Genomic DNA, 72,089 nt, shown 5'->3' with positions numbered 1-72,089 from the left:
CATGCTGTCATTTATGGTCAAGAGGAATATACACCCACAGAGGTAACTAATTTTAGCAAGCTGGCAGCTGTAAACAAGTTATTTTCCAGACGGGAGTGACCAGAATACAGAGAACTGTCATAATTTGAGCCAAATGAATGTAGATGGGTCAATGCCCACGTATTTGTGACAAAAGAACGCATGTCAAAAGCAATACGGGCAGTTTAACAAGGTTAGGCCCAGTACTGAGTAAGAATTTAATCACCAAAGCTTTCTTCCTTCCAGCCTTTGGCCATTTCAGGGTCCAAATAAAGCGTGTTATTTTTATGCTCTCGTGTAAACACAGCGAGAGAAATACAAGAGAGGAGATGAGTAGCTCTCAGGACAGCAGAGAGATGAATGCCTTTAACTAGACAGTCCCGGGCCAAAGCCGGTACGCGTACCACGCCATGTCTTCGCAAACGGATCTGCAGTGTAAAAAACAAGAGACGGGGAGAAGGAATGTATATTTTCTAGTGAATTCAATGGAGATGAGAGAAGTGTTCATCTGAGTCACACTGCTTTGACAAAATCCCCTCTCCACAGCGATAGACTCTGCTTTTTTTCTTTACCCACCCACTCCAAAAAATAAAATAAAATAAAAAAACTGGCGTAGTAATCCTAACAGTGTCCCCAAATTAGATCAAACTGCGGGGGAGGAAAGTGATGGATAAATAGATGGGGACAGAAGACAGGCCAAGGGAAAAACAAACAAACCCAGTATTGTTTTGAATACTGACAGAAAGCTATTGTGAGCGTTGTGGGCGAATGTTGTATAATACTCATAATTTCAACTGAGACAAACATTCCAGTCATTGCACAGTTTTGCTTGGTAATCCCTGCCAGTGATATACATGTGTTGTACATGTTTTGTGCTACTGTAGACCAGTGGATATGTTTTGCGTTACTATTTACAATTCTTGACACTCCCAACCAGCTCACGAGAAAAGCCCTCGGCTGATCTACATAAGTTCAAGTTTGTACCCTGTTAGTACAACTGGAGTAAAAGGGATCTAGTGACTAATAGGCTGAGGACAACTCTTGTGTTTGGAGATAGAAATCTGTGCCGACACTGTATCAATTGAATACACAACTGGAAAGCATTTACTAAGGTATTTACTTCATATGTTGCTGCTGACAACGCACTGGGTAGCTTAACTTGTGTGACAGTTTATTTGTGCCAGCATCACACTGCTTTTGTTGGCTTGTCCGTTTCGTTTGTTTTTGTGTAAAGGATCTCTTCACAGTTTAGCCACTTCAATCATGCGACTGTCAAGCTGTGAAGATGTGTAGAACAACTCCAAAGTATACAACACACAAAATATGTGAAAACACTCTAGACTAATATCCCTGACAATTCACGAGTCACTGGAACAAATTGGACAACAGAGACAACAATAGCTGTGTAGCAGCAGCTATTAAAACATATTCTTAATGATGCTATTGTGCTCAGGGACTTAAATATACCACAGATAACGCAGTGTTTCAACTGCCCTCTTACTCATTTGAGTATCAGTCCTCTTTCTCTCGATCTGTTACTTAGTTACTTTGTTGCTTAAAATTCTCAAATGGTATTTTAACAATATAGATCTTAAGGGCCCTCTCAGTTTTACTTTTATGTATCTGACGTTGAGCTGCACACCTTCAGCATCGCTTGGGCGACACCAGCCATCCACAGGGGCAGAAATAACAAAGCATTCAGTAACGGCGCCTCTGCATTAATAAGCCAGGCTGCCTCGTGTAACACCCTGATCAACTGGACACATCCATCAACCTTAATACTATTTAAGTGCAGCATATATCTATCTGGGGTCTTTGTGAAGGAAAGGCGGAGATGGATTCACATCTGTGCTGACGACGGTTTTTTTTAACGTACCAATAGCCACTATTGCAGGTGCCTGATGTTGCATAAGATCCAGCACTGAGCTACACAATAAGTCAACATACAGTAAGTAATTGAGCAGCATAAAGGAAAGGTGTTCTACACAGCTGCAGTTCTGACCGAGAGGTTTTTATTCCAAGACTGTTGAGCTGTGCAATGTAGATATTTAAATACACTTGTTCTTCTAGCAGTCTTAGAACCAAAATACAACCGAGGAGAGTTAGAGTAAGAATCGTTTGTTCAAAGGTTCCCTCTGTGTGTTTATTGCTACAGTCTGACAAGTACAGTGTAGTGCCTTCACCAGGGACGAGCGAATGTATGTGGTCAGTGCTTTTCCACTGTCAAGTCATTAACTCGCCTTCCACCTATCCTCCCGAACTGACCCACAGGTGTGCTCACAAAATCTCATTCCTCATCGCAGACAAATACATAAGAACATAAGAACATAAGACAGTGTCCAGTCAAGAGGAGCCCATTCGCCCCATCGTGCTCGTTTGGTGTCCATTAATAACTAAGTGATCAAGGATCCTATCCAGTCTGTTTTTGAATGTTCCCAAATTGTCTCTTCAGCCACATCGCTGGGGAGTTTGTTCAGATTGTGACGCCTCTCTGTGTGAAGAAGTGTCTCCTGTTTTCTGTCTTGAATGCCTTGAAGCCCAATTTCCATTTGTGTCCCCGGGTGCGTGTGTCCCTGCTGATCTGGAAAAGCTCCTCTGGTTTGATGTGGTCGATGCCTTTCGTGATTTTGAAGACTTGGATCAAGTCCTCACGTAGTCTCCTCTGTTCCAGGGTGAAAAGGTTCAGTTCCTCAGTCTCTCAGTAGGACATTCCCTTCAGACCTGGAATAAGTCTGGTTGCTCTCCTCTGAACTGCCTCTAGAGCAGCGATATCTTTCTTGAAGTGTGGAGCCCAGAACTGTCCACAGTATCCAGATGAGCTCTAACTAGTGCATTGTACAGTCTGAGCATCACTGCCCTTGTTCTCAATTCTACACTTTTGACAATATACCCTAGCATCCTGTTTGCCTTTTTTATTGCTTCCCCACATTGTTTGGATGGAGAAAGTGATGAGTCCACATAGACTCCTAGGTCTTTCTCATGCGTTACTTCATCTAGTTCTATTCCTCCCACAGTGTAATTATAGTGGACATTTTTGTTACCTGCATGTAATACCTTGCACTTGTCCTCATTGAATTTCATCTGCCAGGTGTCGCCCACAACTGAATATTATCTAAGTCCCTCTGAATAGCCTGTGCTGCCGAGATTGTATCTGCTGAGTCGCCTATTTTAGTATCATCTGCAAATTTGACAAGTTTGCTAACAATCCCAGAGTCCAGATCATTAATATAGATTAGAAACAGCACAGGCCCTAGTACTGATCCCTGTGGAACTCCACTAACAACCTCACTCCAGTCAGAAGCAACTCCTCTAATCGACACTCTCTGTTTCCTAGACATCAACCAGTTCATAATCCATCTACTTACATTACCCTGAACGCCTACAGCTTCCAATTTAAGGATCAGTCTTTGGTGTGGAACCTTATCAAAGGCTTTTTGGAAATTTATGTAATATCATATCATATGCTTTCACGTGATCTACAGCTGCAGTTGCATGTTTAAAAAATTCTAATAGATCAGTAAGATATGATTTGCCTCGTCTAAACCCATGTTGACTATCTCCAAGAATATGGTTTTCATTGAGTACAATACCCACTCTACCCAGCAGCACATTTTGATATTAATAATTATTATTATAATAATATAATTCAATGTATTTAGTTTTTTGTGAACATTATTTCTTTAGACTGCAGTTTTATCAATTTAATTTTACAGTGTTTTTTATGTTGTGACAACATGCCCTGGAGTTGACAGTTTTGCGCTGCTAGGATACTTTCTTTCCCTTTGTTATTTTGTTGGCTGCATTCTAAGTGCCAGGCAGTGACAGTAATATAGAAACTGACCAACTACACAGCACACAGGATCCTGTTTATTGATATTATTAGTTTGGTCTCCTGTTGACTGTAGGAGGTGGCCGAGTTGCCAAGTGTAATCTCAACGGACTGCGTAAAATCAACTGTGCGAAGTACAAGGACTGCAATCACTGTCATGTAGTTGCATTGGAAAACAGAAAACATTTAATAATGCAATAATGTTATTTGTTATTTGTTTGATACTGCGAAAAAACAAAGTAAAAATCTCTTTTCATTGATGTTGTATGATGGAGTATATGTAAATGACTCCCTACTGTTATAGATCACAGCCATTTGTTGTGTATTAGGGCTGGAGGTCGTTTGAGGTTCGAAATTGAACTATCAAAACAAATATAAATGCACAGCTGACGGCGGACTGAAAGAGCTGACTGTAGTTCGAAAGCCGGCCGCCTGGCAGCAATGACAGATTGGTCTTTCCTGCCACTTCCCTCCCGAGACTCTCTCCTGCCCGCTTTGATTGATCGAGTGCTTCTGCCCTTCCATTGTTTGCCCCTCGCTTATATTATGCAAATGCCGAGGTACTATTTCTGCCATGTGCACTTGAACAGAGACAAGCAAGGGTAACTTTATACACTTATATAAACCTGCCGCAGAAGTCTTGTTTGATTAACGTTTCTGTTTCCAAATGTTATTTTGTAACTTCGCCTTTATCATCATCATCATCATCATCGGTGTTAGTTCTGCACTGAGTTAATGGATGTTAAATATATTCAGAGGTAATCTCTTTTTCGTTTACTGTTTTAATCTGCCAGCAAAAGAGATTAAAGCGATAAACACCTATATGCACGCATGCCGTTACGTTCACTGGAAGTCATGTGATCATAATCGGGGTAATGTGCTGCACAGATGTCCTGAACATGAGCGCTAGTCGAAATCACATAATTTATACCTCAGAGCGAGAACTGTTTACCAGTGGGTCATGAAAAAAACATATAGAAATATGTCAAAAGAATAACATTTTAAAAAGCGTTTATCCTCTTAGATTTCTTCTTGTATACTGTATAGATATTCTTGATGCCTTGCTCTGACGACTCATGATGGTTAACAATACAAATGTACGGGGAATATGAACAAAAATCCCAATCTCCTCTTGTTTTGCAGGAGCCAGGCCGAAGCTGAGCAAGAGGAACAGCATGGACAGCTTGGACCTGTGGAAATATCCCTCAGAAAAGGTAGCATCTGTTTTATATGATGAATATATTTTGATCCTGTGTTTGTCGTGGTTGTTTGTCCTCAATGTCCATAACATTTAATATAGGGACCCATCAAATAAAGACATCTATATTACAATAACGATACTACTGTCTGTGTTGCCAGGAACAAAACGGCGACAGCCATCACTTGGACTCGGACCTGTCGAGACGGACTCAGAACCACCTGTCTGGGCCGATCAGAAGGAAGGGTTGTGCTGATGGGCAATCGCTGGACGAGAGACAGTGGCTGGACTGCCGGGCCTCACCAGTCGACACCGATGACATCAGACTACAAGTGGCACCACCTGTGAGTCTCAGTCCGCCGGTCGAAGTCAATGACATGAATTGTGGCAACAGTGTAGCTGTGCCCATCACCAGCAACACGTGGGGTCCAGATCTGAGTTCTGACGAGTGGCGTTGGCATTGCATAAGAACATAAGACAGTGTCCAATCAAGAGGAGCCCATTCGCCCCACCATGCTCGTTTGGTGTCCATTAATAACTAAGTGATCAAGGATCCTATCCAGTCTGTTTTTTAATGTTCCCAAATTGTCTCTTCAGCCACATCGCTGGGGAGTTTGTTCAGATTGTGACGCCTCTCTGTGTGAAGAAGTGTCTCCTGTTTTCTGTCTTGAATGCCTTGAAGCCCAATTTCCATTTGTGTCCCCGGGTGCGTGTGTCCCTGCTGATCTGGAAAAGCTCCTCTGGTTTGATGTGGTCGATGCCTTTCATGATTTTGGAGACTTGAATCAAGTCCCCACGTAGTCTCCTCTGTTTCAGGGTGAAAAGGTTCAGTTCCCTCGGTCTCTCCGAGTAGGATATTCCCTAAAGTCTGAGGGGTATATTTTGTGCTTAAGGAGCAAAAGAGGTTTGTTTTCTGTGGGAAGAAATTAGCTGATCTCCAAAGCAGAGTTAATTAGGCCTCAAGATGCATCAACAGCATTAGAACATTATTCCTCATCTGGAGCCTTTTTAGCTGAATTACTGATGAACATATAACCAAAAAAGCAATTGGAAGAAAGGACTAACACAAATCCCTTATCAAAGAAGAAAGGACTAGAGCCATAACTTAAAACAGTTAGAAAGTCTTCAACAAAGATCTTGAGTCAACACTTTTAATACAGGACAAAGACCCACTCCAGTTACTTGGCAGACCGTCCGCTGCTCCTCAAAGAATTAATCAACAGCAAGACTTTTATTAACCAGTGGAAAGCCTCTTAAAAAGTTTCCGACAATTGTATTGGAGCTAATGGAAAAATCATACAGACGATTTTGTCTGTACTGTACAAAAACGGTGAATGCAGTCTGTTCTTATTTCAGGGCCATTTCAGTCAATTCATTTAATGTTCAGATGGATGATATTTTCATCGCTTTTGCAATTTCCTTTCCGTTTTAGTTTCGCTTAGAGAATTTAACTCGAAAGACAATAATTAATTATGATGTACACCAGAACAGCCGTGCTCAATGATCCTGGCTGAAACCCCCGTGTTAGTTTAAATGCCTGCAATGTTTATAAATAAGGGCTGTCGGAAGCAAAACACTCCCACGAGGTTCTGATCCCCTACTGAGTTTCTGTAAATAACAATTAAGCTATGTATGAAGTCATAATGTTGATGGATGTGTGATTGTTCTGTGTTTAAAACCTTCAGTAACAGATGTTGTGTTCTTAAGGTGCCCAGCAATGGGCTTAACTTGCTTCTGATGAGCGGGAAGTACAGTACAATTTGCCCTCAGTGGACTAATATTGATATAAGATGTCCATGATTGGTTTCAATGGAGTGGCTGGACTGACATTTTGAAGTTTTTTGAAGAACTGTGTTGCCTGATGTTGCTGGTTTAAAGTTGTTTGCAGTACAGAAGTAGCTCTCTGGTCTTACTTTTATCATTCCAATGGGAATCCTCCGATGTGTAAACCAGCTAGCTGCAGTGCCTCTGACATCGATGTAGAAAATGCTTCTCTGCTGTGACACTGTTGACAACCACTCTACAGTCGACATGGCGATCCATCCGGGGTCGTGATGCTTAAACAGAAGGACAGGGCTTCTGCCATTACTGAAGTCAGCAAGTTTCCCAGTACTGGGGAGACTAAGTGAGTGTAGGATGGTTATCAGCTGCGATCGGGCTTTCATGTGAGACGTCCACACAGTGGAGATGAATTCTTGTGGTTGCTTTTCCATTAGCTTCTGCCTCATGCTTGTTCAGTTGCCAGAAGCATGTATTGATTTCCTTTAAGATACAACTGCTCTACTTTTGCCTTTGATCTGCCACTGTGCTTTCTGCATGTTCCAGCTTTTGATCTGGCTAAGAGCCCCAGGACTATACAAGGCTTCTTTCAGCTCAGAGACGCAGCTCGCAAACTATGCAGGAACAGTGATGCCGAAGGCCACGTGATTGGTCTTAACATAGTAAACCAATGCCAGGGCACAAGGCGCAGAATGAAGCTCAATAAAGATGCCATCTGGCTGTGGGTCATGAGTCCTGCTCCATCAGTGGAAAAACTAGTCTAGTAGCCAGAAATCTGCTGCTCTTTACATACGGAGAGATGTGATATCCTTGTTGTAACTCATCTCTGTCAACAGAGGGAGATGTATTCCCCAAACTGTCATTGCCCTCCTCAGCTCTTTGAAAGTGACATTTCCACCCCTGATGTATTAGAAGGTTGGAGAACTCCCCCCGGATACCCCCCAGTGAGGGCGTCTTGCCCTTTTAAGAGGCAGATTTGTATATGACTCCAGAGCTGCCCTCTTTACGGACAAATATATTTCTGCATATTTGTTTAAAAGCAAAACTTTAATATAGTATAATCTCCAAATGGGAGAAATCAGAAACACAAAAGCTCACAGCAAGCGGAAGGGGGCTGAGGGATTTATTTTAGTAATTTGCCTCAAATTAGATCTGTATTTAAGTCAGCATTGCTTCTACTCCATGGCGGGTTGTTTATACTCAAGGACGAAGCAAACATGAAGCAAACATGGTCCCAGTAGGGTTGATTACTTCTGGGGTGGATTTGTATTTGGGAACGGGAAGCCCTTAGGAAGTATCAGGCACATTGTAAACTCTCCCGAGGGTGAAGTCGGAGGATATTTCCGCCAGTTTGGAAGTGTGTCAAAGGCAAATATGCCTCAGAATCAGATCTACAGAGGACCAAATTGATTTAAAAAACCTCCATGTGCCATTCAGTTAATCCACTGTGAGAAGTCTGTTCAGATGCGATGATTTCTTTAACAGTCGCCACAGAAAGAAAGCAAAAACAACACCTTGCTGAGTTGTTGAACTAACAAGATGAACAAGAGGACAAACGGATCATATAAAGTCAGGTGTTGCCTTAAAACCAGATTTGTTTTGATCGCAGGCTGTGTCTGTACAATGTCAGCAGATGGAAAACGGCTTATTGCGCCACACAACAGCAATGTGTGAGCGGCTGCCATATACACAAGACAATTCGTGCATCAGGCTTACATCGGCATTGTTGTCCAAACTATTTGGAGGTATTCTGTAAAGACACACATATTGTATATAATGCCACATTTTGTGTAAAGAATGGTTGTACATTAAATGATTGATCCCTGTTTCTGAAAATAACAGAATAATCAAACATACCATTTCAGATCAGGTTTAATTTAACTTTTTCTTTATAATATACCACAGATGCCTAGTTAATGGTACTAAAAGGAGTTTACTTGAATCTGTTGAAAGGCATACGTCAAAAACTAATGCCTTCTTTACATCGGTCACAGTATGTTTTCTAGCAGCTCCACCTGCTGGTCACAACAGTCAGGCCTGACCATCTCTAAAAAAAGGAACAACAAAATAACTGTATGCAAAGCAGTCACCAGCAATACAATATGATACAAGTTTATTGGTTGTTGGAATTGTACATACCTATAATACTCAAACCATGCTTATGATAGTGTTTGCAGATGAAAAATACAATATTCAATAAGTAGAAAACCTAATCGGTGATAACGCACTTACTGTGTTTCTAAAACCAGATTCATCTCCCCCAATTGTTTTTATTAAACTAACCCGAATTAGGTTTTAGCCATTATTGTGCCGCAACCTGCTTTTCAAAACCAAGCTGCGAGAGTTTGTGCTGCAGCGAAAAGTGCTTTAAAATCTCACAACGGGTTTGCTGATAGTGAGAATTGTAATTTCAATGCCAGAAGAATGTTTCCCAGCATGCTTTACTAACAGGGGGTCTGCACCTGCAATATGACTTTCCAATCATTAACTCTGACTGCATAATAGAGCGCTGCGGTTTGAAAATTTCAGCTGTATGGGCAGAATATGATACAAAAGAAACTGTAACTTTGGAGGCTGACCAGGAGGATGGGATGCATCTGCTGACCGTGTGATTCGAACAGCAAGGTGCTTTTAAGAATTCATTAGGCTCTATGGTTTATTTAAAAGCAGGGGAGTTGATCTCAATTCACTGAGGGCCTTATGGGTTGTGTTCTACCTTCTTATTTAATGGGCAAAAATATCATGTTGTCGTCCAGGTCGAAATAAACAAAAATAAGCGTTATACGCAGTGTCCCTGGACTGGTGTCTGTGCTGCATCATCGGCTACTTACAACCTTCAACTGGAAATCAATCTGATAATATTCAATGACAGCGAACCTGAAGAATGTGCGTCTGTCAAGGACTGGGGATTTTTATAGGAAGTAAAGGCTATTTTGATTGTCAGTTTGTGCTTGTTTGGCAAAATCCGTTTCTTCACCACTGCGGTTTATTTGGCGGTTGAACAAGTGTTGTTGGCTATTTATTCGCTGGCGTTCTTCCTGGAGCTGCGTGAGGGACGAGGATTTTCCTCATCTTCCCCCTGTGTGGGTGCTTTCATAAAGAAGGTGTACTGGTGTCTGAATTCGCTCTCTTTGAAAACGTGGCGAAAACACGAATATGAACGTGGCGATTGGTCACGTTCGGGCCTTTGCTTTCTGTTGTTCAGCTATTTTGGGGAAGTCTGGCATTTCTCAGAGGTATATAATAATGAGAAAAAGGGTGATGAGAAAACAAACATACAAACAAATCCCAAATCAAGCATCCATCTATCTGCAGCCTGAGCTGGGGAAGGAGCCGGGGGTGAGAGAATCGTCTGTTGATTTTCGGGACTCCAGAGCAAGGGCTCATGCTTTATTCATGACCCTCCTCCGAAAGGGACTGGCGTATGGCTAACAGAGAGCACAGTCCCAGCCCCCCACCCCCCTCCCCGTGCCAGCAGAGGATTAAAAGCACGCTAGGAGCTGGGACCCCGGCCACAGTGCTGGGAATACATCGAGCTCCAATTATCCTGAGAAAAGAAAAAGAGAGAGAGAGGAGAGGGAGGCGAGTTTCCCCTGGGGAACACAGGACAGGGAGGAGGAGTGCGGAGGAATGCCTCTCGCTCTGTGCCGGAGCTGCCCTCGCTCGGACGACAGGCAGCGGAGCGGCGACACAGTCTGCTCGTGGCGTTTGGTTTCTATAGCTACTGTGATGTAAGCGGTGGGGAGCAACTTTGCCCCCGTTCTCCCCTCGAATGGAACAATAAGGGCCGTGTTCGGATCCAGAGCCTGGATGGCAAGACCCCCGCGCAGCTGCTGTGCCAGAGAGCGGGAGACGCAGTGACAGAGAGAGAGAGAGAGGAGGAGAGAGCACGGGAGCCAGGCAGGGTCTTCCCAGGGAAAGGTGAGCATGCATTTGATTTACAGGCTGCACCCCCACCCACACACCCACCTTAGAGACAACTCTCTCTCTCGGTCTCTCTTAGTGCTGTCTGTCTGCATGCCTCTTCCCAGCGTCATGCCTCTCTTGCGGTTCTCCTTTTCCTAATCTCCTCCACCTCCCCGAGTCTGGTTCGGTGTTTCGCCCCCTCTGTGGACAGCGAGCCTCTCTCCCACCGGGGGGGCGCAGTCCTTGGACAAAGGCATCCTGCGGGGGGATGAGATGCTCAGGGAGGTGATGTGTAAAACCCATCTGTTTGTGGACTTGCGTCTCGGCTCATTGCAGCTCTCTTTTCATTCAGATTTGGAGAGGCTCCCCTTGTGTTTCACTTCTGAAATGAGAGCAACTTTATCATGAAGTTTATTTTTACATTTTTCTAAAGTACTTCTCTTTGTCGTGTGGGAGAGTCACAGGCTCTTAACTCACACAGCTCCGGGACGGCAGGATTCACACAGGCATTGCGTTTGATTGTGTGTGTGTGTGTGTGTGTGTGTGTGTATGTGTGTGTGGTTAGAAGCTACACTTTTGTTTGTGTTTGTGCTAACCTAATTATCTAGTGTGACCTACTTTCTTTTCATTTTCTTTCTTCTTCTCCAAACTTCAGATGTTTACAGACAGTTTTGTGATCAGAATTTGTAGGGTGTCAGTTTGTTTTTAAGTGACAACTATCCAAACAAGAACTGAATGCAATTTCAGCTCTGAGCAGCACCGTCAGACACTGTATGAGCAATGATGTCACACATATATATAAACAGATTGCTACTTGTGTTTTATAGATTTGATGCAAAGTTTTTTTATCTCTACTGTGCTACTCCAATTCCCATGATTTAGACAAAGCAGCAACTACAGAACAGAAACACCCCTCGCCCATTCATCCCTTTAAGCCCTCGATGACACACGAGCATGGCTGACAATGAAGCTTGACTATTTGGACAAAGATTGCATAGTTTTGCATATTAATGATGGCTGTGTCCGGTCACGGTGTGATTTGGATTCGATGTATAAACGTGACAAGCTTGCAAACCCCCAATTAAAGATAATAATTCCAGACAAATAATTCAGCTGAAAAAAACAGATAAAAGAGTGAAGAAAAATATGACACTTGACTTCTTCTTCGTTATTTTTTATAGATGCGTTTCGGAAGCTTAAATGCTGCTTTTCGTAATATTTATCATCTTCTCAATCAATACATGCGGAAATATACACACTTGTGACACAAATTTGAAGTGATTTATGGAACTGCATTTATTTCTCATTGTTAATATAAATCTCTGTCATATCTTGGGAAATGACTTGTCCTACCAGCTCACTTCATTGGAGATGGTGGAGAGCTGTGCTATACTTGACTAGTCTTTACTTTTTTGCTGGGTAGATGAGCGGCTGAATTCATCACATTATTATTTTGATCCAGAAATGTTTGACAATCAACTTCCGTGTTTAAAAACCTGGGGCATAACTTTAGATCAATGTACAACAATTGTGATTACAATTACAATGGTTTGAATATTCTCAAACATAAACGGCTTTTACAATTTGACAATTTGCTTTATTTTTAATTTTGTTTGGCGTATGCCAGAATCTAGACAACTGCAGCAGTGCTGAGGAAACAGCAAAATGTAGTTTACTACACTCAATACATGTAGCTATTGAAGCAAAGGCAAATATGAAACATTCTGAGTAAATTGAGAAGTTTAAAAAAAAAAAAGTTAATACTGACTGACAGTGCGCAATGCTGTAGATAAAAACCACAATCACACTGTTCAGCATAATCGGTTGTTCAGAATAATTGGTTTTTCTATTAATAAAACCTTCTATTTGAGACTACAAGGCTGCTATTTTGTAACAATTATTCTGCCAAGAAAGAGATATCAGATTGATAACCCCGCAGCTATGAAGTCCTCTCAGCCTCGTATTAATGACAATGAGGTCAAACACGGGTCGTAATTAAAGTCACTGCCTCGATCTGCCCGTCATCTGTGAGGAGAATGTCATCGTGGGGCCGTGTGTCAAATTGCATGCTGGGAGTCATCTGTCACACACTGATTCATCCCCAGTCCTGCCACTTCCCATCTTTCCGGCTGTCTTTCAGCTGATGGGGCTTTTGTTGTGAAGCCCCTTGAAGGCGATTATATTTAGCTAATTTTCGGGCTCGGTTCACGATGGGATTTGCAAATGACCGCATCCACTTCGGTCCATTTTCAGCGACACTTACATTTGGATTTGCTTCAGACTGGACACACTGATGCAATAAATGTCACAGTTTTAATGTTACCAGGGTGTCTTGCTGAATTACAACTAAAACATGTTATTGATTTGGAAGAGTAGTAATAACTATATCAAGACAGGACAGGAATTATGTTGCCAACTCATTCTCTGATTAAATAAAAGCCCTCCTTGTGGCAAAGACTGTTACGTGTCGAAAATATATTTCATGAGGCTGAAATTAGCTCATTAAGGATCAACCTTGGGTAGCTGAACAATTAGTCTGTCTTTGAGTGATTTAGTCCACTGTGGAAGCTGAACTCCACTGAGGAAAACATTCATATTCCTGTCACTTTCAATTACCAGATACCACTCCTTCAGTCACTGTATTTGATCTCCCTCCTCTGAGCCACACAGTCGCAGTTCAGGTGTGAAAGGGCTTGTTTCTGGGGTCAAATGCCAATAGAACATTGCCCTGGTTTTGTATTTTTCTAAAAAGCAATGTGAAGTCTTGTGAAAGGCCCTTCACTTTGGTTTCCTTCCTCTGTACGAGTTCAGGGACATTTCCAGTGAAGCCAATGATGGGCACTGTGAACGACTCTAGGAAGGCTTTGAGAATTACAGTACCTTCATAGCTGACAAGAACATGTTGTTTTCATGTTGGCGACAGTTATATTGCCCTGACTGATTGGTCTTGACAGTGTAGGCCTTTAGCTCCACTGCTTTCCAGTGAACTCTGTGTGCTCTCGTGGCTCATATCCTGTGAATGATCTCTGTTGTCAGTCCCTATGCCTCATATTGATGAAGTTATCAACAGATTTCAGGCTGAACTATATCGGCAAGGTCCTTTCCAGTTGGGCTTGGATCAGAGATGATCAATTTTAACAAGGATCAGATTTATATCAGAGAAACCCCTCCTGTCCTTGAGGACATCACTTCAGGATGTTTTATAGGCCTGAGTTCAACCTCTGCATAAGCTCTAGTGCTCAGTCCCCTTCAGTTCAAATAAATAATGATCGCCCAATGTGGAATGAAAAACAGCCACAACTGAAGGGTTATAACCACCTCTCGTCTGAGTCTTTAACATCCTGAATGTGGAGCACTCGGGGGATTATAATCCCCTCTTGCTTTCGGACAATGTGCGAGTCCTGTGTATGTCATATGTAAGTGTTTCTTACCATTTAGTGTGTATACCATTTATATATCGATATGCAACATTCATAATCACACTCTACAGATTATGTGAGCGGGGATAGCATATTCCAGACCTTCAGTTTTCTGCCTTTGAATATTGCACAGAGTGTAAACATTCATAGTTTCAGCTGGATCTTGGGCTGAATCAACTTCAAGCTGTTAGAAAACAACCAGGACTCGACTGACGGGATGGAAATTAATCTCAACAGCTTGCTCTTTCCTAGACCCAGCTTTCCTGTGAGGTCAATAAGTGCTGTAAATCAAGCAGAATTGTTTTAATTTGCTATTGATCGTCCGCTGATCTGCACGTGGGCCGCTGTATGTGGGTCGTGGTTTTATGTGGCCCGATTATTACTCTTTGAAGTTATGCTGCTGAAAACGATGGGCACAGCTGTCTGTAGGAGCACAGTGTCCCTAAAAATACCGCTGGCTCCTAATGTGATGAAGCTGCAGGAATAGCAGTGATCTGCAATCAAACCACGTCTGAAATGAACAAATCATCTTTATTCTCATCAGTCACTGCGAGTCATGCCTTAATCGCGTCACACACACAATCAAGCTGCTGGCAATAATGACTAAAAATAAAACTGATTTGCTATTTTCCCTTCGGTTTGTTGTTCGGATTCCTTGTTGACTTTCAATGACTTTGAGCGAAGCCCCGAACAAAGCAGAGTTTGGGAGATCAGGTCCACATCGGTGTTGCCCTCTCATCTCTGACGGTTATAGCAAATGTAATTCCTTTCCCTGACTTGTATTTAATTTTAGAAATAATCAGAAAACTCCACAGTGCATTCATTTCAGTTTTGTTTTTTCAAGAAACCATTTGGGACGGACCTCCTAAAACGGGACTGTTTGTTTTTATTAAGGGTTTAGTTGATGCGTTCAGCTGGTAAGATGCCACATGTCTTTCAGCAAAATATGAAAACAAAGCCCCCTTTTCTCACGGTATATTCTGGTTTATGCAATCGTTGATGAAGGGGATGTTGTATTAAATTAATGAAGCTTTATCGTTGCTGCCAAAGGGACAAATGTAAACATCTTCATCATTTATAAGAGATGGACAGCAGATCCCAGGTACTTCTGTCAGACCTCTGTGAAGAAACTCAGAGAGGGATGAGCCTCTTGCCACGAGCTGCTCTGATGAAGCAGTGAATTATATTTGCCATCACAAGATTACAACAGGAGCCTTCGACAGCTGAAATGAAACTCGGCCATAGTTTGGATGGCGAGAGGTGGCCGCTTAATCAACGTGAAACGAACCACAATTCTGCGCTACTCTAGATTTACACAAGTCGATCGGTACATTATAATGCCAATAGAGCTAAAGCGGCGACCAATTTCAATGTTCAATTAAACGTACACGGATGTGTTTTCATTGCTGATGCACAAGGGCAAAGTGTATCGTGCTGCTGCCTCCAGGCTTTTCCTATTGAATCCTGTTTTAATTCCAGCTGTGTTGTTACTATTTGATTTTAATTCCACTAGGAGTTGCAAACTGAATTTCGGGAGACTGGTTGGACCCTGATCGCTCCCACAGCACGTACAAATGCAGGGCTCAAACACTGCCCCCCCACACCATTGTTTCTCCATCCTCCCCAAACACAGCCTTTGCAACAAACTCCCGGGCTCTTCCACACTGTGTCGACGGAAGAGGTGGATAGTTTCCGATGCCTTGTCCACATGACCAGGTCACCATTCCCTCGGCCAAGCCAAAAATAAACACATTATTGCACTCCATCTATCGCAGTCTTATAGGGTCCGGCCACAGCTCCAGAAGACCCTCCAATGCTGAGCTCCTCGAATGAGATTTAGAGATACTTGCGGTCAGGCCAGCACTGCACTTTTTGATACTAATGTCCTGGCAGGTCTGAGCGTGTTATTTTATTCCTTCATTACATTCGTCTCTTACAAAACATGCTCTCTTCACATCAAGTGTTTCCTGTTCGGAAAGTCAGAAGGTTCAAATTAGGATGAATCCGGGGGTGGGGTGGGTGCCACCTATGTTTCCTGTTTTGTTCCCAGAGCTGTGCCTCGCTGTGCCCTCTAATTAGGAATGAGGTCAAGCGGTCCGCGGTTCCTCATCGTTTCCAGGAGTCAGAAGAAACTCTCATTTTGTGAAAATGAAGACTTTCATTCAGATCTTCGTTTCTTCATGTTCATATCTTCCCTTGCTAAACAGAAGTAGTTTTACACCACCTGCACAAGTCACATGGTCATTGTCCAGACTCTCTTCAACAGTGAGTGCACTTTCCTTTCCTTGCTCCACTGGGCAAAACATGTCTTCCATTTATTGTTTTACTACCATGTTATCATTATTATTATTATTATTATTATTATTTCTTAGCAGACACACTCATCCAGCCTTGTGGACATCAGGAACATGCCCAGAGATTTTCTAGCACGTGATTGATCAATATGCGCCTGGGAAGGGTCAGTGCCCGATTCATATTCATAAAGCACATGTAGAAATAGCTGAGGCAAGCAGTCTCTCTCCGCAGCAGAACAGATTGCCAGGCCAGGGCCCATCTGTGAAATGTAAAATAAATCAATAGTGAAATTGGCTGGTTTGGGTGCGAAGCCTGCGTCTCTCTCGGGAAAGCGCGGAGAGGGAGGCAATTAACGGCCGGGCTCTCCGGCAAAACATTTGTATCTCCGGCAAAAAAAGTGTATTTATTTATTTTGGCTGAAATGATTTGCAGACTCAGCGCGAAGTTTATTCCTTGTCATCGTTGTTTTCTCTCCGTACAGAGCACTCCGCAAATTATCGAGGGTAACACTTTAATTAGCAGCTATAAAATGTGATTGATATGCCGTGCCATACTGTAGGCACCGGCCTGTGCCAAAGGAGTTTCCGTCTCCTGTTGCCAGGTGTCCAAGACTTGCCTCCCATATATTACAGTGATGGGGCTCATAAAAGCGAGGCTCTCTGTGTGCAAGTGGCCTCTGCTGCTGACCTCTACTCTACCTCTATAGGTCTGGTGTCCGAGAGAGAGAGAGAGAGAGAGAGAGAGAGAAAGCCCTGAAAACCCAAGAGCTCAGCCCAGAGAAGAGTCCCATCAGGTGGCCCTGAAGCTCACAGCACTGACCCCCAGAGACCTAACCAGCTTCAGAGCAGCACTGCTGAACAGCCAATCAGAGTACAACAAATTACAGAACAAACCAAAACCTCTGATCTGGATCATTGGGAGAATTAAACCAAATCCCAAAGTAAACTGGGTTGCTATCGAGCCCAAAACAGAGAATACACCCTGGCAGAGTATCTCTTCAGTGTCAGGGAGGGGGTGGGGTAGCATTATATGTCAGAAATGACATTGAGGCAGAAGAACTCAAATTAGATCCCAGTAACGAAACAGAATCTCTGCGGTTTAAACTTTTGAATAAAAGATCCGGAGGATTAGTGGTAGGAGTGTGTTACAGACCACCAAACTCAGATATTCAGAAAGATGCTGCATTGTACAGTGTAATCAGGACTGCATGTAGCAAGGATGTGGCTGTTATAATGGGGGATTTCAATTTCCCAAACTTAGACTGGGAAAGCCCAGCTGGGACTACAGAAGCAGAAATAGAAATGGTTGAGATGGTAAATGACTGCTTTCTAACTCAATTTGTCAGGGAACCAACCAGGGAGAGTGCATGTGTTGACTTGATCTTTTCAAATGACCAAGATAGAGTCAGAGGGACACTAGTTAGAGAACCAATGACAAACTGTGATCACAATATGGTTAGCTTTGAGGCATTCTACAATTTCAGAAAAGCAAACCTTGAAGGTACGAGGCGGCACTTAGAGTTAGACTGGAGCTCACTGGATACAGATTCAGTTGAAAATGGATGGTTATATTTTAAGAATATACTACTTGAGGCTCAGGAGAAATGTGTACCAAAACTTATCAAGAGAAAATGTTGTATTGCGCATACAAAAGGGATGGAGATGAAACAAAATACAAAGAATATGTTGAGCTGCAAAGAGACCTTAAGAAAGGGATCAGGAAAACAAAGAGGGAAATAGAAAGAAACATAGCTCTTGGAACTAAAACTAATGCAAAGAGCTTTTCTCAATACTACAACAGCAAGAGGTCAATAAGTCGATGCACTTCCTCCTACACTGCAGTAAATATGCCCAGAAAAGGGACACCTTCTTTAATAAAATAATAAATACCCACCCAATATTTGATGAAATGGATAAGGAAGAAAAGCTGTCAGTCCACACAGCCCCCCTGGCTGCCCAATACTTCACCGCTGCCACAGCCTGAGGGGCACAGTGAAAAATTTAAAAATTGAGAGAGAGAGAGAGAGAGAGAGAGGGTCTCAGGCACGGTTACGATCGAGGCAGTCCGGCTGCAGGGAGTCTGATTAATTACTTCACTCAGTAAGAGCGGTGTAAATCAATAGGGGGAAGGCGGTGCCAAAGCTAGTGATTTATACCACAGATATGAAAACAAGGCCATTTTTGTTTTTCTAATCTGAGAGCACTTGTACGGGTTGACCCTGTAGCAGAGAGCAAACCAGAGCAGCGGGGCCGGTGAGATCGCCTACCACAGTCCTCCTGGCTACGTCAAAACCAACACTTTCCTTAAATGTCATGCGTTACACAGCTTCTCAGATCACTCGTGAGCCGCCAGCGAGGCTCAGCAGAGCTCGAATGAATTGTACAGCAGTGTTTTAAAGGTTACAGTACTCATTTTGAATCAGATACAAAAAGTATCTGCAATATATTTAAAAAAAGACATGAAATGAAATGGTTGAATTGTTTTTTTCAGTGTTCCAGGATGATAAAACGTCAATAAAATCTGGCGTGTCTACATTGTGATCAGTCGGATAAAGCCTGAGTCCCCCTGAGTTGGACCAACATTTCTTAATTGGTGCTTTTTAATTATCGTCAGCAGTCAGACAGCTGCAATCTGTCACCTAACTAAGCGAGAGCTCGGCATGACCACAAACAAGACGACTCAAGGGCATTGCGGTGCCAGGGCTGAAGACGGTTCAGTTAAAGGAAATGACTTCCTGCCACGTCTTTGTCTTAATTACAGCACTAGTTGAAGACTTTTTAAAGCCCAAGAAAGACTTCCAGTTAATTTGGTAGTACACCACTTAGGAAATGTGCATGGCCTGTAGTACGTCCACAGAAAACCCTGTGAATTGAATTTGTCTGGAGGCAGCAGCTAGATTAAAGATGCTCTATTAGGAACTGTGCAACCTCTTTAGTGCTGCAGGGTCAAACTGTAATATAGTGCAGGATTTCTAAACCTCCCTGTTGTCTGTGTTTCAGAAGATAGGCCGTGACCCCTCCGATGAAGACTGCTTTTTTGACCTCCTCAGCAAGTTCCAAAGCAGCCGAATGGATGACCAGCGCTGCCATTTAGACGACCAACAGAACGGGGTGGAAGGGGCCACTTCTGCCCCCGTGTCCCCACTGGATGACAGGATGGGTCAGTAGCCTCTCACTGTGTCAGCCCTTGTGAATCCTGTGTTGTGTTTCCCCTCTCCTTTAAGAAGGTGATATCCTGATGAATAAAACGTTTTCCCCCTGCCTCCCTGTCTGCAGACCCATCCTCGCTCATGACCTCTCCGCAGACGGAGGAGTTCTTCGACTTGATCGCCAGCTCCCAGAGCCGCCGGCTGGATGACCAGCGCGCCAGTGTCAGCAACCTGCCTGGCCTGAGGATCACCCAGAACAACCTGGGGCACCTCTGTGGGGACCCCGACCCCCAGGAGCCGAGCGATGACTTCTTCAACATGCTGATGAAGTGCCAGGTACAGACCCAAAATCACCCACTTCTATTTCCGACTTTGACATCGCCTGTCTTTTCTTTTCTCTGGCTCTCTTTCTCTCTCACTTAATCTCATCTGAATCTTTTAACCCATATTCCACGTCTGTCCAATGATTGTCCGAAGGCTTGGGCGTGAATTCAGTCAAATGAAAACATGTGCATTGGGCATATCGTTACATGAACCTATAGGACTCTGGAACGTGTGCTCTTTCCTCACACCTCTCTGTCTCCAAAACTGTCAAATCAAACCATTTTTCTGTGGACAAAGTCTGGACCGTTTGTTGCTGAATTCTCCTCTTTACTAATGCCTCTTCTTATTACCCCTCATATAGTGCCTCTCTCTGGCCCTCTGGCTCCTGCCTGTATTCCCAGCATCCCCCACAATGTCTCTGTCTCTCTCCAGTCTTCTAGGATCGACGACCAGAGGTGCTCGCCTCCAGATCCCGGACCTCGGGCCCCCACAGTGCCGGACGAGGACTTTTTCAGCCTGATTCAGAGGGTCCAGGCCAAGCGCATGGATGAGCAGCGCGTCCACCTCCCCTCGGACGACCAGGACGAGTCCGACACAGAGCCGGGCCCCGAGGACTCCAGCTAGAGCAGCCGAAGCAGGGCGTCCCGCAGGGCTGTGGATGGTGACCGACTGACACACCCTTTCATTTTGTAATTGTTTTCTTGGGTGGTGTTGTCTTTCTTATACAGGGTGGGAAATAATTGAACAGTCCAATAAAGGAAGTTCACAGAGCAGACCTGCTTTTGGGAAAAGAAGACTCTGCGCCCGGGTTAAAACATGTGGATCCGTGTCAGACCGAGATGGATGCGGACGCTCATGTCAGTGGGACTTGAATCGCCCAGCTCTCTTGGTACCTCTGCTTGTGATGGGAGCCAACTGACAAAAATACAAATAAAAAGCTGTCAACATAAGAGTCTGACAAACTGAACTATGAGTGTAAATGAAGGAAGGACAGATGACCTGGCTAGTTGAAGACAGGAAGTGGAAACGGGTCATTGTCCTCCCACTTTGTGTGACCCAAACCCACCTGTGTCTTTTATGGGGTTGTGTTTTTGTTTAGTAACAAAACCAGTTTTTTAATCTTCTCCAGAGCGTTGCTTTCTGGACCACAGAAAGGTGTTTGTTAGCCTATTTTAATTTCAGTATTCCTCAAGGCATTGGTGAGCACTGAAGTGGAGGAAAGGCAATGTTGTTAAACGGGATAATTGTTCTGTGGTTGTTTGTCCTTCTCCAGTGTTGTTAAGGAAAGGGTTTCTTTCCTGTTTGGCCAGCAGGGCGATGTTGTGTGTGGAGAGTCAGTGAAAACGTTATAAACAGAAGACGTTGTGCTACTGAGACCAGCCTGGAACTTCTGCCTAGCCAAATCACAACATAGTTTTGCCATTTTATAACCACATGCCCTTAGACACCGATGACTCCAGTTTCCACTCCTATGACCCAAAGAATGGTTTCGGCTTCAGATACAGTGGATTCTCTTTGGGGTTTTACTTTGGTGGGCGAAGCAGGTGATTTGTGGAAGAAAGCAACAATTATGGAAAAATGTGGTCCAATGTGTGGAGCGAGAAATGAAGGGTTATGGGAAGAAAGAAAGCAAAACATCCAACAACAACAATTGCTCATCGGTAAATGAACAGCAGGGGCATATAGTGTCAAAATGTATTAAACTCCAGACAGAAGTCAACTTATAAATAGAAAGTAAATTACTGTGAACAATATTTTAACATTTTACATTTTTTATACTTAACCCGGAGTTCCACCTCCTACGTGTAGGAATGCTTGGGCAGCCTGTGTCAAAAGCTGTCAGCTGTTTAATACCAGTATTGGGTCTTCAGATTATTATTATTTTATACCATAGTCGTACATTAAGATATTTAACTCATCTGCCAAATTAAATCAGGCTTCATGGCACTGGAAGTGAAGAGCCGAGATCCTGCCTTCAGATTTGGCGATCAAGTGGCTTGCAGTGAAACAGGATTATTTTTACAGTGCAGATTTATGTCTGGGCATCGATGAAGTGGCTAACGAAGCCCAAACAACGTGGATTTGGATCGGGGTTTGGGACTCGAGAGGAGAAGGGACAGTAATGTTATATCTAAACAGAAAACAAACAAACAAACTAACACACAAAAATACTTCAGTCTTGAGGAACAGATATATAGTGTGAAACAACCAGGATGAATATATTACCATATTATGTGCCATTTCAGAAGATTCGACAGCACCCAGTAACTGAATGCCATGTGGGGGTTTATTGGAAGGTTTACAAAGTTAATTGTGGGGAGTCTTTGGGTCAAATCCAATCGTCTAATGCATGACAGCCAAGCCATGAAGCCCCCTGCCCAAAGAAGACAGCCAAGGGTGGTGCTGGGAGAAGCAGGGAATGCGGGGAAGGACATCCTTGGCACTATCTACTAGTGGTTCTACTTTCATACACTCAGGAAGTTTGGTCCACAGCACAAGTTGGGTTTGTGTCCAAAACTTGAAACTCTGAACTCCACGTTTAACATACAGTACGCAGATCACTGTACATACATAACCGAGTAACGACCCACGACTCCTGTGTGACACGGGGATCTCATCGAGACGAAAGCGTGTTGTTTCACACGGGGTCAACGTCTTACTCCAAAGGGCTCTTTCTTGCTATAGTTACGGTGTCATTTTAGCAGCTCAAACCAGACCTCCATGGATGCCAATGCCTCTTTCATATCACTGTACTAAATATGATTGTTTTGTTTCTTGACGTGTTAACAAGTGTGAGGCGTTCATCAAGGTGCTGAGCTCCCCTCAGACCAGACCAATGTGGTTGTGCGTTCAGGTTCTCCTGAATGGACCGCTGGGATGTGAACCAGTGTTTTAGAAACAACATCAGTGATTATTGATTCATTCAATTACTGATATAGCTTTAGCTTAAAGTCGTAGGGTTTAACTAAACTCCTTCAGGACCTCTAATGAAGTCAGACTGTGAAATCTGACTCCAGAGACTGAAGAGGAGACCGCTGGAGGACTTGGCAAGAGATGACCAACGTATTGGATCGGCGGCCTCTCCACGGCACGCGGAGCTGGAAAGTGTTAACTGAGGAGCATTTCAACAGCTTCTCTCTTCAAATGCCCCAGGCGCTCATGTGAAAACCAATATAGAGACCATAGCGCACTTTTTTCAGAGAAATGTCTTAATCTATGCTAATCAATATTTCATAGACCTTAAAGTGAGTCCTAGACAGCCCTGGCAGGCCGTGCTTCATCAGGGCGACTCTCTCTCGCTCCTGGCCGCCACCCCGACGGAAAGTGCTTTACTCAGTCCTGCCTCTCGTGGACGGATGAGGGCTGGGCGAGAAAAGAAACGGTACGCCTTTAACTGTAACTGCCATATGTATATAATGCTTTGTATTTATGTTCAGTTAGTGGAAGAGGAGCTGTCCTCTGTGTTACTGCAGGGACCCCTCTTTGGCTTTTAATAAAACATCAGCTCCGTGCTACTCTAAACACGCGTGGTTCTTTGACTGCATGTGAAGTAATAGTCCAGTACACTGTCTGTACCCCACAGACCCTGAGGTGCAAAAGACCCACCGCCTCTTCTTTGTGTTCCTCCGATTAATTACATAATTATTGTATTTATTCTAATTCTACACCAAGACTCAACCTGTTGCACTTTCAAGGAGACCTAAAAAAAGAGTTGTGCACCACTAAACATGAGCAAAAGTGCTTGTTAGTGTTTGTAAAGTCATGTAAGTCACCTGGAATAAAGCAATCTTCTAAACAACTTTATATTAATGATAATAATAATGTCCCAAACTCTCTTGGTAATGTGGTTTTCAAGTGCTCCCAGTCCCGCCATGTCCAATTCTGGTCCTTTATGGTTCAGGTATAAATAGCCGAGTCCACTCATGCAATCGGTGACTGAGAGTCAGCTGAACTGCCTCAGGTAAGCAGGTCTGACTTTGCCAAAATCACAATACAGTAATAATACACTATCACAGGTTAAAATTAGACCGCATACTTTAGGAGTTTCAAACTTATTTATTTTTATATTCTCAGCTTAAAAGGTTTTCTCACACTTGTCTCATAAACCACCCATATTATAGTATATACACTAACCAGTGTAGACAAGATTTCCATCCATCTATTACATATCAAAACATTTTTTTCAAGTATCTTTTGATCAGTTTGCCCAGGCACAGACGAAGCTCGTATTCTCTACATCTTTCTAATACTTCCCTGCTAGCTAAAAACAGACATTGTGTCTTATCCTCTTCTGAACCCTGCTTGATCGGGCAACGCTACGAAGGCGATGTCTTTAAAATGCTTCTATATTCTTTGTATACAATGGGAAGTAGACTAACAGGCCTGTAGTTATTTTTTGGTACCCTTTCTCGAGTTGATCTATTTATCGTATCTTAATTCTGAGACACAAACACATATATACTGTATTATCTCGACTGCCTTTAAATGCAGTAGACATACACTCACCTAAAGGATTATTAGGAACACCATACTAATACTGTGTTTGACCCCCTTTCGCCTTCAGAACTGCCTTAATTCTACGTGGCATTGATTCAACAAGGTGCTGAAAGCATTCTTTAGAAATGTTGGCCCATATTGATAGGATAGCATCTTGCAGTTGATGGAGATTTGTGGGATGCACATCCAGGGCACGAAGCTCCCGTTCCACCACATCCCAAAGATGCTCTATTGGGTTGAGATCTGGTGACTGTGGGGGCCAGTTTAGTACAGTGAACTCATTGTCATGTTCAAGAAACCAATTCTAAATGATTCGACCTTTGTGACATGGTGCATTATCCTGCTGGAAGTAGCCATCAGAGGATGGGTACATGGTGGTCATAAAGCGATGGACATGGTCAGAAACAATGCTCAGGTAGGCCGTGGCATTTAAACGATGCCCAATTGGCACTAAGGGGCCTAAAGTGTGCCAAGAAAACATCCCCCACACCATTACACCACCACCAGCAGCCTGCACAGTGGTAACAAGGCATGATGGATCCATGTTCTCATTCTGTTTACGCCAAATTCTGACTCTACCATCTGAATGTCTCAACAGAAATCGAGACTCATCAGACCAGGCAACATTTTTCCAGTCTTCAACTGTCCAATTTTGGTGAGCTTATGCAAATTGTAGCCTCTTTTTCCTATTTGTAGTGGAGATGAGTGGTACCCGGTGGGGTCTTCTGCTGTTGTAGCCCATCCGCCTCAAGGTTGTACATGTTGTGGCTTCACAAATGCTTTGCTGCATACCTCGGTTGTAACGAGTGGTTATTTCAGTCAAAGTTGCTCTTCTATCAGCTTGAATCAGTTGGCCCATTCTCCTCTGAGCTCTAGCATCAACAAGGCATTTTCACCCACAGGACTGCCGCATACTGGATGTTTTTCCCTTTTCACACCATTCTTTGTAAACCCTAGAAATGGTTGTGCGTGAAAATCCCAGTAACTGAGCAGATTGTGAAATACTCAGACCGGCCCGTCTGGCACCAACAACCATGCCATGCTCAAAATTGCTTAAATCACCTTTCTTTCCCATTCAGACATTCAGTTTGGAGTTCAGGAGATTGTCTTGACCAGGACCACACCCCTAAATGCATTGAAGCAACTGCCATGTGATTGGTTGGTTAGATAATTGCATTAATGAGAAATTGAACAGGTTCCTAATAATCCTTTAGGTGAGTGTATTTCTGTTCATCTGAATGGACTTTTAAAGGGGACTTCAGTGCAAACTGCTAAAACAGGCAGAGGAGAAGGTCACAGTGCTGCACAAAAGGAAAAAATAGCAGATTACCCACCGGACTGCGAGAAAACACGGATACTGAATAATATCCACGTCGAGGCAAGCAGACAGCACTTATCGGCTTCTTCCTCACTTCAGAGGATTGTCCTGTAGATGGCACTGCAGCCCCCTTACTCAATTCGTGAAAACCTCTGCAATTATCAGTGTGCGCTTTATCATCTTCATACAACGACCAGATCTGAGCTCACATCATGGGACACAGCATTCATAATGGACACAGACTATCAGACATTCATGTTAGACACTTGCATTTGGGATGGCCTGGATTATGGTTACTATTTGGCCGAGGGTGGTTATGTGGTTTAACACAGGCGTAATTTACAGGGGGAACGGGGGGCTATTTGTTCCCCCTTCTTTATGAAACGAAAGCTCAGCCCCTGGGTTGTCAAGAACTGAATTCTGTTCTGCAAGGAGAAAGACAACCTCACTTCTCTTCAGACATAAGAAAGACCACCTGATGAAAACTGAATTTAATGACAAGAGACATCCATGAAAAACAGAAACTAACTAATGTATTGTGTTCCCTATTCAGTGTATCTCCAGCGTCAGTTGATGATATTGTCCACGTCCATCGACACATACAAGTATGAATACAGAACATCAGATTCACTCTTTACAAAGCGTTCAAATTGAATAATCTGGCTTGCCTTGGAATAAAGTATACTTATCATACGTGGGTTTCCTCCCACATCCCAAAGACATGCTCAGAAACCATCAGTTTCAAATATGCTCAGACGTATAAAGTAAAATATCTAATTTGTTTATTTATGAAGAAACTGATGTGAGACAGGAAGCACCGACACTCACAGCAGCCAGTTATGGACACAATTTGGTTACACAATTTGCTGACGCACATTTTCTATGTGGCAATAATCCTAGTGTGAATTAAAATAGGATGCACTGAAAAGGTTGGATTGCTGGCAAAGTCTTTTGTGTTTTAATCTATAAGACCTGGGCTTCCCACAGCACTATAAACACTAATGCATAGATTATCATACACAGACACGGGGTAATGTTTCTGGGAAGTGTACATTAGAAAGTCAGACGTTAAAGATATCATCTTCAAAAGTAAAAGGAACTGATCATATTTTCACATTAGCGTGAGAGCAAATCAATAATGAAAGAGCACACTGTGTTTTAATATGCAATCAAGTATATAAGATGGTTAAATTGTACACTGGAAGAATTCCATTATATATATGCTTATTGTGTAAACTGTACGTCTGCCAAGAAATTAATTATAAATAACATGATAAAATGAAGCACCTTTAATTTACCAAATAGCCACATACACATCTTAAGGCCGAGGGCATTTTTTCCAACGGCTGTAGATATTTGCAGTTCAGGAAATTGCAAACACTCAAATAAAATAAGTTTCTAAAGTCTAAATTGATCATAATGTGCTAATATTACATTCAAGCAAAATCAACTTACAGGAAAGAAAGAAACCATATGTTTTGGGGGACACATGCCGTGACAATACTCCCAGTACTTTGATGAAAAATGACAATGAAATAGTCTCACCTTACTGTCTCGTCTGTTCTGTCTTGTCTGTATTGCGCCGTGACACTTCCCCATCTAATTTCAGCTCCTGGCTTTCTCTGCGTCTGTTCCTTCATTGCTGTATTCATAACTGTCTCCTTTAGACGAGAAGAGTACTTTTAGTAATTACCATCATAAACGCATGGAACCGATGTATTCAATCTAAAGGAAAGATTTCGTCAAATTATCGACAGCAGGTGCTAATGATCAAATTATATTCAGTTCATTTTAGAGCTTCTGTGTTTTGTGAGAGAAAGGCACATTGTGTGTATTCGGACAAGCATTATCTAATCATGGCAATCATTAAAGCCCATATTTCAGAGATACCTGAATTAACGTTGTGCATAGCTTTAGACACAGCAGTTAGGCCCATTTAAACGATTCTTTAAACCCACTTGAGAAACAAACACAGCAACATTTCGGTTCATGGGTGAAAATGCATTTTGTAGAATTTGAAACCCAAAATAGTCTCTCCCTAAAAGTACAATGAATAGCTCTGTGCAGCGCAAACACAATGTGCTGCGCCACCTCGGCCTCACAACATCCTTTAACCTCGACCTCTGCTTTCTGCGTAATCTCTTAAGTGCAAACAGACCTACAATTACTGGCAGACACGATGCATGTTGTTATATATAAGTCAAGAGATACTGGAAACATACAGGCAAATCTATATCTGTTTGCTTATTAGACCAAACATCTGTGCGGCATGAAATAAATAATCCTCTGAAGAAAAACATGTTCATAATATGTCTAATAATAATAACAATAGGTTGCACCCTGAGTGGAAGTGGTAATAAAATGAGCCATGAATTACTGATGCGGACCATTATCAGACATTAAGGGTTTTGTAACCTTTGGCATCTCACCGCTGCACGTCGACCTTTTTTAAAATCTCACTCTTTATGATCTTTTGGAAATCTCACCGAGCACGACGACACAGTTCAATTGAAGGTTCAAGTAAGTAGTAAGAGCAGCGGGGGCTCCAGGGCCGGATTGACAACTATTGACCCAAAACACATGACAGACGGGTCTCCTCACAGCCCGACATGGGTCTCCACACAGATGGGTCTCCACACAGACAGGTCTCCACACACACACGGGTCTCCACACACACACGGGTCTCCACACACACGGGTCTCCACACACACACGGGTCTCCACACACACACGGGTCTCCACACAGACGGGTCTCCACACACACACGGGTCTCCACACACACACGGGTCTCCACACAGACGGGTCTCCACACACACACGGGTCTCCACACACACGGGTCTCCACACACACACGGGTCTCCACAGACACGGGTCTCCACACAGACGGGTCTCCACACACACACGGGTCTCCTCACAGCAATGCGCTCCCACAGCTCAGCCGCATGGCCAGACACAGAGCTACAGCTGCAGTTTCACACTCGGCAACGCCAGTCGGGCTTGGTTTCAGGTTATACTGAGCATTGATTCATCCTCCTGAAAAGTCAGGTATGGGTCGCCTTGCAAAGCTGTAAATGCCAGGTTACAGAAATCAGTGGAGGTGCACAATTCACAGCGCCGTGTCAAAGTCAGGGCTCGACCAACTGAGAAATACGCCTGTATCAAACTAAATGAATCACAAGAACATTGTTTCAGATGAAGGGTATGGATAGGAGGTAAATCATGAAAAAGAAAAGTCTTTCAGGGGATGTCTGGAGAAGCACACAGGTTTTAGGACCATGTTGTGCCTCTGCACCGTATTCTCTCTTTACACATTTCTGGAAAGTAACAATACAGACGGCTTGGGGGCGTATTTATTTGAAACAGTAACCTCGGATTTCCTGCCTCATACAACCCAAACAAGAGAGGATATGGGAATCGGACTGGAGTCGCTGGGAATGGACACTGAGCGCAGAGACAGAGGTGCAGTGATTGCTTTACACATCCCAGAGCAGTGAATATGCTTTGTGTGCCTCGCCTGCTATCTCCCGAGGAGCCGGCACCGTGAAGACACCGCAGACAGCGCAGACAGCGCAAACACACGCACACACACGCATACCGCAAGAGAGAGGCTGCGGGGCCGATGCCAAAGTAAGGGGAGGTGAGTCACAGCTGTGCATCTTGGCTACCAGCTCGGATTGCCCGCAGGATGTGCGCTTGACAAGTGAGCACACATTTGACTTCTCTTTCCACTGTTTTTTTTTTTCAAGTGGGGATTTGTCCGTCTCTTCTCTTATCCACCGCGGAGGTCAGCCGGAGTAGTTAGACAATGAACACCAACGATGCCAAAGATTACCTCTCCAGAAGAGAGATCCCGCAGCTGTTTGAGGTAAGACGCGTTGAGTCGAGGTGTTCCCTCCGTGCGTGTCACTGTCCTGCAGACTCACGTTAAAGGACGGCGCATCATTTCTGCTGTTGTCCTTGGCAACCCTTCCAGATCTATTGTTATAACAGTATTATCTGGGAAAATGTACATAATTTGTTACTGAAAGGAAAACGGTAGCATGCTGATGTCGGCACTTAAATAAAATGAAGTCACTGGATTAAACAAAACACGACTTAACGCAACTTTTTTCATCCACCACAATGCACCGGGAATGCTTTCTCTGTACAGTCTGACAACAAAATATGATGATAGATTGGTTTTGGTTTTATTATGTAACAGCAGTTGCACACTGGTAAACACAACGAGGAAACCCCGACAGTATTAATGCAGCCGTGTATTGTACCTCCTGTGACATCCAGTCACCTGTTGGCGCTGTACGAGGGCAGAGAAGGGGCTGCAGTGACCGGACTGTCCCAGAGCACAGCGTGAGAAACCATTACCCCTGCTCATGCCACAGACTCACTTTGATTTCTGAAAGCACACTGTAATTCTCTCGAAACCCCCCAGTATAACAATACTTTAATCCTGACCACAAAATTACATTTAAAACATACTTTCCCGAAATAAAATACAACTGTTTTTTTATGTCGAATTCTCCCTCAATTGACAAACCATCCGATTTCTAATGCAACATTCATTATTTATTTATTACATGTATTTAATTTGGTTGAAAATGTTCAAAAATGTTCAAGAATGCATTAGAATTGCCACATCTCTAGACACAATCCTGAACAAGACAGCAGCTCACACCCGGGATCAGCACTGAGAGGTTGTCTTAGACACTTTAGTTTCCGTTCTGCCGGTGCATTTCAAGGGTTGCAGCTCTGTAGCTGAGAGTTTTATAGTTATTCTGAACAACAGGGTCTTTCTGGACCCACAGAAAGTGCGGAAAACAGTGGCAGGGAAGGGTGGATGAGTTTGGGGGTTTAACAGTTGTAACAGTTCAGCCCAGGCAGGAAACACCCTGGGGACATGCTAAGACTTGATGTTTATCTGTGGAATGGAAGAAGATCCAGTACAAAATAACATGGAAACGCAAATTTGCATAAAAAATACGCTGTGTGTTTTATGCAAATACAAATGTTGGTTTATTGTACATCTGAAGTGCATTGCTGGGTCTGCCCTGTCGTGTGATTTCTTACAGTTGTTACATATTCCTTGGCATGTGCATTGTGTCATTGCCATGTGTCAGCTGTTTACAGTCAGAGGATTATAAGGCAAGACCTCAAATAATTCACACATGAAAAGTGTCTGAAAACTAGATGAAAGGAAATGATGCAGATAAATATATGCAGTCTAGGACTAGGGAAGTATTACTTAGACTTTGTAACGCTGTAGTCAGAGCCCACTGAGAATATTGCCCCCCGTTCTGGTCACCTCAATAGACAGACCACATTATCGCATCTGAGAAGGGTTGAGGGATAACTAGGTGAAGGATGAGAGGCAGCACAGTGCAGTAGTGAGCACTAGACTCATGACTGGAAGGTTGTGGGTTTGAATCCTGGGTGGTGCAGTGCTGTTGTAGGTTCTTCACTTAGATTGCTCTAGTATAATGCCCAGCTGTATAAATAGGTACAAATGTGAGTTGCCCTGTCAGCTAAATGACAAAAATAATAATGAGGATAAAAACAGGGTGAAAAGAAAGACAACATCACTCTACAGAGACTGGAAAGGAGTCATTTTGTAGTGTTGTATACAATCTTAACTAACAAAGATGGCACACGCCTTGTGTATCATTGAAATAATATAGCAAAGAGGTTTGTGCGTGTGGAATTGCTGTACCATAGATGTTTTGTGATACCTTTAAGGTATACTGGGCAAGGTGTTAAAAAAGTCACTATGCACAATACTACTTGATGTTCTTCCTAAGATTAAGCCAATTTAATTGCATTCTGGAGCCGTAACTCAGCAGACACTTGTCCGCATTGTAACCCTGACTCCACGGCGCAGACAGCCAGAGAGTTGTTTCCGAGGGAAGGGTTGTCACACAGAGAGTGACATCACACTGACTGCTCGGGTCAGCTGAATAAGGACATTTCAGGCATCAGACAATTTATTGAGCTCCAGAATGTGGTCAAGCAAACAACTGACACACAATCGTAACATTATTAAAGAATGATTAGATGTAGTACTAATATTATATGTGTTTTTATATGAAATGCAGCTTTGTAGACATTTAATATGTTGAGGCTACGCACACATTCCGAAATACACGTTCTGCTTGTCAAATTGAGCTTCAGTGAATTGCTCAACCCGAATGCAGGAGACGTATCTTTTCTTTTAATGTATGCGGTGTGGTCTTTATTTTCTGATTAAAAAAGCATCAAGCCCTGGGTTTGAGAGCTGAGGAGAATTGACCTTAACCTTCACAGTAAGAATTGAGGGACATTGAAACTTGGTGCTTCATCTGTAAAATAAAAATAAATAAACAAATCCATCGAACAGCTGATGAGAGCAGAAGAGATTCAAAGTCTGTTGATTCATTTTCTTTTTCTTCAGAGACACACTATTCTACACCTCAAACCTCTGCTCTTTCTGAGCCAGAAGTATTCATTTTCATGGGCTGTGTACATTCAAGCACCATGGGTTTGCTACGATACAGTGGACACTCATAGCCTTAATAGATTGACAGTCTTCATATGGCCGTGGTCACACAAACCACAAATCCCCCAAACTTTATGGCAGCTGATATTATATATATGCATGTGTGTGTATTCAAAATACAGTGAAACTGGAGCAATTATAATGTCTGAAGACTTATGATGAATTCCTTTAAAAAAACGGGGGGTGGAGGCCACACAACCAGAGTTCCTCGTGAGTAGGAGTTTGTGGTCACTTAACTTCAGCTTTGAGGAGAATCCAAGGAAAAGCACATTTCAGTGGCGCCGTGCTTCACAGACACTCTTGCGCTTTTCCACTGAAGCCAAGTGTACAAGATGTCTGGGACGAAGGTGGCCTCTATCTACTCACATCTCATCCGTCCGCAGTGCCTCCCTACTTCCACAAGACCTTGCGGAAACGTGCCCCCCACCTTATTCAGCAAGAGTTTCTCTTCATTATTATAAATAAATAATAGCAGTCCCTCTTTATACCTCCGTCCTTGCATTCTGACCGTTTTCTCTCTTGAACAGTTTGCACAGGAATATAATTGCCTCTCTGTATACAGTGTCAGCCTCTATATGATGCCAACAGTGATGAGTGCCAGCTTTAGAGGGCATGTCCCAGACTTGTCAGCATAATAATAATGACAATAATGTCCCAACCTCTCTTGGCAATGCGGTTTTCAAGTGCTCCGGGCCGCACCACGTCCAATTTTGGTTTAATAGTGCTCTTCTCTAGCTCAGCTGTAAGCGATCCACATCTGCACATGCAATCCCTGAGTCAGACGATCGAACTACTGCAGGTAGGAACTCTGAGCTGCCAAAAGCAGGATGTAGGTCTCAGTTCACAAAGCAGAGATGGATTGAGTTACACATCACTGTAGCTGGAGGTACGAGGCTGGGTATTCATTAGGATTTCAAGGAGTGCTGCGGGGATCTTGGACTTAAGAGCCTGGAGAAAAAATACACACCGTAATATAGTACAGATGGTATTTTAAAAGCTCTTTAACCGGTAATGGGTGAGTTGCTTCGAGCTCATTCTGAAATACATTGACCAACATAAACAGCATAGCTTTGAGCAGACAGACTAAAGTGTGAGATTAAATCAGGCCACAAAGTTATGCAGAGATTTTTTTTTACTTTTACAATTGCAAAGGAGAGGAATTTTACTTTAGCTTCACTGGCTAAGCTTGCAAAGTGAGGCGCAGGTTAAAACTGTTTAAATACTTCAAATGGGTAAAAAAAAAGAAGATGATCTGATAACCCACTTTAGAATTTGCCTAAATGTCTGGGATGAACACAGTACAGGTGTGTGTGTAATGTTTACAGTACTGTTTGACAGTCCTGTTGGCCGCACAAAAGCACAACTCAGTTTAGATACGAAGGGAGTTCATGATGTAAGTGTCTATGTCTACCCTGAACTAAAGACCCACTCCAGACCTTCATCTGGTCTGTCAGCACCGTACAGGAAAAAACATGAATAATTTATCAGTGAACAGTGAAACACAGATTAGACCGCCCCTATTTCCTTGACAGCCGGTCAGACGGTTATTCCTGTTTGTAAAATGGCTACTCCAACTGTTTTGTGATGCTTTCTAATGACCTACAAACTACAGAATCAGGTGCTTGTGATTTTAATGCGTCACATTAAAGTAAAGCTCTCTCTGCCTTATTGACTGTGAATGCTGGTGAGAGTAGGAAGCATGTGAAGTGATTCTGCCCATTAATGGGAGCTGTTTAAAACAATGAGGGTAATAACCGTTCCCATATATATCCTGCCTGCATTAAAAGTCATCAACAGACCATCTTCCTTATGCAAATGAAGCGGTTGAATTTGAATTAAAAAAGCAAACGATCTGTGCTTTTACTCAGTGACTGCATTTCAGGGCGATTGTCAGGAATGATTTTTGAAGTGTTTATGTATGACCACCCGATACGTCACTGCCAATCCTCAGATTCCTGTACAAGCTAAAGCAGTATGCATCCAAATAATTCAATGGACTCCTCGCAATCAGGGATGTCTCTAATTGTAATTGTAATTGCAAGGAAAAGTGGTGTCTCTCAGGGTCATCCACATGGGAGGATTAAGTATGACATTTGCCACACACACACACAAATTATATAGTCCAGGTTTAACCCCCCCGACAGAGAATAAACAAAGGGGTTGGAGACTCTGGTTGTGCCGCTGTAGTATGTCTGGTGTTGCGGTGGCGCCGTCCCTGTTGCTCGTGTCTCGTCAGACTGGTGACCCGGTGATGCCTAGGACTCCCGAGCGGTTCCTGGTGGAGTGATCTAGTTCTGTGTGAAAACCCATGAGCATGTGTGGGCCTTACAGGACAATCTGAGCAGAGAGAGAATACAAAAAAACTGCCTAATACAATATGGAAGTGGAACGAGTAAAATTAAATAACAGGACGATTGTGTAGGATATGAATTACTCCTCGGAGTTGGATGGGGTCCATTCTGCTCTTTGGCCGACTGCTTTGTCTCCATTCTTTTGTTCGCAGAGTCTCTGACAAGCCGGCGATGGGCGTTGCGTAATTATTCCTTACAAAATCATCCCCCTTTGCTGTTGTGCTTAATTATGTGCCGGGATTATCTCATTGATCTCAAGCTGTTCCTTTAAGTTGAAGATAATTGCGTTTATTCATCGCACAAAAGACGTTCGTTTCTTTCTCTGGCATGGGGGGGTGGAAGAAGACTCTAGAAGGCTGGCCCGTTTTCCTGAGAGCGGCCAAGTTAAGGCCATGCGATGCATCCTCGCTGTCACTGTGGCAACGAGAGCCTTATTTACCGGGCGAGAGTGATTGCATACCTTCCGGATACAAGGAAAAAAGAAAGAAATGGGAGTGTTTTCCTACAGAGACGAGGACAGGGGTGGTGAGATTAAGGAGAGAGACGTCTTTGAAACGGCACTGTCCACAAATGGATGCATTGGATCCGATGCCTCACTGTTCACCTCTCAGAAATGCCCGTGCTCTGAAAACAAACACACACATTTGCTTCTTTTCTTTTCGTAACTTTAGGACAGTGCTTTAGTTTCAGTGAGTAAAGCATGGACGTCCAGTGTGAAGAGGCACTGCTACATAAAACAGTATGGAAAACAGTTGATTGGGTACCATTGAGAAACAGTCTGATGATGTCCTTGGATCAATAAACCATCAGGAACCGAACCAGTCAGATGGGCGGAAAGGGCTTTGTCTTCGTTGTACCTTTCTTGTGTTCTCCCACTTTAGTGTCAACAATCCTGTGACTGCATTTAAATTGCCATCGAGCATTTGTAGATGCCCAGATAAAGAAACCTGTCTCACTGTGACCCATGTTTTCTCTTCTTATCAGTGCCGAGTTCAATATTCGTTCTGTGGTGTTTCTGAAAGAGCCTGGTTTTACCGCTTCACACCAGGATGACACAAAGAGCTTCATTTTATTAAAAGCAAACCCTCTCCGTTGGGAGGCTTCAATTAAGAAGCAGTCCCTGGAATCGTTTCAATAGCAACAAATGCAATTGGTGAACAAATCTTCAATGTGTAGACGTCTGGCGTGTCGTTCTTTGACTTCATTATATGTCTGAATGATCTCTTCAGGATTTTCTTTCTATATTTTGAATATGAACAGAATCTGTTTCCATTTCTATCATCAGCCCAGGACTGGTCATTAGAGCTATTTGAGGCGACACACGAGCATGCGTGTGGATTTAAGATGACACTTCTGATTTGTTATTTTGTTATTTTCTGTCCAACTATAAAATATTAATTTTCTTCCTGAAGATCCGAGCTTGACTAACACACAGGTTACCTCATATGTATCCCGAGGCACAGAAGAGAGAAAACAGGCTGGTAATAAGGATTAAAATGGGCTCTTTTGTTTGCCAGTGACATGGTATAGCTCTTCCTGTGCAGATCCGAATTGTTAGCTCCTCTGGAACAGAACTGATTATCAGAGACATTCAGGGCTAAGAATATGGTGGTAAATTGTATTTCACTGTAAAATGTGTTAACTTATTTAATACAGCGGACAGATACTTTGTGTATAGACTAGTGTTCATCTCGATCTCCTCTGTGTGAATCAGGGTTCAATCAACCCTGATTGATTGATTGAATCACCAGATAACATTGTTTCTATTGAAGGGATATATACAGTATATATACACTCACCTAAAGGATTATTAGGAACACCTGTTCAATTTCTCATTAATGCAATTATCTAACCAACCAATCACATGGCAGTTGCTTCAATGCATTTAGGGGTGTGGTCCTGGTCAAGACAATCTCCTGAACTCCAAACTGAATGTCTGAATGGGAAAGAAAGGTGATTTAAGCAATTTTGAGCGTGGCATGGTTGTTGGTACCAGACGGGCCGGTCTGAGTATTTCACAATCTGTTCAGTTACTGGGATTTTCACACACAACCATTTCTAGGGTTTACAAAGAATGGTGTGAAAAGGGAAAAACATCCAGTATGCGGCAGTCCTGTGGGCAAAAATGCCTTGTTGATGCTAGAGGTCAGAGGAGAATGGGCCGACTGATTCAAGCTGATAGAAGAGCAACTTCAGCAGGGTATATATACAGTGGGGGAAAAAAGTATTTGATCCCCTGCTGATTTTGTTCGTTTTCCCACTGAAAAAGAAATGATCAGTCTATAATCTTAATGGTAGGTGTATTTTAGCAGTGAGAGACAGAATAACAACAAAAAAATACAGAAAAACGCATTTCAAAAAAGTTATACATTGATTTGCATGTTAATGAGGGAAATAAGTATTTGACCCCTTCGACTTAGTACTTGGTGGCAAATCCCTTCTTGGCAATCACAGAGGTCAGACGTTTCTTGAAGGTTGGCCACCAGGTTTGCACACATCTCAGGAGGGATTTTGTCCCACTCCTCTTTGCAGATCCTCTCCAAGTCATTAAGGTTTCGAGGCTGACGTTTGGCAACTCGAACCTTCAGCTCCCTCCACAGATTTTCTATGGGATTAAGGTCTGGAGACTGGCTAGGCCACTCCAGGACCTTAATGTGCTTCTTCTTGAGCCACTCCTTTGTTGCCTTGGCTGTGTGTTTTGGGTCATTGTCATGCTGGAATACCCATCCACGACCCATTTTCAATGCCCTGGCTGAGGGAAGGAGGTTCTCACCCAAGATTTGATGGTACATGTCCCCGTCCATCGTCCCTTTGATGCGGTGCAGTTGTCCTGTCCCCTTAGCAGAAAAACACCCCCAAAGCATAATGTTTCCACCTCCATGTTTGACGGTGGGGATGGTGTTCTTGGGGTCATTCCTCCTCCTCCAAACACGGCGAGTTGAGTTGATCCAAAGAGCTTGATTTTGGTCTCATCTGACCGCAACACTTTCACCCAGTTCTCCTCTGAATCATTCAGATGTTGGCAAACTTCAGACGGGCCTGTACATGTGCTTTTTTGAGCAGGGGGACGCTGCAGGATTTCAGTCCTTCACAGCGTAGTGTGTTACCAATTGTTTTCTTGGTGACTATGGTCCCAGCTGCCTTGAGATCATTAACAAGATCCTCCCGTGTAGTTCTGGGCTGATTCCTCACCGTTCTCATGATCATTGAAACTCCACAAGGTGAGATCTTGCATGGAGCCCCAGACCGAGGGAGACTGACAGTTATTTTGTGTTTCTTCCATTTGCGAATAATCGCACCAACTGTTGTCACCTTCTCACCAAGCTGCTTGGCGATGGTCTTGTAGCCCATTCCAGCCTTGTGTAGGTCTACAATCTTGTCCCTGACATCCTTGGACAGCTCTTTGGTCTTGGCCATGGTGGAGAGTTTGGAATCTGATTGATTGCTTGCTTCTGTGGACAGGTGTCTTTTATACGGGTAACGAGCTGAGATTAGGAGAGTCCCTTTAAGAGAGTGCTCCTAATCTCAGCTCGTTACCTGTATAAAAGACACCTGGGAGCCAGAAATCTTGCTGATTGATAGGGGATCAAATACTTATTTCCCTCATTAACATGCAAATCAATTTATAACTTTTTTGAAATGCATTTTTCTGGATTTTTTTGTTGTTATTCTGTCTCTCACCGTTAAAATACAGCTACCATTAAAATTATAGACTGATCATTTCTTTGTCAGTGGGCAAACGTACAAAATCATCAGGGGATCAAATACTTTTTTCCCTCACTGTATATATGGAGAGAGAAAGAGAGGCAGAAAGACTTCTTGGAAAAAAAGCAATGGAAGTTTAGAAATCATGATATCCACTTGGTAGCGATATTCACTTTGAGAAGGGTAAACTTACATAACTAAAAGTCACAGCTGTAGACACGAACCCCACAGAGATTTCCAGCTCACTTTGCAGTTCGGGATTCTGATCGTAAATACTATCAATCTCAAGAGCAGCTCTGTGTCCCACATTGTGAATTCCAGTATACTGAGAAAATAAGTACTTCTTTCCCAACCAAGAAAACAGTAATGTAAACAGTGCACAAGTGTTTGGGCGCTGGGTCTCCATTTTAAAATGAAGAATAGAGAACCGAGGTGGACGACGAAGTGGCTGCGATTAATGGCTCGAGCTGGATGCCAGGAGGCTGGAGAATATCCACTCCATAGCAACAACTATACAGACCGTGCATCAAAGGCCAGCCTTGCCTACCGATCTCTCCGGCCCATTTGTTCTGTAGCCATTCATCTTGCTGACCCGTCACAATGTTTATTACGCGACATGGGGGTCGGGGTGTGTGGGATTTCCTGTTCTCATGGCACTCACATGTCTAAGACTGGCCAAGCAGGAGATGCTGATTAAAGGGAAGCAAAGGAAGAGAGAGAGAAGTGATTCCAGGCATTTAATAAATATATAGATATAACAGCACAGAGAACTAGATTTCCTGTTGTTTGTTACAGATTAAAGTTCCATAGTTAAGTAGGACATTCGAGTCTTCAATTGTCTTTTGACGTTTTGGGAATTTGAGATGCAATATTCTTGTGTATAAAAGCGTGGCCAAATGGGAGTTGTCTCAAATTTCAGCTGGCTGATGCCCCAACCTCAATGACTCTTGCAGGCAAAGAGCTGCTTCAGTGTGAATCACAACGTGTTGCACCTTCGTTGGGTTTGTAATTATAGTCCCGGTGCCTGACTCTCCTCCCTGGTAGAGTGAAGTTTAAGACATAACACATCTTTACTACAGTTCAGCTTGTGTGCTGTGGGATGCTGGGTCCTTTCATCACTGAGAAAACGGCATCTGCCTGCAATAAAGGTTTTAATCTCTGTGCCAATTAGCAACAGTCATGGATAGATTATCCATATATCTATTTCCAGTACAGGCTCATGGTGATTATTATATTAATTATTAATATTTTGTTGTTACAACATCTGTTATTGTTGCTATTATTTTTCAAGGTGGGGGGGGTCCTGTAAATAAATTATCCTTGAATGCCCTGAGTGAAGTGCAGACCCTGTTTACTCCTTGGAACTGCATAGTATTTAGGAAGACTGATGGAGTAGCCATGAATAAATAAAATCATCAATACAAATCTCTCTGCTGTACACAACTGCAACACTTATCCAATGGAGAGACTCAACACAGAGTTGCACAGAAACCCCAGACTATGTGGGGACTTGATCCAAGTCTTCAAAATCATGAAAGGCATCGACCACATCAAACCAGAGGAGCTTTTCCAGATCAGCAGGGACACACGCACCCGGGGACACACATGGAAATTGGGCTTCAAGGCATTCAAGACAGAAAACAGGAGACATTTCTTCACACAGAGAGGCGTCACAATCTGAACAAACTCCCCAGCGATGTGGCTGAAGAGACAATTTGGGAACATTCAAAAACAGACTGGATAGGATCCTTGATCACTTAGTTATTAATGGACACCAGACGAGCATGATGGCGCAAATGGCCTCCTCTCGACTGGACACTCTCTTATGTTCTTAATATCAAGGTACCTTCAGGGTATGATTGTGAAGCGATGCAGGACCGAGAAAGACCGGGTCAGGGTCAGTAATCCCCTTCAGACAGGAGAATTTTAGGGCTTGACAATTGTGATGTATAAACTGTTTCAGGACTGCATCATCCATCATAGATTTCCATCCCGTGTTCATTTCACACACCGTGACAATTCACCTCTTTCAGACACTTTGTTTTGGTGGGGGGCAGTATATTTGCAGCACCTGTCAGTGTCGATTTTTTTTTTTTAAGCTATATAGTACTTTCAAGAAGTCTTTATAGCACAAAGCCAAACCAGAAGTATCAATCCGATTATTATTCCTGACGCTTGCCTCCTTCCTTCAACCTGCACAGCGCTGGCTCTTCTGTCAGTTCTTTTCAAGCTGTTGTCAGTGAGCGGGGATGTGTATTAGACTGTCGCTGTGTTGCTGTCCAAAGACATCAAGGGCATCTTAAAATTAAGAAAACAACAGGCGTTCTCCATTGCAGCATTTAAGAGCAAAAAAACAGAAGGCATCGCACATCACCACGTGTCACTCCCACCGTTTCAGTGATGTGCCACTGAATCTAGTCTATTACAGGGGTCCCCAGATCCTGCTCCCAGGTTCCTGCAGTATCTTCAGGTTTTCATTCCGCCAACCACCCTGATTCAATTAACCACGGTCTCATTAGAACACATTTAACTATTCTTCCCAGTGCGGAGAGCATCACTGATTTAAAGCGAGACGAGAAACCTGCCCCCCGGGACCAGGACTCTGTTACCCTTGTCTAATGAGATCACATTCACGATATAGTCCTGGGAGGGATGTGTGCAGTAAAAGACCGCCTCAGAAAAGCAGCCGGGAGAATTCTTCCAAACCCCCCCTCTCTCTCACTCACAAGTTGGTAAAGTCGAATATTAGGCAGGACCAGTGCAACCATTAGACTGATCTTTCTACATGGAAAACCTAGGGAGACGCATGATCTAGGGCTTTACTTACCCTTGTGCCGGCCCTGACTTTCTGCATCCGTGCTCAGTGTTGATACATGCAGGACGTCACTGACATGGGCAAGAAAAGCCCTTTTCCCGGACCCTGCCGCAGCGATCGTGTCTGGCGCTGGTGCTTCTGGAGCTGCTGCCGGTGATGTCAGAGAAACGGTCGATCTGCATCACCCGGGGGATTTGTCTGTGTATTTTAAGTGTGTGTGCCTCGGTTTATATCGTCAGTTAGCAAATGCATCTTAAATGACTGCGCTCTGATCCTTTTTATCATGAAGTGCCTCGAGGGAGAGTCTGATGTGGAAGGAGTGGGATTATGGTTTTGCATTCCGGCGCACTGCCTGCAGTAAAGGATGAGGCCGTTCTTATACCGACTGGGAAAGGTCGAAGGTGGCACCCTGCCTAACCCAGAAGATACACACTGTAGACTGAAATAGAAACAGCAAAGCGTAGTTTAAGTGCATCAGTGGCCTAATTGCTTAGACAAGGAAAAACATTCCTGTCTGTCAATTTATATGAAATCATCTGTCAGTAACCTGGTCCAATTCTTTCAAAACGTCTTCAGAAATAATGATAAACATTCTAGTATTTTAATGAACAGGTGGGAATATGGGACCCACAGCCAGGCAAACTTTGAAAAGCATCCATGTGCTTATGAACGCTCTCCTTCAGAAAAGGCAGGGAAGCATCACAAAAAGACAAACAGTGCTGATACAGACGGATAAAAGGTGATAAAGGAAAATAAACATTAAATAATACTGCTCTTTGCACTAAATGATTTACAATATTGTCAGGATTTTCAATGAGCAAGGAAATTGTGGAGCAGGAAAGCTTAACAAAGCAGAGAAATAAATAATCCAGTTGGATTAATCCTGGAACAGAGGAGACTACTTGGGGACTTGATCCAAGTCTTCAAAATCATGAAAGGCATCGACCACATCAAACCAGAGGAGCTTTTCCAGATCAGCAGGGACACACGCACCCGGGGACACAAATGGAAATTGGGCTTCAAGGCATTCAAGACAGAAAACAGGAGACACTTCTTCACACAGAGAGGTGTCACAATCTGAACAAACTCCCCAGCGATGTGGCTGAAGAGACAATTTGGGAACATTCAAAAACAGACTGGATAGGATCCTTATTAATGTTATTAATGGACACCAAACGAGTACGATGGGGAGAATGGGCTCCTCTCGACTGGACACTCTCTTATGGTGGTGAATATACAGAGAGACAAGACGCAGCCAATGAATGCATCAATAGTTGTGTTCAAGAAGGGGTTCTTGAAGTTAGTTTGACCGGATCTGCATAGATGCAAAAGTATTTGAGAAAGGTTAACACCACCAGGGTGTCCAGCAGACTTTACGTAATCTGTGCCCCATGGAGTTTCACAATTTCGGTGTAATGTCTTGATAACGTTCCCTTCCATAATACAGCAGTATGGTATTCTTATGCTGCTTCAATGAGACACAACCAGCTTCATCAATGCGTTTTCTTTTTCTTTTCTGCCAGGGGACTTGAGATTGAAGCCCAGCTCATTTCAAAACAAACCCCTGGCCCTCGGTCGTGTCTGAGTGGTAGGCGATATGCAGTGAGAGGAGATCTGTGCGCACACCGCTGTGCTGACGATGTCAACGTGCTTCAGATGAGGCCTGGCTATTTCAGTTTCCACGGCCTGTGATTATCTCCCCAGTGTGGCGTTTCCTGTCCTGCAATTGAGATGTAAATGTGCTTGGCAGGAGCAATTCGCCGGGAATTAGCATTACAAGGAGGCGAGAGAGGGGGCGGCAGGGCAGGACCTTAATGAGATGGCGAGATAGAGGGAGCGCAGGAGAGAGAGAGAAACGAGGTGAGGAACGGGGGGAGAGCGAGAGAGAAGAGGCCGTTTTTTCGCTCACCCTTCTGAGAAGCCACACCTGTCTGTAAGGAGGGATGAGCTGCAGAGCAGTCCCCTTCCATCACCTCGGCTTCATTTGAAATTCTCTCTCGGTCTGTTCGCTATTTCCACACCCTTATGCCTGTTGCTGGAGCGAAAAGATGTGGACTTGCAGCAATGGCCATGATGATGACTCTCCAAGCTACAGCAACGACTGCCTTGTTCCTCCAGGGATCTTCGGTATCTTTAAATCTTTGACACAAGGCTTAGTTTGCTCAATTTAGCACATAGAGGGCTAGATGAAGTAATGGAGAGATGTGCTTGAAAAAACACAGAGCCCTCAAGGACCAGACGGACTCAGTGACCATACGAACGCCGTCACACCTACGTCTCATTGGGAAACCTCTTGCATCACCTCTGTTGTTAAGGAGAACTAGCAAAGCTGATAATCCGACCACAATCACAACTCTTTGGTCTTTGACTGAGTTTTACGTCAACTCAGTGAAGCCCTGTCCTTCAACAACGTCAGAAAGCCAGCTGTTCGGTCCTCCAGACTCGATCGTTGAGGCCTGCAGGGACATGCTGGCATGTGTTTGCTCTTTGTCACTTCCGAACGCAACACGTGCCATCATTTGGAGGCTGCGGGAGGAATAAACATTCTCTTCTGCAGAAGAAAGGGTAGCCAAACAGTTTTTTCTAAAATAAACATATAAGAAGGAAAGAGTTACATACACTTATTTTGTGGTAGTTTAGCATAAAAGCAAGTTTAGCAAGTTACAGTATCAGAAAAAGGGGACCAGTAAGGAGAAAAACAAGAACGATTCCCATGGTCTCAATGAGCAACTCTTTTGAGTCATATTTGGTTGCCATTCTCCACAAGGTGTGGGCCTAGAGATGAGCTACAGGATTTCAGTTTAAAAGTTTACAAAACTGTACGAGGCCGCAAGCAAGACAGGAAGCCATTAGGCTCATCCTCCCTGTTTAACGGCACACACACATGCTAAAGAGCGTCAAGATGTTTCTGTTTTCTGTGCGTCCGTAATAATGCACTCTTGTTTTATTCATTCTTACTCGATCAGTTCTAACAGCCACCTTATTATCTTTCAGTCTAGTTTACACACATTAATACAATGTGTCAGTGTACTTAATTGCACAGTATCTTTTTTCCAGCACTAAGATCACTGTCAAAACTGTAGGTATTCAGGTTTTCTTCCCAACATCATTACAAATGTCATTGTTTGCTTTAACTTAATAAGTTAAGTTAAATACGATTTTGAAATGTTTTCTTTTCTTAGTAATTCTAAAGAAACCTAAAGGAAATGAGGTGGATTCACATCAGAAAAAAAGCTTTTATTTCCTTGTTTCCCCCACATACATTTGCAACATCTTATTCATAATGTTATCTGTCAAAACTCATTTCTCAATATTGTGAGAAGTGACTCAAAAGCTGTGAGCTAATATTGACTGTTTTTGAACATACTTTACACCCAACGGCCAAACTGCACCACCTGAATACATGATATTTTCTTCTACTTTACCTTTATACCGCTGTTTTTTGTAGTTTTGCACAACATGCTTCGAATGGACTACCACTTTGAATCATAGTCATGGGAAACAGAATATCAGAAACAAATAATGTTGTGTGTGTGTGAGAGAGAGAGAGAGAGAGAGAGAGAGAGAGAGAGAGAGAAGAAAATAAGACAAGGATTAATATAATCTTCCCCTGCTGTAGTGTGCCGAACACTCAATTGAACGTCCTTTCATGATGTGGAGAGTGTCAGGTTAGGCCCCATTGTATCAGTCTGAGAGAGAATCAATTAACGGTATTATGCAGAGATGGCAAAACAAAAACCACTGTCCAATCTGCCGTGTCCCTCAACGTCTCAATTAAGAATTCCTGTCGGCTGAAGAGGGGACACATAATAACTCAGTCTTTCTGAATATTCAGTAGATATCCATTTATTTATTCTGTTGGTGGCTGTCAAGAGAGAATGAGTCACCATTCGACAGAGAAATAATGCCATTGTGATCGCTCTGCCGCTCTGTCGCTCTGCTTTAAACCAGTAGTTGCTTGAGCAAAAGTCTGCCCCCCCCAGAATGTACATAACCAAAATACATTTTGATTGTCCCTCAATCCCTCTGTTTACCTAAGGGCTGGTTTGATATTAAAGACAGCTTTTGCCAGGGCCTGGAGAAGCACACTTTCAACCAGAGCTTAGTAACTTGAAATTGGATATAAAGATGGGGTAAAGATGGGTACTTTTTGTCCAAAGTAGACAAAAACAACGTAGTGCAAGACTCAGTGATAAATGACTATTCTTCTTGGTTTTATTTCAAATATATTTTCACCTTCTCCAGGTACTATCCAGGTTTCATTCTGTTTTATATTGGAATCACAGCTCACCCTAGACGTCTGCCAAGAAAGAAGAAGCTGAAAACAAAACTTCCCTTAAAGCAGCAGTACTCGAGTAAACGACATGGCTAATGGGTTTAGCTGATACCCTAATTGTGTGCAATGAAATGTGCTGCTCCATTAGCAGCTCTGTGTCGAGAGGACAGTCTTAGTTTTTCGCTGGACAGCTGCCATCGCTCTCCCTGCATTGTTCAAGAATGGGAAATCTCTCCCACGATATCTACCTCGCGTTCACCTGCAACTGAAAACAGCTCAGAACAAAACATACATCTGTACATTCATTTTCTGTGGGTGCTGTTTTGCTGTAGCTGCGCATAGCTAGGAGTAGATGGTTATCTAACACCCATCTACAACAGGAAACAGCAACATATTAAGAGTATTAGTTTATAATAACAAGATAAACCATAATGCATATAGCGCAGCACAGAAAGGTCACTGAGAAGTTACTGGAATATAGATTACAAATGACAGCATTTCAGACCAAACATATATTGATCAATACATTCAATCAGGGTTTCGGGAAAACTGCAATGTTTTAGGTTGCATTAGTTCTACATTACCAGCAGTAATGCTGCTAATGGCTTGTATCAGGGGTCGTCTGCTTTGCTGAGGTTGGCAATTTTGCTTTTAAGGCTGCCAAGTTTGCAAAATCTTCGGCAAATTTGATATGTGTTCGGTGTAACATATTTTATAGTGGCTGTCCTATTTGTGCATGTATTAACAACAACAGTTGGGTGTGCAAATGTACTCAGTTCCCATAGATCTCTGGACCAGGTATTAAAGGAAGCCTTCATTTTGCATGCTCGGGGGAATTGAGTAATACGTGATTCAGATGAGACTAAAACCACCAAGAGATCAAGGCGAGATTTCGCAATGTCACACTGCTCTGTTGTTCGGGCTTTTCCCATCTCACATTTCCTTCGAGCTGAAGCATTGAAGACTCCTATGCTATTTCTTATGATATGCTTCTCACAAGTATATTATTTCACTCTGCTGTATATTTGCATTCCCCCACGTTGCGAATTGTGCAAATCGTTTTGGAGCGAAGACGATGGCACCTAGTGTTGAAATTAAGTCCACTGACCAATTGTGGTCAGTTTAACACCAGACATGTATATTTGTGTTCATGACAGACTGTATTCATAAGGCACATCTGAACATCCTACATGTCAAGAAAGCTGAGTGTTTTGAGGGGGAACCTGGGAAGCATCCGATTTATGAGTCATTTTGTTGTTTTTGGCTGATCCCTTGAGCCTGGTTAATGAAAGGTTAACATAAAAGATTGTTCAATAAGTAAACTGGATGCGATTCTTGGGTCATTATGTTACTAGTTACCAAAGACGCACACATCTCATGAATAACAAGAATAGGAACTATCATCTCAAGCCAGAGACAGTCTCAAGTCACATTGCATAGAAAAGGTCACGATTCTTAAAACTGTATTTGATGTTCTGAACATTTGCAATAAGGAAACACACACAGGCAAGGAAATACAAACAGTCGGACAATTCATAGTGCGATGAAAATCATGGCTATTTCGCAGTGAAATGGTGCAGAGCGCATTCCCCACCTCACAATCGTGCTACAAATTAGAATACAGACTGAGTCATACTTTGTGTGTTTTGTTAGTGTAGATTTTGATGGCTTCACATTCTAGAAGATGTCCGTTATGACAGAGATATACACACAATCACCAATCAGTGATTCAGGATACCTCGGTACTAAAACTGATATAGTAACTAATCAGAAGCCCACTAGTGTGTCAGAAATTACCAATACGACCTCAGTGCTGGTGTGCAGTGCCATTTGTGTATTTTGTTTTATTGGATGCTTTCAGTATTTTGATCACAAGAATGCAGATAAGTCCTCAAGCGTCGGTTTGTACATGTCAGTTCACAGTACAGCGCTCAGTGCGAGTCGGACCCAGGAAGCCGCAGACAAAGATGTTCTTTTGGAGAATGAGGAAAGTAAGTTGTACATTTGGGAGAGTTGTAAAGCTTTACCTGACTGGTAAAACTGCGCTCAATTCCCAGCTGGACTGAGGGATACGAGGGTGGCGTGTTCTTGGAACTGACTAGACCTCTTTGAATGACCGAGCTGAAGTGTACTGAGGCAGGGGAATGGATTTCAAGGCATACAGCTCCATGAGGTCAGAGTATCGAACAGCTGCAGATCATCTGTATTTAATGAGCGATTTGCATATAACCTTTTACCTCCAGCTAAAGGCATGTTTGTTCCCTCGTTGCTGTGGCTCAGCAGTGATCTGTCTATTGGCAACACAGACTTGTCTCACTACGCACATTAAAGGGCCTTGAACAATATGGCAGTACACAAGTTTCCCTCTCTTGGCTCTTGCAATTGTCTCCTTGCTGTAACTTCTCTTTTACGTGGACCCCATGGTGTGATAGGAAGTGTGGTTCTGCCCACAGAGCATGCTGACCGGGCTGATGTACCATCGCCCCGAGGACCCCCTAACGTATCTTGAAAACTGCCTGCAGAAAGCGCGGGAGCTGGGGGGCCCGGAGAGAGTGCGCTGGGACACCTTCATCACTCCCGATCGCCGGCCCTTGCCACCCATCAACGGGGGCCAAGGCAAGAAAGCTGCCTTCAGACCAGGTAGGTCTCCTAGCTTTCAAACTCTGCATGTCTTCAGAGCAATCCCAGGATTGTATCTCCTGTTCAGTCTCGCCTGCTCTCTGGTCATCCCTTGCAAGGGCTCCAATTACTAAGGCAGCATGGAGTAGTGGTTAGGGCTCTGGAATTGGAAGTGGAGGGTCATGGGTTCAGTCCTAGGTGGGGGCACTGCTGTTGTACCCTTGAGCAAGGTACTGTACCTAGATTGCTCCAGTAAATGCCCAGCTGTATAAATGGGTAAGTGTAAAAAATAATGTGATATCTTATAACAATTGTAAGTCGCCCTGGATAAGGGTGTCTGCTAAGAAATTGAATAATTAAAAATGAAAGGGAAGAGAATGACAGAAATCTGATCCTTTTCTTTTCGCTCTGGGCTTCCTGTGCTTTGGGGTCTTCTTATTGATTCAGTTTACTATACTGTTAAAATGTCTGCTACACAATCTCCAGAGTGCCATGGATTCTCGGTGAAGAGCTCCTATGTATCCTGAAGTGTCTAATACCGTGACCAGCTATTCATATCTGTGGCCAGAAAGACATGGTTGCAGTCACTCATGAGCAGAAACACCGCAGCTGTGTTTGACTAAGCTTTACTGTAGGGCCTGTTTGAACCAGCTTCACAGATTACACTGCATTTACAATATTAATAAGTTGCAGGAAAACAAACATTGTCCAACATAACCAGCATCACTGGAAACCCACAACTAATGCTACATGCCATATGTTCCTTGGTAATAAAAGAAAGAGCTATGTAGCGTTTTTGTAAACACAGATAGTGCACGGGTTAGCTGCAGAATATAAACCACCTTATATTAGCAAAGCAGCCAAGAACAACATGACACCCCATTGGCTGCCAGTGTAGACTGAACACAAATGCTGCACTGGTCCCAGCCTTTTGTCAATACATGTGTTTCTCTTAATTTTATTCTCCTCACAGATCCTGGCCCTGGCCCCGGCCCTGGCCCGGTTCCATACAGACGCTATGAACGCCTGCCCCCCATCCAAGCACAATACTCCATCGAGAGCGACTCTGACATGACAGAATCGTCCGGGCTAATCCAGGAGTACGATGTTTTCGACCCTGCCAAGCCCCGTCCCCACATCATCTTTATCATTGGTAGGAACCGCGTCGCATCTGGGGTAACGAGAGACTTCTGATTGCAAACTAAGATAAGCAAACACTGTAACCAGGTCCAACTCAAAGCTCAAACATGTATCACTGGTCCAGAAATGACCTTAAAAACTCCTTCCATTTCTCAGATTTGTGGATTACTTTTAACTTTGACCTTGTTCTTCTTAGTAAGGACACAGGACAGTGTTTACCAAATCACACGATCCTGAGCATAGAAAAACTATGCTACTATCTACAGCTTGATGAAATCGGAAACCACAGGAGATCCACCCATCTCACACAGTTTGACAAAATCATTATGGGGGGGAGTGTATTTTACCATCATGTACCTGACACTGCAGAAACTCTTGATCAGTTTTCAGCATTTTCAAAAGGTTCGGCTTATTGTTTTGCTTGAATGGGAGACCTCACATAACCAGGAGTTTTTTTCTCCCAAGGTGGGCCAGGCAGTGGAAAAGGCACCCAGACGGCCAAAATGGCAAGCCACTATGGCTACGTGTGCGTCTCTGTCGGGGAGATCCTACGTAACCAGCTACTGCATCACGCCCCCAGTGACAGGAAGTGGGAGTTGATTGCACAGATCATAGCCAACGGGGAGCTGGCACCACAGGTACTTAGGTTACCATTTGTCTCCGTCTTTCCATTAGCCTCTTCCTCCTAAAGCCTTCCACCGGCATTTATCTACCCCAGCCTCACTCCCCTCTGACACAGAAATAACGATGGGTGCACATCTAGCCTGCTTTGTCTTCATTTCGGTCAAAGAATCAGTCAAGTTGACGAGACATTAGTCTTCTCCTTCTGTGGAGCAGGTGAAGCTGTAGTGTTTTTCCATGCCAGCCGGGACAACCCAAAGTTTTTAGCCAACCCTCACTTGTTGTCAGGCCACTTAACTAAAAAGTGTACATTTGTATTAAATGCTGCTTTGCAGTTTCCCTTGTAGGAGGTTTAGGGAACCAGCAAAGGGAACACAAACTAGAAAGGACTAGAAAACAGACACCAACACTAAGACTAAATTTAAACTTAAAAAACATGCTGCTCTACGTATCTCCTGTCTCAGCAGCCACTTCTCCTTGTTGTCTAACAGGAGACGACCATAGAGGAGCTGAAGCACCAGTTCATCAAGCAGCAGGACGCCAAGGGGTTCATCGTTGATGGCTTTCCACGAGAGATATCCCAGGCCTTCACCTTCGAAGAGCAGGTTTGGGCCAGAGAGCTACAGATATCCTACAAGAGATGCAGAGCCCTTCATAATGCAGTGCAACATCACAGAAATGACAAATAAGACATCCACAGCGGTGTTTGAGGTGGCTCTGTTCATCATTCGAGAGTCATACTCATGCGATGTTTGCACCATGGGAGTGGAACCGCCCCGAGAGAAATAAACAGGTTTCCTGACCTACTTTGTTATCACTAGCACCATCAATTACAAAAGCCTATGAAAGCAACAATCTCCGAATTCAGGAGTGTAACCCCACCATGCAGAAGACGTTTCCTCACGTTACGGTGGGCTGCTTTAGAGCGGTTTCATGTGAACCAGCACTGTGATCTCATATTAGTCCTGCCCACCTGAAGGAGATAAAGTTTGAGATGCCTTGTAAGCTTCCAAAATGATATAATGTATTTAGTCTAGACATACACTTTCGTGCCATTTTGATTAATGTTTATTTTCCCGGGGCTCTGCTGTAAGATGCATCACGGCAATCCTATTGTCCTCTGAGTGTGACTGTTGTCTGGGTCCGCCCTTCTGTCTCAGAGCACCCCTGGCACAGTCAATTGCTCTTTTTCCAGCAACAGCAAACCTCTCATAGCAAGAGAGCTGGGCAAATGTGCGAGTCGCATTCAGATAACAGATGAAGAGGCACACATGTGGGGAGATAGAATACTATTACAGTTGTATTACATTTAGGTGGCTCCCAGTTCCTTCTCTCTGCAAATTGAATTACGATGGCCTGCTAGAGGCAGTACTAAAAACAAAATCAAGATTTATTACCGTCAGTGTGACAAGCTCATAAGCAAGTACAGGCAAGTATTGGAGCTGCTAGTAAGGCAATCTTCCTCTTTTGAGAGGGAAGGAGAAGTTACACGACGGTGATGTCAGGGAGCGTTACTGTCTGCCTGCTGGCTTCTCCTTCCCCCTTCTCTGAATTCCCCTACACCTTATTCAATTCTGGAATTGTCTGTTCGGCAACAAAGATTCGGATGTGGCCACTGTCTACCTGCAATGTGGTTACGAGGCACGGAAAGGGTTGTCCTTCAGAGTTGGCAGAACTTCCTTGTTTGACTTCCAGTTTGACCGAGGTAGTGCTGTGAAATAGTCCATCACTACACTGCTGTACTACCAGTTTTGTGAAATCACTGTAAACACATAAGACATTGCTCAGCAAAGAACGGTTTGTTTTCTTGCTGTCCCGTCATTCTTCTGTGGTTGATCCTCTCTGGTGACTAAAATAACCTGCATTAAGATATACATCTCTCAGGAAAACAACATAGCACAAGAAAGATGATGATGGAGAGAGGACCATGTAGCCCAGCATATGGACTTGTCATTGACATCAGACTGACATGGTCCTAATTTCTCATCCCAGATTGGCTCCCCTGACTTGGTGGTGCTGCTCGCCTGCTCCAATCAGCAGCTGCGCCAGCGCCTGGAGAAGAGGGCCACCCAGCAAGGCCGGCCAGATGACAACGCCCACGCCATCGAGAGGAGGCTGGACACCTTCAAACAGAACATCAGCCTCATCGCCAAGTACTACCAGGAGAGGGCTCTCATCGTGAAGGTAGGAGAGCCGTCCCACTCCTCCAAGATGATATGCAAGCCTGGAGAAGCCCGGGTTGTGGGTTGAAGCCCACACCCACAAAAAAGTGACCCTCATTAAACAGTTTTTTCAGGTATAGTTGGGTGACCTAGTCATGGGTGATTCGAAACTCAGATTCTGCAGGTGTTGTCAAGTGTTTCCAACATTTCTGCCCATCAATTAGGAAAATCAAAGATGACCAAACAAACTTGCTCTCAGATATTGTTGTTCTCAGTCTCACTGATGTGTCATAGCTCTCTCAATTTGTGGATATTGTATGTTTAGTAATAGTCCTTCCAAATATTAACTGTTGTAAGATGCCGTAACATTTTTATTTCAAAATTTCCCCTCAGAACTGAAACTCGTCTATATGCCTTGTGTAATAATGCCCTTTGCTTCACCTTCTAATAGCCAAGTAATTAAAATATAAGGATATTACTTTTTTGTACTTTTAGGTTTATTTTCTCATTCATCAACAAATCTAAATCAAACAGATCATATGTTTGCCATTCAAGTGAATAGATTTCATAAGTAAACCTGTTTACATATCTCTATGTCATTGTCCTTGTTGATAACCCCCCACCACTGCAGTTATCAAGGAGGATGTGTGTCTTTGGAAGATAAAATATGACACTTAATTCAGATGTTTGTTGTTGTAAATGCTTGGGAACGCTTTTGAACTCCCACGATCATTTGAAAGATTGCAGTTATAATTTCAACCATGATGTGATTTTATTTTGATTTTATTCAGTGTAATAGGATGTGCTAACAAGTGACACTTTGTAATCATTATTATTATTATTATTAATAATAATAATAATAATAATATTATTATTATTGTTTACATCATTCAGTTAGTGTTTAGTAATGTTATAAATTCAATAAAACAATCATCTATATTCATTACTTCATTAGCAAGTCAGTGTTTAGTTATAATAATCAAAATATAATCCTTCCCTTTATATAATCTTTCTAATGGGAAGTCGTGCAAAAAAACGGCAAAAGCAATGTTCCCTTGGCCTACACGTCACCCAGCTCTGGCAAACAAGCAAATGCAAGTACTTCCTCCCTGGGATTAAATCCTTTAAATGTAACTTTTGGAATCGAATTCAAGTAAAGTGTCCACTGCTCTCCATGCCGTCCTCCCTTTCACAGACTGCGTCTCCTCGGCCAGCATTGCTGAGACCCGTGTCTGTGTGAGGCTTTGCACACTCCGACTCGAAGCCTGTGTGTTTCTACGCATCTCTCTGATCTCCCGCCCTCTTTGTCTAGATTGACGCCGATCGCGAGGAGGACGATATTTTCGCAGACATCAGCGCCGCGGTTCAGGAGAGACTTTTTCCCAAAGGCCTGCAGGTGGAAGGTAAGGATACAGGGACGTCCTCATCTCCGTCACGAGAACATTTTTATTTTGGTTTACCTACCTGCCTTTTACAACGTTTGTAGCCAACGTCGTTTCTTAATAAGACTCACTACAGTGAAAGCTATTGTAGTGAAGTTCAATTTGCCCCATAGCTAGTATGAGCAAAAGACATTGAAGTAGTTTGTGCTACAGAGGTTACAGTGAGGGAAAAAAGTATTTGATCCCCTGCTGATTTTCTACGTTTGCCCACTGACAAAGAAATGATCAGTCTATAATTTTAATGGTAGGTGTATTTTAACAGTGAGAGACAGAATAACAACAAAAAAATCCAGAAAAACGCATTTCAAAAAAGTTATAAATTGATTTGCACGTTAATGAGGGAAATAAGTATTTGACCCCTTCGACTTAGTACTTGGTGGCAAAACCCTTGTCGGCAATCACAGAGGTCAGACGTTTCTTGTAGTTGGCCACCAGGTTTGCACACATCTCAGGAGGGATTTGCATCTCCTCTTTGCAGATCCTCTCCAAGTCATTAAGGTTTCGAGGCTGACGTTTGGCAACTTGAACCTTTAGCTCCCTCCACTGATTTTCTATGGGATTAAGGTCTGGAGACTGGCTAGGCCACTTCAGGACCTTAATGTGCTTCTTCTTGAGCCACTCCTTTGTTGCCTTGGCTGTGTGTTTTGGGTCATTGTCATGCTGGAATACCCATCCACGACCCATATTCAATGCCCTGGCTGAGGGAAGGAGGTTCTCACCCAAGATTTGACGGTACATGGCCCCGTCCATTGTCCCTTTGATGCGGTGCAGTTGTCCTGTCCCCTTAGCAGAAAAACACCCCCAAAGCATAATGTTTCCACCTCCATGTTTGACGGTGGGGACGGTGTTCTTGGGGTCATACCTCCTCCTCCAAACACGGCGAGTTGAGTTGATGCCAAAGAGCTTGATTTTGGTCATCTGACCACAACACTTTCACCCAGTTCTCCTCTGAATCATTCAGATGTTCATTGGCAAACTTCAGACGGGCCTGTACATGTGCTTTCTTGAGCAGGGGGACCTTGCGGGCGCTGCAGGATTTCAGTCCTTCACGGCATAGTGTTACCAATTGTTTTCTTGGTGACTATGGTCCCAGCTGCCTTGAGATCATTAACAAGATCCTCCCGTGTAGTTCTGGGCTGATTCCTCACCGTTCTCATGATCATTGAAACTCCACGAGGTGAGATCTTGCATGGAGCCCCAGACCGAGGGAGACTGACAGTTATTTTGTGTTTCTTCCATTTGCGAATAATCACACCAACTTTTGTCACCTTCTCACCAAGCTGCTTGGTAATGGTCGTGTAGCCCATTCCAGCCTTGTGTAGGTCTACAGTCTTGTCCCTGACATCCTTGGACAGCTCTTTGGTCTTGGCTATGGTGGAGAGTTTGGAATCTGATTGATTGATTGCTTCTGTGGACAGGTGTCTTTTATACAGGTAACGAGCTGAGATTAGGAGCACTCCCTTTAAGAGAGTCTCAGCTCGTTACCTGTATAAAAGACACCTGGGAGCCAGAAATCTTGCTGATTGATAGGGGATCAAATACTTATTTCCCTCATTAACATGCAAATCAATTTATAACTTTTTTGAAATGCGTTTTTCTGGATTTTTTGGTTGTTATTCTGTCTCTCACTGTTAAAATACACCTACCATTAAAATTATAGACTGATCATTTCTTTGTCAGTGGGCAAACGTACAAAATCAGCAGGGGATCAAATACTTTTTTCCCTCACTGTAGATATGTTGTAGAAATGTAGAACACGTGTTGCACTGTGACCGATTCATTAATTAAACAGAGTATAATACAATGAGTATTCATTAATAACTACAATTGCATCTCAATTATTAGCTTTCACAGGAGTCTAATTAAGAAAAAGTCAGTGACAACATTTTAAAAGGCAGGTTGGTAAACACAGTTATCTTAACCCTAGTAATGGGTGGTGTTTTAAAACAATGTGTTATGTTGTCTGCTGAAGTTAAAATAGACAGACCACGTTTGGTCTCTGTCTCTTTGTCTATCTGTGTCTCTGTGGCTCTGTGGCATTGTTTTGTAGAGCAATTCTTCCAAAGGTCTTTGAACAGCAGAGGGCATTGCAGTGCTAATGAAGGCCTCTCTCCACCCTTAATTGATTTTTTATATTGAACCTCAAATTAAATTGCTTCGATTCCAGCCATCGCTCTCAAAGGCAATGGAGAGTCAGTGCTGTTGCATGAGGATGAACAACGATAACTACAAAAAATGACAAAAATCAAACACTTTTCAGCTTCTCATGCCTCTCCCAGGCCAAACTGTGTTAATTGTGTGTAAATACCGTGCTAGGCCAGCTCACACGTACTTTGGAATGGTCACACACACACAAACACTCAATTAAATCTGAATTTCTCATTTTCTCTCATTTCTTGCAAAGATTTTTTTGAAGCCATACAAAAGATGACTGTTCACAGTGTATTTTATAGGGTGTAGCCCAAACGGCTATAATGAGTATGATAATCCTGCTAGACAAAAGAATAGGGCTAAAGCAATATATAAATAAAAATATGTTTGAGGTCTCTTTTAGACAAACTCTTGTACATCTTGTTAATTAAATCATGATGTAGCATGGTGAGTATTTTCACTAAGAGAGATCGTGATGGCTCTGAAAGCTTGAAGGGAAAACCAAACAAAAACAAACAAAAAAATGTTCCTTTGGGTTCTGGGGGTGGATTGAGGGATACAAAAGCATGATTACTCATATGCCAAAATAGTCAGCTGTTACAACAAAAAAACAACATGAAGGAAAGGGTCTCTATGAGGAATGGGGACAAGAACAACGCACAACAACGTTTTTGTACTGCCACAGGTCACCTTCAGCTCCTAGACACTCCAGGGCCACCGTGAAGATCTGGAGAGTGCAAGTTCATCTTTCTCCCTTCAAAAGGTCTCAGTTGTTATTTTCTATATTTGTGCTCTAGTTTACACTGACCCTGATTTCCTTCAGGAAGAGGACGAAGATCAAGTGCCCTTCAGCGCCAGCGGGGAGGTAAGATCCAGTTGAGTTACTACCACGCACGGGAACGGGGCTCCGACAGAGAGTTTGAGATCTACTCTGTATTGCCGATTCAAACTGCATCGTGTAAACTGCGCTGCGGAGTAATATCTCGGGCACACACGCACACACATGGGAGCGTGGGACACATGGCAAGCACTGTTGTATCTCCCTCACACAAAAATTGTCCCTGTTTGCCTCGGCACCAAAAGTCATTGCTCCCGCAGTACCCGGTTTTCACGACACACTTGACTCAATAAACCAACTACCTTTAGAAGCATGGAGCCCTGTTTGTCCATCATGTCGAATATTAACATGCATACATGCTAAGAATATGTTTACAGATGAGAATACCAGAGTTGGCCCCTCTTGTTTCTTTTGTTTATACTCGGTATTGTGTGCCAGAATGTTAGATTTTACGACAGGCAGCTACAGGTGGTTTGTCCCAGAACCCAATAAATCATCGTCTATGATCTTCGGTCCTAAATGTGTCCACTCTAAGGTTTCACTTGGGATTGTCCTTGTTCCCATGTTCGGCCTGATGTTGCCCTGTGGGATGCACATCTGAATCCATGGTAAACTCCAATTCAATCCAAAGAAAACAAAACAAACAAGCAGACAGACACACATATTTCCCTAAACAGGAAAGAGGAAGTTGCCGTTAAGTGTTTCCAGAATGGCGAGCTTTCACAAGAACGGGCAGAAGTTGGAGTTTAACTGCATGAAAAGCACTGATACTTAAACAAAACACACACACACATTAAACCCCACTCTTCTTTTCGCATAATAAGCACAAAAAATGGACAGACCAAGAATACGCGCACCATCCTTCTCTCCAGCGATGTGATTAAATTAGGAGACATGTTGCATATAATCATGGATGCAAACAAGAATCTTCTGTATGTGAAGTAACCCTGTCCTACTCAGTCAGGGCTGTGGAGGCCTGTGGTATTAGAAACCCCCGTCTTGCTGTACTGTTGAAGCACAAAGCTCCTGCACACAGTGACGGCCTGTCCTATCTGTGTGTGTGTAGCCTTCGCTCACAGACTTTCTACACAGGAGACGGGAGGAAAGGCAGGGTGTAAAATTGATATGCAAAGCAGGCAATCCACCCGACAAGGACAGATTCACAGAGAGCCCCCTCCTCCCGAATCCCTGCCTGCCTTCTCCTCCTCCCCCTTCTCCCACAATGCAGCAGTGCCAGAGCTGCTTCAGATCTATATAAAGCCTGCGGAGAGAAGAGGGAGGGTGCGCGCAGCAGAGAGACAGCTTAGCCAGCCCCACTCTCCGGACAGGAGCCGGTACATTGTTGAGAGGTCAGTACTGAGGAGAGTGAGAGAGCGAGAGAAGTAGCAGAGGAAAAAGAAAACTGAAGGAAGCAGGTTGTGGAGACAACCCTGTAGCTGTAGTGTAAATGTTTAGACAGCTCTGAGAGCCAGAAGAGGAGAGAGGGTGGGCATTGCAGGCAGTTCAGGGTGGCTCTGTTCCCAGCCACTGTGTGTGTGTCTGTGTGTGAGTGCATTGATTGTGTGCCTGGGATGGCTAAGGGCTCCCCACCTCCACTCCTTCCCTCCGTACTCCCATTCAGTCCTTGTCTGCCGCTGTAACAAGCTCTCATCACAGAGACAAGTGCCTGTTCAGGTCTTGTGCAAGCGCTGTCATTTTGCAGAAGGAGGGGATAACTGTCCGCAGAGTCCTTTGTAACCTTCTCCTTCGCTGGGCAGTAATACAGCAAAGAAAAAAAAAGAAAAAAAAGAAAAATGTGGCAAAAAGCAAACTACTGCAGGTGGCTTGAGCTGAGCTACGTTTTTAACGTGCCCTACTCTGTCATTCCTAAGCATAATGAGTCACATGGGTGTGCAGGAGCAAACGGTAATGTGTAAAATACAAATGTACCTGCAGCACCAGGCCAGCGCTTGCTGATTGGAGAGCGAAAGGCAGTCTGTAGGCATTGTTACCACCCTTGCGTGGGAATGCACAGTTCTTTCCGTTCCTTCCCTCCCAGCCGAGAGGAACCCTCTACAGAATCAAGATGGGTTGCCCACGTTAGATGGCCTTTTGCGATGGACGCTTTGGTCCCCCCACCCCACTTTACTGTCCAGGACACGGTGCTGATCCGATCGATTGCCCTTAACATTTTACCAGCAGCAGAGGAGCTTCGGTACGAGCCCTGAGGCTGCAGACCGAGCTTATGGCAAGTACCCGGTTAATGCCGCATACTCTAGGTCTGTTTGGTTAAGGAGTTTTCTTGAAGTAAACTTAAACATCTCTCAGGAAGAGAGTCTGTTAAACGTGACTCACAGGGCACAGGGGATGCTGTACTGAGCTGCAGATTGATGCACCCGACGTTGGCAGTCCCTGTAATGCAATATAGGGTTTAGCGTTTACAATACGGTCACGACAAAAAAACACAGCTGTTAGATGTCGAGGTCTTTTTTTAGCCAGACTGGAGAAGTGATCACCTAGCACAGTTCCCAGAGAGAGTTGTGGATCTCCTCTCTGCATTGTCAGTTTATCGGCCTGTAAGCAAGCTTTCCATATACCATGCAGCAGCTACACTGCAGTTGATTGGCTTTGAAAATGGCCTTCAGTCAAGCAGCAGAGGAAGTGAGCTACTTAACAAAACTTGTGAACTTTTCTGCTTGTCCGTGCAAAAGCCACCAAGTCACACATTCAGTTTTGCAGCCGAGAGTGTCAGATCAGTTGATTGCACCCTGGCGCGGTTTACTGTGCGCTGTAACTTTATCACCACGCAGTTCTGCTACCCTGAGTTAAAAAACTACATTTTCTGTCATCTGATGTCAAACGACACAGTTCCAATCCCTTACCATGAACCATGAAGTGCGGAGAGCCATTTCAGGATGTCTGAACTGGGGTGTTAATGCACTACCGGGGGGATTTATTTATTTAATCCAGCATCCGGGCTATTCTTTATTAGATTCCCAAAGCACTTCAGGTGGCGGAATGAAAAGCTTAGAAGAGAAGCAAGTATTGCTCTTCATAGACTTATTTTATTTTCTCCACGGAAACCTCCAGCTTTTCTGAGCGTCTCTTCATATCTGCAGGCGCCGCTCCTGCTGTCAGACCTGATTTACAGGGTGACATATTCTGAATGCCAAGGAAAGCTGTGACCCTGGCTACAGCTCCATAATAGGAGAAGCCAGTTGACCACCGAGAAAGAGCCTCCTGACTAAGGACTTTGGGTGACATTTACACGAAAAGGCCAAGGGTCACCAGATTGCAGGCTGCAGGTGCGAGCAGTGAAGTGTTCATTTAAACCACTTTTCAGTATCCTACAGATTAATACAATTTTAAAGGGCAAATATAATATTAGTGCACTTGAAGTTTTTTTGATGTAATGTTTACTAATTTAAACTAAAAGGCAATACATGGTTTAGAAATAGGACTAATTCAATTTATTTTGTTCTTGTTTCTGTCTCCTTAAGTTGCCGTATCTCCAAAACTTGCTTAGATTAATGCTGGAGACTTGCCATTAGTGACCGTTTTTTTCTGTGACTTTCTTGTCGAGTGTGAAGGACTGTAAATTAGGCTCAGAGCAGCTCTATCGGTGTCCAGATTGAGGTTAGTCCTGCCAAGTGTTAAAATAGCTTAAAATAAGAGTAAATAAGATAAGACAGTCCGTTCTTAAGGCTTATTCTTCACGCTAAACATCTGCCCAGTATACAGTGTTCAGAATTCTGTATACAGTGAAAATACCAAGGAGGCAGATGAGCCGAAGCCAGCGTGTTTGTACCGGCAGGACACCGGGTTGGTGGCAACGGCTCGTGTCCAATCAGCCACCGGCATCAGTCTCCAAGGCAACCACCGCGGTGCTTTCCCTTCGCTCGCAGATGCAGGAGTGGGGGGGCTGAGGCGGCAGCCTGCGGGGCTTGGTTCGTGAATGCACCCCCCCTGCTGCTGTGTTAATATGCAACACCATATTAAACACGCAGACGGGCTGGATGGTCTTTGAGAAAGGCTGGATCTCAGCTCAGCTCCAATTATTCACCTACATTTGGTTCCAACTTGCAAAAAACTAAATTGGACTGCTAGTCCTCGTCCGCCCACAGGTCCGCAGAGTGAGATCGGAGACGGCCCCAGTACCGTGGTTGAGCTGGTCCAAACACTCTCCCAGCGCCTCACTGTGCTGTAGCTGAATCAGCCGGCTGGGCTCTGATTACATCAAACCCTGCCCTGCTTCTGTGACACGCTCGAGATCCTGCTCAACTTCGTGGTGGAAACTGAAGGCTAGCATCATGTGAAACTCCACTCCATGTTTATCTTTTCATGACATTCATTTGATGAAGGAAAAGGGTCTCATTCAGATAAAAATCCTTATAAAGCACTGGACAAAATAAGCCTACACAAATTAGATACTGTATAGTGTTACCAAGTGTTTAACACGTTCTCCAAATCAAATTCTGCTTCTCAAGTCTGTTGGGTAGTGTTGGGCTAACGCAATCTGCTACTCCGTGTGAGCCATTTACTGTGCGGCCTTACTGCGGCAGCTCTGCCTACAAGTCCCAGACTCTGAGAGAGCTGCCCCAGCGTGTCTGTATCTGTAATTAAATGATCTAAAGTATCTGTATTGCTCTGAATGACTGCATCACAATGACGTCTGAATGAGGTGTGTGACAATGTTCAGCGCACAATTACAGTGCAGTTTTTTACGTTGCAATCTCTAAAGACAAACCATTACGTTTTTTCTTGCAGAATTAGTTTAGTTTGAGGGTGAGTAGTAGGCAAACGGAGGTCGGACCATAACAAGTTACACCACTCAAGCATTTTTTAAGTGTGAAATGTTAATGGTGAAAGCAAGGACATCATCATTAAAATCAGAAAACAGTTTAACTGAAGGCTCAACAGTTCTAAGCAATTAGACATCCTTTGTCATCAGACACATTCATAGTTTTTTATCCTAAATTTCAAACAAAGGTGCCCTTTTACACTAACAGTCCCTCCATTAGTACTCCTATCAATGACGCAGCTCCAGAAGAACAAGAGCAAAGCCAGCTCTCCATCCTGGAGTAAAGATTTGAGAATGATAGTGGCAGGACACACTTATAACATGAGAAGATCATGAGCTACCTATATGGGAGCATTTTAATATTCATCTTAAAGGACAGCAGTTAATGGCCGCTGCTCCAAGGTCATCCCAGCCACAAGACCGGCATGTAAAAACTCTGTTTACTATTCAATTACACTTCCTCTTTAGCGCCGGGGCTGATCAGGAGCAGGAAGTGTTTGGGCCTCTCTCAGCTGCAGGAAAGCCGCAGGCATCGTTCCTCAGTGACGCAGTGCCAGTGAGAGGCCCGGTCCTCGCCACGGCGTGGCCAGGAACGCCCTGATCTGTGAACAACAGCTTCCGCAACCAACACACTGTTTCTGACGATACCGTCCGAGGAGGGTTATTCTTCTGATTAGCGCAAGGACAGGGCCTAGCATGTGCAGTTCGAGAGAGAAAATGGAGCTGTGTGCCAAATCAAAGAAATCCCCCGATACAGGGACAGTAGAGGGTGATATAGTCGCACCTAGTGTTCAGTATTGCTGAAATAATGTTATGAAAGGATATATGTGCACACACACGCATAAAGCTGTATCTTACATAGAGACCCATGCATGTTTGCCAGTGTGATTAGAACAGAAACACAGACAAGCCACCGAGCAGACACTGTCTAATTTAAGGCCTGCATTAGATTACACTTGTTCTATCTATTAATATTGAGCCGGGAAACTCCCTGGTTATGGCTTCACACCCCATTGAAAGACTGAAAGACGCGCCGGCCTGAGAGACAAACTCAGAAGTTTGAAGGGCTCTGGAAAACTCTAAGCATCTCCTCACTCGTGTTGTTCTGAAGAGGGTTTTTTAATTAGTATAAGGAAAGCACAGACACCCTGCATTTGATACGAGTGAAACGAACGGCAAAGATATGATTGTGTAACCTCCCCTTTGTTTGTTTGTGTTTGGCAGGTCGAGGGATATTTCTTCACAGAACCGATCACCATGTCAGGTAATTTCATCAGCATTCACTCATTCACCTTTTCGAACATTCACCTGAAGCTCCGCCCCTCACAGCCTAGGGGTGATCCCACAACCGGCACTATCAGGGCACCATGTATTATATTATGCGTTTCATATGGGGACGGATTATTAATCCACACTGGCTGAGTGAACAGAACGCTTCAATACATCTAGGAAGCAAGTATAGATTTTCTGAAACCGGGTTGGAAAAAAAGCAATTGAATGTTCCCTTGTGGTGCTGGAATAAATCAAGGTACAGCTATCAATGGTATCCTTTCGCTATTTATACACAGCCGAGGGGCCTCCCTCCTGAGCAGCTCAGCTGGTAAAAGCACCGGTTCGATCCCGGCTCACGTCATTGTCAATTGTGACTGGGAGCGCTCAGCGGCGGCGCATGATTGGCCAGTGCCAGCTTCATTACCTAGAGACTGGCAACGGGTGTCAACTATTTTAGTACCATCTGCAAATTTGACATGTTTGCTATGAATCTGGACTCTGAGATAGTTAGCAAACTTGTCAAATTTGCAGATGATATTAAAATTGGCGGCTCAGCAGATACAATCTCGGCAGCACAGGCTATTCAAAGGGACTTAGATAATATTCAGTTGTGGGCCGACATCTGGCAGATGAAATTCAATGTGGACAAGTGCAAGGTAATACATGCAGGTAACAAAAATGTCCACTATAATTACACTATGGGAGGAATAGAACTAGATGAAGTATCGCATGAGAAAGACCTAGGAGTCTATGTGGACTCCTCACTTTCTCCATCCAAACAATGTGGGGAAGCAATAAAAAAGGCAAACACAATGCTAGGGTATATTGTCAAAAGTGTAGAATTGAGAACAAGGGCAGTGATGTTCAGACTGTACAATGCACTAGTTAGAGCTCATCTGGATACTGTGGACAGTTCTGGGCTCCACACTTCAAGAAAGATATCGCTGCTCTAGAGGCAGTTCAGAGGAGAGCAACCAGACTTATTCCAGGTCTGAAGGGAATGTCCTACTGAGAGACTGAGGACCTGAACCTTTTCACCCTGGAACAGAGGAGACTACGTGGGGACTTGATCCAAGTCTTCAAAATCATGAAAGGCATCGACCACATCAAACCAGAGGAGCTTTTCCAGATCAGCAGGGACACACGCACCCGAGGACACAAATGGAAATTGGGCTTCAAGGCATTCAAGACAGAAAACAGGAGACACTTCTTCACACAGAGAGGCGTAACAATCTGAACAAACTCCCCAGCGATGTGGCTGAAGAGACAATTTGGGAACATTCAAAAACAGACTGGATAGGATCCTTGATCACTCAGTTATTAATGGACACCAAACAAGCACAATGGGGCGAAAGGGCTCCTCTCGATTGGGCACTCTCTTATGTTCTTATGTTCTAACTTCTCTCAATGGCCAATGCTCTACTGTGTGTTTGGATCCTCCCAGAAGTCGCACCCGAGCCCTGGTCCTCACACCTCATCGCTTTTCTGGCTCTCCTGGTTGAAAAAAAAAAAAAGAAAAAGCACAGAGCAAGGACAGGGAAAATTGTCCCATTGTCAAAATTGTCAATGAACAATGAGGCACTAAAGGAGCAAACAGACCCTTTCATTAAGCAGAGCAACGACAGTCCATTAATTCAACATCCTTTCCACAACATTTTTTTATAGAAACAGCAGTAAATATGCTTCCTATTTTATTTTATAAACAAAGAACAAAATATATCTGCAGCTATATATTTTCTTTTTCTAATGACTGAAGTATTCATGGAATTTGCACTTTTTCTAGTTCAGCAATCCTTTTTTAACAAATTGCAGTCAGTCATCCCTGCTGTAAGTATTGGATTACCATTCACTGAACACCATTCTTCCCTCAATTGAAACTTATGAAATGGTGACCTCTCTCACATTTCATATGGTTCAAAATCATTTCCAAGCCAGTTCTGGCGTCTCCTCCTTCATATCCTCTATCTGCCTCCTGATTTAGTCTGATTGCCAACAAAAGATTGCTGTGCCTTTTTTACAGGTCGCTTAGGGTTGAACTGCTCTCTTAGATAAATCCTTTCCTCAACCCAGAAATGTCACTCTGCGTTAGCACTCGGCACGTTGACTGCCAGCCGACTCCACTCCCACTAATAGTAACAAATATTATGTCACAAACACGGAGAAACTCTCTGGATTTCGGTCCTCAGATGAAGCAGAATTTGTGCGGAGAAACCACATTTGGTAATGTGATTAGGGTTTAATGTTGCAGTTCCACTGTAGTCGTCTCATCTGCTCTAGCCATATGAGAGCACTAAGTTTGTAATACCGGATTGCTTTTCACTGAAGAAGAGAAAGATAGCGCATGTCATTGATTTATAATCAGAATCATACAATAACTTCCTCACCTGACAAAGAAACATGACAGAAAGGCCTTTACTTTAGTACAGATAAGAAGTTGTGTATCAAGATATGCACCTAAAGCTGCCATCTACGAAGTGAAAGACACTAACTCACTCGTTACAAACCAACCTCTGAAATGCCTTTGTTGGAGAGACTCATTTTCGTTTAGTTGAGCCACTCGAAGTCGTTCTACAGGTTCTTTGTTCACGTTAAACACAAGGCCATGTCTTCGCATCGTGAGGACTGATTGTTCCGTCAGACCCAGTTCCTTTATGATGTTACAATAGCAATCCCACAATGGAGTGTTACGCTGAAAGGGGAACAGAGTTTCTCCTTTATCTCCACAGCACCGGCCTTTGTTTCGATGTGTCCGTGAGTCTGTGACTCGACTGGGCTCAACTCGGGGGAATGGGTTTATAGTACGGTGGCTAAATGAAACGCCATGGAGAGTGCGCTTGGTAAGGCCAGCCTCGCCCTGGAAAACAATGCAGCCTTTTGTACCGGTCCGCAGATCGCTTTTTCTGTAGCCGACAAAACGACCTTTCCACCCACCCTCCATCGAAGCAGTGTGATGTTTAATTAACACTCCCGTACGATCGTTAGTGCGGCTGAAGGAGGAACGAGGCTTGAAGAGCAGAACGTGCACTCCATCGTTTCTCAACCCAGGGCTGGTGCACTGAAGACCTTGGGCTCGTCGGTGCTGTGCAGACACCCTGTCACAAACTGAGCAGGAGAGGCCGCACGTTCTCAGTACCAATTTAACAGCCTGGTCTATAATTAGGCAACTTCTGAAGCATAGAGAGCCACGAGTGGAGCAGTCAAGGGGGGTATTAATAGATTTAACGTGCCTCCCAAGGAATTTTCTGGAACAACTTATAATTACCTCCTCGAAGCTCCAGGATAAAGTTTCATGAGACACTGGGGCAGGGTTTTATAGGGTCTTTCTACAGTGAGATGGTGGTATGATTTAAGAATGAGTAAAAATAACATATTTCGTTAAGGAGCAGCACTCCTTTATCTCACTATGGTATTATTGTAACCCCTCTAGAAGTACAGTCACACTAAGTAAGACAGCAAATCTGTAAACCTTCCATTCTGGTAGCTTCTTGGTTATTGGTTAGGCATGGTTTTGACTTGTTTCTGCCGTTTGAGACGAGCACTGGGCTGCGATGGACTGTTATGTTTTAAAAATGCTCCAATCGGTGTCAAGTTCAGTAAAGCGTATTCATAAAATAACATTACGCTTATTGAAAAGGGAAATACTCTTAGATTAACCGTTTCAAAAAAGAATAAACACATTTGTCTAAACATTACTCCCAAACTAGAGCGTCTGCCAGAAATAGTTGCTTTGAAGTGGTTTGGGGCTGGGCAGCTATGCTAGCAACTGTTGCCTGGTGACACTTTGAATGTTTCACTGGCCAGCGGAAGAAGGGAAAGAAAAGGAAAGAAAAAACAGCCAGTCTTTCAGAGGAAAACTTTTGGTCGGAGGGAAAGCAAGGAGCCTGAGAAGAGGGGGAGACATCTGCAGCCTCGATGGGAAACAGTTGTTCGTCAGATAAGGCCGTTGAAGTCAGGCCTAGCGGTCCACCAGGTACCGTCTCGTGGACCCTGATGACCCGGCGTCTTCGCTAGGAAGCTCAGGGGACTCTACTCTAATTGTTCCAGGGAGGTTAAAAAATAAATGTTATCCTGGGTATCTCAACATTTTCCGTATCTCTTTCAGATAAACTGAAAGGTAGCAAGATCATCTTCGTCGTGGGTGAGTCTGAAACATTTATTTTTCTGGTTGTTAATTTACTCCGTCTTCGTTTTGTCCCTGTGGTAAACGGCATCAACAACAAAGTGCATCTGTTTTCATTTCCGAGTTCAGGAAATCAAGTCAGGCCCACCCACGTTTGTACAGCACTGCCCGAGTCTGTTTGTTGTGCTCTGTTAGGATGTGTTCCTGCTGAGCTCTGAGTTACTCAAACTAAACTGTAATTTAACTCATGTTTGCGTTTTCCGTTAACTGGATCTGTTGTGTTTTATTCTACTTTAATCATATTCAATGATGTGTCTGTGTCTTCTCTTAATGAGGATTCGATAACAAGACTGGTGACGCTTTCTTGACAGTTAAAGGAGAGAGAGAAGTAGCCCATCCAAAGATTTCTCACGAGGAATATGTGGCATAATAGGGGACAAACACATCAAACATGAGCAATGCAGGGCTAGTCCTTTCCTCACAAAGTATTTGTCTACCTGCTACAGCAAGAGGTATTGTCTGTTGAATGGAAAGGAGACGTAAATAAATAAATTCGTTTAAATCCTACGTAAGACTTCACACTTGCTTCAGTGCTAAATACTAGAAGTGCCAAACATACATCTAACAATGCAATCTGTACAGTTAAGTACCACGTGAACAGAAGTTATATAAGGAATTTAAATTGTATGGTTTGTCTGAGGCCCGGGAGAGATCCAGGAACGTCTTCCTCCTCTTTCCCCCAGGCGGACCCGGCTCCGGCAAGGGCACCCAGTGCGAGAAGATCGTGGCCAAGTATGGCTACACCCACCTGTCCACCGGGGACCTCCTCAGGGCAGAGGTCGGCTCAGGGTCGGAGAGAGGCAAGAAGCTGTCTGCCATCATGGAGAAGGGAGAACTCGTGCCCCTGGTGAGCAGAACTGCTGATGCGCTTGTTGAACCACAGGACGTTATTTTGCCGTCCGCTTCTGAATAGATCAAGTGCTCACTGCTAATTCTTGACCACAAAGGTAAAACTAATTGCTCAGAAGATAACAGGTCACACTTAAAATACATGGAAGCAAATTTTTTAAGGGGTCCACTGGGAACAACAGGGATGACCACCACTGAGGTGCACTCTGGTTTACTCCCAGAAATATATGAGAGGTCGGGTGGGGACTGTTGGTTTTGTGGGTTTTGGCCCAACACTGAAAAGATTCTCTCGGCAGGACACCGTTCTGGACATGCTGAAAGATGCCATGATCGCCAAGGCTGACGTGTCGAAGGGTTTCCTGATTGACGGCTACCCTCGCGAGGTCAAACAGGGAGAGGAGTTTGAGAAGAAGGTATGGAGAACTCAAGAATGATCTCAAGGCTATTCAAGGCTCTGTAGGAGCCTCTCTCTCTCTCTCTCTCTCTCTAAGACACATATTTTATTGGTAACCAGTGCTATGGTTCTAGCAGAGAAGTCAAACCCAGAACCCAGTGACCCTGTGGTGCACAAGCTGAGGTTTGCAATAGTTCACCCACGAGAAACAAAGTATTTGTCTCCATTTAGACTAAAGCAAGCTGAGCGGTCACATGACCGAGGTCTCCTAACTGACCTCCTCAGCTTCGCCTTTGCTCTTCCAGTGAACCGAACAGCATTTCTAAGTAAGGGCAACACCTCCGTGGATCTAGATGAAGTGTTTGAAAGGCCTAGTACCGTAATGCTTACAACAGGCCTGAAGTCACAGCGCAGTTTGTAACCTTGAGATGACTTGTAATTCTGCTTCTGCTCCTCCGTCTGCTGTGCTTGAGTTCATCGGGAGGTCAGCTGTATATAGAAATAGAACGAAAAAAGGGTGATAGGAAAAAAAAGTAAAAACAATTGAAATTATTGCTCATTGTCTGAGTGGAAGCATAAATCTCCCGTGAAGGTGAAGGTTGAGGGTGTGCATGAAATAATAACTGGTCTAATTTTATATCTAAAGTATAGGGTCAAGGGTGTCTCTCTGTTATGACAGCTCTCTCATGTGGCGATTCAAAGGGAACATCTTCTAAACAGATGTCAGGAGACGGAGGAGAAACAGTGGCGTTTTAAAGCTGAACAGTTGGCACCTAATCAGCTTTAATTCTCTCATCTGTTGACGTAGGAAGCTGCAGAGTGGATTTTGGAACGAGATGACACCAAAATGTTAGAAAAGTGGTGAAACAACAGAACAAAAACCACATTAACCTCAATATATGAGGTCATACTGTGCGATTACTTGTATGTTCTGAGGAAGATGTAACTGGCTACCAAAATTAAGCTTTGTTGTCCGATGACTGTATCGTGACTCTGATTGTAATGGATTGGATGGCAGCTTGACTTTCCTGGAAGAGAATTGCTTTATAATGGTTATTATATACCTCCATTGATATTGATTGGATCGGTTACTATTCATCATTATATGTTATTATGTACCCATTCCACCGGGGTCATCTATAGTAATTATGTCAGTCTTCACTAATGCCTGTGATTGGCTCAGTTGTGGATTGGAGAGGTTGGTGGGAATAGAGACCAGAAGACAATGTAGGTCTGCAGGATCGGAGTTGGACTTTGGTCAAGATGTCTGTGACTGGCGATTTGCATGCCACCTAATCTCATAACTTCTTATCTGAACATTTAATTGAACCAATTTCCTTGTTTAGATAGTTTCAGTGGTTTTATTTCTTCCTTAAACAGATATTGAGTTGATGCATATTCAGGAGGAATGGGATAGAGGTTTTTAAAGACGCTGAATGCAACTAAAAAGTTTAAAGTTGGCAGGGTTAATTAAAGGTGGGAAACTCTTAAACTACTTAATAAGAAGCTGACTGTCAGCAAGGCCTCCGTCGGGTGGAATCCCAGCCGAGGAAGAGAGAGTTATTTTCTTCAGGCAGTGAGTGTCACAGGTCTGAGTGCGAACGGTCCCTTGGGGGCCCATCTGGGAGTCATGCCAGCTCTGCGCTCACTGCTGTCATCCCACCCACAGATTGGTGCTCCCACCCTGCTGCTGTACATAGACGCCGGCGCAGACACCATGGTGAAGAGGCTGCTGAAGCGCGGTGAGACCAGCGGGCGCGTGGACGACAACGAGGAGACCATCAAGAAGCGCCTGAACACTTACTACAAAGCCACCGAGCCCGTCATCGCCTTCTATGAGGGCCGCGGCATCGTCAGGAAGGTAGGGCGAGTCGCAGCCCGCGTAAATAACTAAAATAAGGCTCCATAGTCCAGCGTGTTTTAATTGAACAAGATGCTGAGATCCAGAAAACATGGGGTCACACATCCCTCTGTGGGGCTACTTAAGTAACTTAGCTATGACATTTCAAAGACCCTGTCCAGGTTTCCTTCCGCTCCTGGTCAGAGTAGAAGTGCAGATCGCTCCAACACCTTTGAATAGTTCAGCGGATCCTGCATCGTTAGAAACCCGCCGCTCTCGTCTCACACCTGTCCGTCTGCTCTCTCCTCAGATCAACGCCGAAGGCAGCGTGGACGACGTCTTTGGCCAGGTGGCCAGCGCTCTTGACGCCTTAAAGTAAACCCAGACTGCTGCAAGAGATCTCCCTCTTCTGTTTTTTTTTTTTCTTCCCCTCATTTTGCCGATTCAAACTCAGTTCAGCAACAGACCCTCAAGGGACAATCTGCCTTACTGTGTGTCCCACTCCAACGCACCCTTCATTCCCAACTCCCGACATGTCTGTGCATTTCATCCGCCTGGAACGATCCCAACGAGGACGCTCATATGCACGTTTGTTTTTGTAAATTATTTTCCTTTATTTTTATTTTTTTTTAATACCGTTGAACTTGAATTATAAATTATTTGACCTTCTTAAAAAAATATGAATGTACATTTCAATTTGGAAATACTTTATTTCTCTCTTTAGTATAGAGCTCTGGTGCACTTTGTCTGTGTCTTTGTTTCGATCGCAAGGCCACCTGAGCCAGCAGCTGATCACGTCCACCTGAAATGGAAGTTTCTTTATATTTCTCCACATTTCCTGCCTCCTTTTCCTCACTGTCTCTTCTCATCGCGGTGTCTTTTGGGTCTCTCTGACCGCCCACCCTGTTCTGTTGTCATTAAATATCACCTTCAACTCTGACCAAACACCCACAGCTCCTGGCCTGTTTATTGAAATATAATTTGAGGGAAATGTAGGATTGAGATGGGTCTGTAAAAGCAGCCACGACTAGCCTTAAATATCGGTGCTTGGTGTTGTACTTACTCATAGTTTGACAAGTGTGAGGAGACCAGTAGTACAACCATTGTAATCTGTTATATAGCTATGCCTTGAGTGGCACTTCTTCTAAATGGAATACTGTACAAGCAGTCCATTTAGTGGGGGAGTTATATTCTATCATTTAAATCCTATATTTTCTCATGCATTAACCATTGCAGACCCCTATGAGCTTCTGCGATCTGTCCCTTCCCAACATCTCCTCTTCCTTCATTAATGAATGCCTAGAAAAGTGGTATTCAAGAAAAAGGTTTCAACAGGTCCACGACACAACCACTGCAACCCACTGGCTGACGACCCTGCATGAAAATGGCATCGACACACTTTCACAGCCACCATCAGCTAAAGGGAGATGAATGGATGATGCCAAAATTGGAAATATACTTCCTGATTATATGTGGAGAACAAATCTCCTTTTCTCTGAGGTGACACATCCCATGCAGTCCTAGTGCACAAGGATAGATTGTGCAACACAACCTCTGACACAGCACAAAACATTATTGATATACAATGTACATAAGAACACACAAGACAAGGTTTTCTACCCCTACACTGAGTGACACACCTCCTCCAAGGAGGATAGACTTAAACTAATGCACTCAAAAAGGAACTAAAGTTATTTCTACATGTGTCATAAGCTGAGACATCTGTGATGTGCTTGTCAAGCATTTCCAAGTCATTCGCAGCAATGAAATCATTGCCTTGTTCATGGGAATGATCTAAAACATGTGATCTAGTGTTAGGTCTTTCATTGTGTCACTATTACTGTGATACAGATTACAGGTATGTTGTCGTGTTGTGCCTTACTAACACATGTACTTACACATGTGAAGTGAGTCCATATAACCACACTGTCCTGGCACTGCCTTTTAAGTGGCACAAGTAAACAGCTTTGGGGGACAAAAAACAAACAATACAAACTACAATTTGTAATGTACTCTCACTTGATAATGAAGGTAAGTTTGATGAATAACTGACATTGTGAATCTGTGGCTTTCGTGATGCAAAACTCACAGCAAAACAACAACCTTCCTGGTTGTATCCTTTTTAATATTCATCTTACTCATCTTTACCTTAAAAAAGAAATCGCCACCATCTTATCTCCTTTCCAAAATGACTGTGCTCTGCTGGGAAACAGATTGGTACTCGCTGACAAATACAGCAACTCATCAAACCCAGGTCCCAAAAATCAGCGTTGGTTTCTCTGATCAGCTGTTCCTACATTATTTACTATCGCCAGTCTCCCTGTGAGTAATCGGTGTCATGCATGGGTAATACTGTTGAGCCAAGCAAAGAAATGTACACGTATGATATTTAATGGCCA

The 72,089-nt window shown here is 43.6% G+C and overlaps 2 protein-coding genes across 4 annotated transcripts in view; both read left to right on the top strand.

Moving 5' to 3' along the window:
- gpsm1b (G protein signaling modulator 1b) overlaps positions 1–23,438 on the top strand; it is a 49,914-nt gene extending 26,476 nt beyond the window's left edge. For 2 of the 3 annotated variants that reach the window (XM_066712618.1, XM_066712616.1), the window contains exons 10-14: positions 4,991–5,061; positions 5,207–5,389; positions 19,444–19,603; positions 19,720–19,928; positions 20,349–23,438. In XM_066712618.1, the coding sequence (XP_066568715.1) occupies positions 4,991–5,061; positions 5,207–5,389; positions 19,444–19,603; positions 19,720–19,928; positions 20,349–20,540 (815 nt within the window). In that variant the 3' untranslated portion in view covers positions 20,541–23,438. The remainder of the gene's footprint in view (positions 1–4,990; positions 5,062–5,206; positions 5,390–19,443; positions 19,604–19,719; positions 19,929–20,348) is intronic. The other variant, XM_066712617.1, reaches the window with a different exon arrangement.
- A 5,733-nt stretch (positions 23,439–29,171) lies between these two features.
- LOC136758183 (adenylate kinase isoenzyme 5) lies at positions 29,172–70,637 on the top strand. Its single transcript, XM_066712453.1, has 15 exons — positions 29,172–29,366; positions 29,476–29,594; positions 47,856–48,042; positions 48,995–49,174; positions 49,627–49,799; positions 50,274–50,387; positions 51,775–51,966; positions 53,257–53,347; positions 56,335–56,402; positions 62,380–62,419; positions 66,530–66,565; positions 67,291–67,454; positions 67,753–67,869; positions 69,520–69,711; positions 70,001–70,637. Exons 2-15 carry the CDS (start codon positions 29,535–29,537, stop codon positions 70,067–70,069), a joined length of 1,683 nt encoding a protein of 560 aa, XP_066568550.1. The 5' UTR covers positions 29,172–29,366; positions 29,476–29,534; the 3' UTR covers positions 70,070–70,637.
- The last annotated feature ends 1,452 nt before the right edge of the window (positions 70,638–72,089 follow it).

Source organism: Amia ocellicauda, chromosome 9 (assembly GCF_036373705.1).
Source record: "Amia ocellicauda isolate fAmiCal2 chromosome 9, fAmiCal2.hap1, whole genome shotgun sequence".
Taxonomy (NCBI): Eukaryota; Metazoa; Chordata; class Actinopteri; order Amiiformes; family Amiidae; genus Amia; species Amia ocellicauda.
This window is presented reverse-complemented; position numbering and strand designations above follow the sequence as displayed.

Bases quoted from the DNA above. Each gene is read 5' to 3' on its own strand.
- LOC136758183 (XM_066712453.1), top strand. From the start codon at position 29,535: ATGAACACCAACGATGCCAAAGATTACCTCTCCAGAAGAGAGATCCCG. The intron at 51,967-53,256 runs GTAGGAGAGCCG...CTCTTTGTCTAG, and splicing joins AGAGGGCTCTCATCGTGAAG to ATTGACGCCGATCGCGAGGA. The intron at 53,348-56,334 runs GTAAGGATACAG...TTTGTGCTCTAG, and splicing joins CAAAGGCCTGCAGGTGGAAG to TTTACACTGACCCTGATTTC.